Source organism: Canis lupus, chromosome 21 (genome assembly GCF_048164855.1).
Source record: "Canis lupus baileyi chromosome 21, mCanLup2.hap1, whole genome shotgun sequence".
Lineage (NCBI taxonomy): Eukaryota > Metazoa > Chordata > Mammalia > Carnivora > Canidae > Canis > Canis lupus.
In genome coordinates, this window is record NC_132858.1 from 17,071,827 (window position 1) to 17,143,915 (window position 72,089).

Genomic DNA, 72,089 nt, shown 5'->3' on the forward strand with positions numbered 1-72,089 from the left:
TTATGAGGGATGAAAATCTTCTGGAAGGAAACACAGAACTATTAATACTGCCCCACACCAAAGAGGGAAGCTGGAGATCTGGGCTGTGATCACTTCTTGCCAGGTATTCATTTGCATGCCTTCTTGGAATATTTACCATGAACATACATTATTTTTTAATATAAAAGCATAAAATCAAATAATAAGTTGTGTAATCATCACCAAATGTGGATGGTAAATTACTTGCATTTTACGCAATTTGTAAAAATAAGAAAATAAAATTCCACATGCCTCTTTAACTTGATTTTTAATAAAAATTGTATATATTTAAGGCATACAGTATGATGTTAGCATACATATGCATAGTGAAATAACTATAATCAAGCTAAGTAACATATCCATCTCCTAACATAGTTATCATTTTTGTGTGTTTAATGAGAGCACCTAAGAACTACTCTCTTCACATATTTTCAGTATAAAATACAGGATTAATTACTCTAGTCCCTATCCAATACATTAGATTTCTGGAACTTATTCGTTCTACATAACTGAAATATTGTGCCCATTGACTAATCTTTCTGTTTCCCCCAAATTCCCTGCCCTGAGTAATCATCATTTTCTTACTATAAACTTTACTTTTTTAAATTTCATATCTAAGTCAGATCCCACATATAAGTAAAACCATGTATTATGTGTCTTTTCTGCCTCTGGTTTATTTCACTTAGTGTAATATCCTCCAGATCCATCCAATCCATCGCCAAGACAGTATCTCCTTCATTTTTAAAAAGCGAACATATATAATCACAATGTCTTTATCCATTCATTCATCAATGGACACTTAGATTATTTTCAAATCTTGGCTATTGTGAATAATGTTGCAGTGTGGTGCAATTGTTATTTTCTCATAATAATTTTCTTGTCTTTTTTTTTAAAAAAAAGATTTTATTTATTTATTTTTTTGAGAGAGAGAGTGCAAGCGTGTGCATGAGGTGGGGGGGGCAGAGGGAGAGAGAGAGAATCCCCAGCAAACTCCATGCTCAGCACAGAGCCCAATGAGGGGCTTGATTCCATGACCCTGAGATCATGACCTGAGCTGAACTCAAGAGTCTTTTTGATATGAGGATAATTAAGATATCTATTATATGTCTAACATTAGATATCAAAAGAAATCTGAAAAGTTAAAACATGCTCTCTGCCATGGACAATTTTCCAATTTTATGTATATATAAACATTTATATATACATATATTTTGCTTAACCAACTGAGCCATCCAGTTGCCCCTACTTTACTGTCTTTTTTGATGTATCTCCTCCTGAAGCTGAAACTCCTTCACTGCCATAACTTCCAGCCTACAGATGATCTAGTCAGGGATTCAAACCTGTTGTCTACCTTGGGTGCAGCTGCCTCTACATTTTGTAACTCCTATATATAAATTCCCCAACTGACCCATAGGTAGAGACATCTCTGCTCCCCTCATTCAGCAGGAAGAAGCTACTGAAGATGAGACTTCTGCCCAAATGCCAAAGATTTGTCATGGTTGACCTGTCAGCGGGGATGTAAAGGCTGCTTTTAGGCAACAGGCTAGAGCAATGTAAATTTGAGCAAGGCACAAGGACTCACGGTGGCAACCGCACTGAATGCAAAACAGGCTTATTAAGGGACCCACCTTGAAATAGCCACAGGACCTAACTAACCAATGGGCTACTTACAACCAGGCACAGTTACCAAAAAAGGGGAAATTCTATTCGTTCCCATACCCCCCTCACCACCACCTCCTCACAGTCTCTCCTGCCCACTGCTCTCCTACAGTGTATTCAATAAACTTCAATCAAAAAAAAAAAGAAGGAGAAAGAAAGAAGAAAGAAAGAAAGAAAGAAAGAAAGAAGAAAGAAAGAAAAAAGAAAGAAGGAAGGAAGGAAGGAAGGAAGGAAGGAAGGAAGGAAGGAAGAAGAAAGAAAGAAAGAAAGAAAGAAAGAAAGAAAGAAAGAAAGAAAGAAAGAAAGAAAGAAAGAAAGAAAGAAGAAAGAAAGAAAAGAAAGAAAGAAAGAAAGAAAGAAAGAAAGAAAGAAAGAAAGAAAGAAAGAAAGAAAGAAAGAAAGAAAGAAAACATGAGAATGCAAATATCTCTTCAAGGTACTAATTTCATTTTCTATGAATAAATATCCAAAAGTGGATTGCTGGATCATACGGTAGTTCTCTTTTTAGAGGAAATTCTGTACTGTTTTTCCATAATGCCTGTAATCATTTACATTCCCACCAAAAGGGCACAAGGGCCCTTTTTTCTCCACATCCTTCACAACACTTGTTATCTTTTGTCTTTTTTTTTTTTCTTATATGTGAGCCCAATGCAGGGCTTGAACTCATGACCCTGAGATCAAGATCTGAGCTGAGATCAAGAGTCGGGCACTTAACCAGCTGAGTCACCCCAGAGCCCCTCTGTTGTCTTTTTTTTTTAATTTATTTTTTATTGGTGTTCATTTACTAACATACAGAATAACACCCAGAACCCGTCACCCATTCACTCCCACCCCCCGCCCTCCTCCCCTTCTACCACCCCTAGTTCGTTTCCCAGAGTTAGCAGTCTTTACGTTCTGTCTCCCTTTCTGATATTTCCCACACATTTCTTCCCCCTTCCCTTATATTCCCTTTCACTATTATTTATATTCCCCAAATGAATGAGAACATATAATGTTTGTCCTTCTCCGACTGACTTACTTCACTCAGCATAATACCCTCCAGTTCCATCCACGTTGAAGCAAATGGTGGGTATTTGTCATTTCTAATAGCTGAGTAATATTCCATTGTATACATAAACCACATCTTCTTTATCCATTCATCTTTCGATGGACACCGAGGCTCCTTCCACAGTTTGGCTATCGTGGCCATTGCTGCTATTCCTCAAACAGTTAAAAATAGACCTGCCCTACGACCCAGCAATTGCACTGTTGGGGATTTACCCCAAAGATACAGATGCAATGAGACGCCGGGACACCTGCACCCCGATGTCTTTTGATAATAGTCATCACAACAGGCATGAGGTGTTATCTCACTGTGCTTTCGATTTGCATTTCCCTGATGATTAGTGGTGTTGAGTATCTTTATATATACTCATTTATGTCTATTTATATGTCATCTCTGGAAAAATAACTATGAATATTCTTTGCCCATTTTGTAACCAAGTTTTTGTTGTTTGGATTGGTTTGGCTTGCCATTGAGTTGTTTGAGTTCCTTATATAATTTGGATGTTAATCACCTATCAGATCTATGGTTTGCAAATATTTTTTTCTCAATAAATAAGTTGCCTTTTTTGGTATGTATATTATTTGCTTTGCTATGCAGGAGCTTTTTACTTTGCTGTAGTCTCACTTGCTTGTTTTTGTTTTTGTTTTCGATGCTTTGACATCAAATACAAAAAAAAAAGTATTTCTAAAATCAATGTAAAGGGTCTTTCCCTCTATTTTTTCTTCTAAGAGTTTTTATAGTTCTGGGTCTTACATTTATGTCTCTAATCCATGGTGAGTTGATTAATGATTATGCTATTAGACCAGGGTCCCTGACTGCTCTTTTGCATAAAAGAGCCTTTTGTTGCAACTTTCTCACTTTTATCTTAAACCTTAACACTGTAATATCTATTTAAATATCTCATTCCAGAACCTTGCCTCCCCCCACCAGGCTAGTATAATGTTTGTTCTGACATATATTTGCTGTATTGTGCGTGTGTGCAACGTTTACACATATAAGAAAACATAAAATATATATTTGCACGGCTATATCTCATCAAGAGATTATATCAATCAAATATTTCTCAGAGAAAAGATCTAATTTTTAAAAAATGAGTAAAAAGAGAATAGAGGTAAAGGTTTAAGCTAGTGTCATTATTTCCCTGAGTGCTCAAAACTACTTCCTTGCCTTCACTGGCTTCATCAGGAAGTACCAGAAAGCACTGATTCTCTTTTTTATTTTTTTTTTAAATTTTTATTTATTTATGATAGTCAGAGAGAGAGAGAGAGAGAGAGAGAGAGAGGCAGAGACACAGGCAGAGGGAGAAGCAGGCTCCATGCACCGGGAGCCTGATGTGGGATTCGATCCCGGGTCTCCAGGATCGCGCCCTGGGCCAAAGGCAGGCGCCAAACCGCTGCGCCACCCAGGGATCCCCTGATTCTCTTTTTTAAAAATTCTCCTTTGCTGCTCTATCACAAGTTTCTAAAATTCCATAAGAATATAATTGTCTTTTTTTTTTTTTAGAAGCTCCTTTGGAAATAGCCACAAGTTAATTATAAAATGTCTAATACTCCCTGCCAGTGTGAGAGTTGTTGGAGCTTTCTCTTCTTCCTTCACTTCCTTTTCCTTCTCTCCTGCCTTCCTTCTTTCTTTCCTTACTTTTTCAGGAGCAGGTGTCATGGTACCTGACAAGGAGTAATTGCTCTACATTCAAGAGGACCAGGTTCTTGACAGAATTGTGCCTCTAACTTCAGGACCTTGAGCAGATCACTTTCTTCCCTTGACAAAGAAAGGGCTCAGCCCAGAGTTTGTCTAAGGTAGTTTTCACTTCTAACATTTCTTTGACTAAAAAAGACTATATGCGAGTTTGAAGCCTGAGCCATCAGTATATTCTTCAGAGAACCCCTTACAGCAAAATGCTAACTTAAACTCATCTTGCTGGTGTAAGATTGAGACTTCAAAGCCCAACATTGCTACTGTTCCCCTGTCTAACAAGATGCCTTGGGCATCATTAGGATTGATTGCGTGCATAGAGATCTGCAATTACTGAACTCAAAACTAAGTATTTATTTCACTTCTAAACAAGTTTCAGAGGAACTAATTAATCAAAGTAATTTTAAATGAGAAAACTTCCTGTGTGATAATTGCTGTTCAACTCTGAAAGTTGGCTCCCAGGGCCTGACACAGTAGAGGCAGCAAAGAAGGACTGACCCAAGGGATGGGTGATGCCTTTGTAAATTGATGCAGAGCAGAAGGGCCACTTTCTCGCATGATCATTTCATTGATTGCAATCCTGTCTCCTTGCAGCTTTACCCCCGACCCTACAAAACAAAATAAAAACTTATTCCAAATTCAGCAAAATCTGGCAAACCCAGAAGGTTAGTTATAAAAATTAGAAGCTGTAGGAAAAACTGTACTTCAAATCTTGGCTGCGTTGAAGAACACGTGTCTTGTCCACGGACACTTCTAGATTGCAACACCGTCTCTTGATCTCAAACAAATTAAATTTAGAACTCTCATTTTGATTCCTTCCAATGCAATAGCAGTTAAAGAACAGTGCCTACAGTGGAAAATTAAATAAGGCACATAATGTGTCTGGGATGTAGCAAGAGCTCAACCAATAATAAGTGTTCTCACTGTATGGCCATCACTCTCCTCACCCTGGCCATTGTGTTAGCTCCTATCAGGCCCTAATCTCCAGTCTCTCCTCATTGCTGACCATTCTCCACAAGGCCACCTCTCCAACCTAGTTGTCCTACCTGGTAGCCCTACCACTATAAATGTCAGCTTCTTGCCATGGAAAGAATAATGCCCCAACTCCTCAAACTGATTATGGGATCTTACTCCATCTCTTCTTCTATCCATCTGCCCCTACCCCTTTACTTCACAGTTCCTATGACCTCAGCTAAATCAGATCCCTTCTCTGTCACATCACTGAGTCCTTCCTTGTGCCATTCTCACCACCTGGTATCCTCACCAGGGCTAGACATCCAACCTCTACCTTGGCTGCCAATCTCAAAGATCACTTCCTTTGTGAAATCATTCACTGCTTTAATCCAACATGAAGCTTCCTTCTTCCTTTTCTTCTTATATTTTTTCCTTTATTCTTTCCTTTGAGCCTCCATTAAACCATATACTTGCTTCTTATAACAATATAATTAATCTTAGTCATTTATACATTAGCCATGCTTTATTTGGTTGGAAGCCTCTTGAGGATAGACACTATATCTCTCTGGTTATTTTGATTAACACTAATAATAAATGTCAAAAATTTCTATACTATTTAACTTCCATATATAATCTTTATTTCATTGTTCATAAATACTTAAAATTCTATTTTATACATGAGGAAAATGAAGCTGTCCTAGAAGCAAATTAGCTCTCAGAGATCACATCGAAAGTTAGTAAGAGAGTCTAAAACTTTGACTTCATATCCAATGATCTTCGGAGTCCAATATTTTCTTGATAGTATATAGACAAGATTGATGGTCTTTTATCAATGTTGTCAATGATTCTTATGCCTTCAGGCTTCCCACATAGCTACTCACATATTTACCAGAGTATTAGTTGGATCTCAATTTTATAAAACAAGCTTAGTGAAACTGTAAGTGTTGCTTCCCCAGCCCCATCTCCCATTCCCCCTTTCTGCTCCTTCCCCGTCCTCCTGACACAGTCTCCCACCAGAGGGTCCAGAGGCTCAGAACCTCCTAAGAACATCTCATCAGGTAGAAAATCCATGGCACAGGGGCCTCAGGTATAAAATCAGGCAAATCAAGATATGGAACAGGAGTGGTGATGCATCTTTTACACCAGCAAATAGTAAACTAAATACTTTAAGTCTATACATTGGCAAGACAATGCTTAAAACAATATTATTGACTGAAAATGAAGAATACATGAGTTAAACAGGATTCTTCTCAAATCCTAGCCTCAATTAAAAATAAATAAGAGGGGATGCCTGGGTGGCTCAGTGGTTGAGTGTCTGCCTTCGGCGCAGGTCCTGATCTCAGGTCCCAGGATAGAGCCCCACATCGGGCTCCCTGAGAGGAACCTGCTTCTCCCTCTGCCTATGTCTCTGCTTCTTTCTGTGTGTCTCTCATGAATAAATAAATTATATTAAAATTAAATAAATAAATAAACAAACAAACAAACAAATAAATAAGAGGATAGTCACTATCCTTGAGAAAGACAGTAGAGAATTAAGTGGACATTCCAAAGAAAATTCCAGGGCTTTTTAAAGTAGATTTTTAAAACGAATTTTTTTAACTCAATATAGAAATATACAGAGAAATTTTTTTTAATTTATTTTTATTGGTGTTCAATTTACTAACATACAGAATAACCCCCAGTGCCCGTCACCCATTCACTCCACCCTCCTCCCCTTCTACCACCCCTAGTTCGTTTCCCAGAGTTAGCAGTCTTTACGTTCTGTCTCCCTTTCTGATATTTCCCACACATTTCTTCCCCCTTCCCTTATATTCCCTTTCACTATTATTTATATTCCCCAAATGAATGAGAACATATAATGTTTGTCCTTCTCCGACTGGCTTACTTCACTCAGCATAATACCCTCCAGTTCCATCCACGTTGAAGCAAATGGTGGGTATTCATCATTTCTAATGGCTGAGTAATATTCCATTGTATACATAAACCACATCTTCTTTATCCATTCATCTTTCGTTGGACACCGAGGCTCCTTCCACAGTTTGGCTATCGTGGCCATTGCTGCTATAAACATCGGGGTGCAGGTGTCCCGGCGTTTCATTGCATTTGTATCTTTGGGGTAAATCCCCAGCAGTGCAATTGCTGGATCGTAGGGCAGGTCTATTTTTAACTGTTTGAGGAACCTCCACACAGTTTTCCAGAGTGGCTGCACCAGTTCACATTCCCACCAACAGTGTATGAGGGTTCCCTTTTCTCCACATCCTCTCCAACATTTGTTGTTTCCTGCCTTGTTAATTTTCCCCATTCTCACTGGTGTGAGGTGGTATCTCATTGTGGTTTTGATTTGTATTTCCCTGATGGCAAGTGATGCAGAGCATTTTCTCATGTGCATGTTGGCCATGTCTATGTCTTCCTCTGTGAGATTTCTCTTCATGTCTTTTGCCCATTTCATGATTGGATTGTTTGTTTCTTTGGTGTTGAGTTTGATAAGTTCTTTATAGATCTTGGAAACTAGCCCTTTATCTGATATGTCATTTGCAAATATCTTCTCCCATTCTGTAGGTTGTCTTTGAGTTTTGTTGACTGTATCCTTTGCTGTGCAAAAGCTTCTTATCTTGATGAAGTCCCAATAGTTCATTTTTGCTTTTGTTTCTTTTGCCTTCGTGGATGTATCTTGCAAGAAGTTACTGTGGCCGAGCTCAAAAAGGGTGTTGCCTGTGTTCTTCTCTAGGATTTTGATGGAATCTTGTCTCACATTTAGATCTTTCATCCATTTTGAGTTTATCTTTGTGTATGGTGCAAGAGAGTGGTCTAGTTTCATTCTTCTGCATGTGGATGTCCAATTTTCCCAGCACCATTTATTGAAGAGACTGTCTTTCTTCCAATGGATAGTCTTTCCTCCTTTATCGAATATTAGTTGCCCATAAAGTTCAGGGTCCACTTCTGGATTCTCTATTCTGTTCCACTGATCTATGTGTCTGTTTTTGTGCCAGTACCACACTGTCTTGATGACCACAGCTTTGTAGTACAACCTGAAATCTGGCATTGTGATGCCCCCAGATATGGTTTTCTTTTTTAAAATTCCCCTGGCTATTCGGGGTCTTTTCTGATTCCACACAAATCTTAAAATAATTTGTTCTAACTCTCTGAAGAAAGTCCATGGTATTTTGATAGGGATTGCATTAAACGTGTATATTGCCCTGGGTAACATTGACATTTTCACAATATTAATTCTGCCAATCCATGAGCATGGAATATTTTTCCATCTCTTTGTGTCTTCCTCAATTTCTTTCAGAAGTGTTCTATAGTTTTGAGGGTATAGATCCTTTACATCTTTGGTTAGGTTTATTCCTAGGTATCTTATGCTTTTGGGTGCAATTGTAAATGGGATTGACTCCTTAATTTCTCTTTCTTCAGTCTCATTGTTAGTGTATAGAAATGCCACTGACTTCTGGGCATTGATTTTGTATCCTGCCACGCTACCGAATTGCTGTATGAGTTCTAGCAATCTTGGGGTGGAGACTTTTGGGTTTTCTATGTAGAGTATCATGTCATCGGCGAAGAGGGAGAGTTTGACTTCTTCTTTGCCAATTTGAATGCCTTTAATGTCTTTTTGTTGTCTGATTGCTGAGGCTAGGACTTCCAGTACTACAGAGAAATTTTTTTAAGAAGTCATGTTTGGCCAGTCTCACCACATGAATATAACTGCTACTAAGGTAGATGATTTCTTTCTTTTATTTCCTTTTTGTCTTTTGTCCATATGTAGTGCTTTTAACACATATATATATCATCTTATTTTTACTTCACTTAGCATAATATCTTTTTTTAATTTTTTTTATTTTATTTTACTTATTAATGATAGGCACACAGTGAGAGAGAGAGAGAGAGGCAGAGACACAGGCAGAGGGAGAAGCAGGCTCCATGCACCGGGAGCCCGATGTGGGATTCGATCCCGTGTCTCCAGGATCGCGCCCTGGGCCAAAGGCAGGCGCTAAACTGCTGCGCCACCCAGGGATCCCAGCATAATGTCTTTAAGTTTCATCCATGTTGTAACATAAAGAAAAATCGTTTTCCTTTTCAAGGCTGGGTAATATTCCACTGTATGGATAGACCACATTTCATAATCCAATCATCCTTCAATGGATATTTAGGTTGTTTCCAGCTTTGGGCTACAGTAAATAGTGCTGCTATGAATGTCCATCAGCTCTGTAGACACACTGAGACAAAGAAAATATTTTCTGCTGAAATAAGGATGAATATGATAATATTAAATATTGGACAGCTTTTTCATTCAACAATTCATTCAGCTTATTCATTCAACAGCATTATTACTTACTCTGTAGTAGGCATTCTTCTAGGGGAACATTGGTGAACAAAAAGGGCTTTTCAATCAACATGCAAAGTATAGCTGTGCCAAGAAACATGAGGACAAAGATAGGGCAGCTTGCCCCCGCCTGGCCTGGTAAGCTCCAGCTGTGGGCAGTTGTGAGCAACCAGCTGTGGAGTTTATCTGAGAACTGAATCTTGTAGTCCTGGACACACTGGGGATTCGTGAGGTGCTGAGCCTGTCCACTGACTCTTGACCACATTGTTCTCCAGATACAGCTCCTCTGCTCCCCCCTCCTTGAGTTAATAGCCTATTCTTTTACCCTTTGAAATAAACATGTTTTTCTCTGCTTCCCAAAATTAATAATTCCTATAGCTAATCTGCTAGCCCTCTTAATAAAAGCTGGAGGAGACAAAGCCTCAGGGTCTGAGTTCGAGTGCTCTTGGTCCTCCTGTTTTAGTCTGGATGTTTCTGTGAGGGTGTCTCTGGATGAGATCAACATTTAAGTCAGTGAAGTTTGAGGAGATTGCCCTCCATAATGTGGGTGGGTCTCATCCAATCACAGAAGCAAGCCGCCTACAGACTCAGGGGGGCCATGTTGTGGCCCCAAGTTATCCCTCAGAATCACACAACTCTGTCGTTACCTACAGTCTTTACTTAAGTCTTAGTAGGAGTTGTAGTCTGGTATCAACTATACTGTGGATGACTTAGAAAAAAGTGGGTATATTTGCAAGTTATTGAGGACATGGTGGAGTCTTGGAAGAGTGGCTGCCACTGAGAAGAAGAGGAGGCTTGCACAATGGGAATCAGGGCCTCTGGGTGGAACAGTAGTGTTTTTCTTAGTTTCTTAGGGAAAAGAAATGAGAAATATGTGAAGAATTGGGGGTGGTGGTCAGTCTTTGCTTTGAAAAATTACTCAGAGCAGGAGTAGCAAATGTAAGCATAATAGCAGGAAAACATTACCCTGTGGGGGTAATGGTGCATTTTCTAAGCTTAACATCAGTGCAAAAAATTATAGATTTGGCTACATATCTTAAAACTTCCATAGGTCAAAGAATTAAAAGTTCATTTTTAAAGGGGGAAATATTTGTAGGAAATACATACTTGGTGCTTTTCTTATTAAGTGTTTTTGTAAATGAAAAAATATTCTGAACAGAATATCAGGAGAAGAGGAAAGCTCTGTCACTTCTCAAAGCTCAATTAATTCTATTTCAAGTGAAAGGAAATATCTGGATCTCTATCACATCCTTTCTTTCCCTACAAGACAGTTTTTTTAAACTGCAACATGGAATAACATGTCACCAAGAATTCTTTTAAAAGGGCTCCATTGCCAAATAAGTTTGGGAAACATGGCCTTAATCAAATATAAACAGACTTATTTAATGTCAGATTTCTATGAATATTTTTTAAATCACCACAAAGAAGGGATGTGATACATATAAGGTGCAGTCTTCCTCAATTTATTTTGTAGACCTAAAAATTCAATGATTATTATATTCCAGAGGATGTGTAAAGTGCTTAATGATACCTCACCCTTTTTTTAAGATGTATTTATTTATTTTAGAGTGAGACAAAGAGTGCACATGTGAATAGGAGGAGGCTCAGAGGAGAGAATCCTCAAACAGACTCCGCGCTGAGCCTGGAACCCCACATGGAGCTCCATCCCAGGACCCTGAGATTGTGACCTGAGCCAAAATCAAAAGCCACAGCTTAACCAACTGAGCCACCTAAATGACCCAACACATTCCCTATTTTTTTTAATGTTTCAGTGTCTCATCCCCAAAAAGGTTTCACTGTGGTATGTTGTTCTAAAACACTTTACCATAATACAGAAAAAAATCTCAAAAATAACACTCTAGGGTAATTATCCTCAGTTTACCTACAAGAGCAGACTTACAGTTAAAATCACACAGATAATTCATTAGGAATCTGGTATTCCTATTCTCATCTCCTAATCCAAGATACAAGTGAGAAAGGAGTTTCCGTGTCTCATTATTTTCCCTACCACCTGAGAGTATTATCAAGGGCAGGATACAAATATTACTGAAGTTCTAATGTGAAGGTTGTGGGTAAATTAACTTCAACTGTTATTTCTAAGGTTTCATTATTTAAACAAAGCAAAAAGTAAAGTCTTTATTTCTATAATTCATTACTGTGCAAATATAAAACATAACTGCGATTTGTACATTTTCTCAGGGAATGGGAAATCGCTAAACTAAAAATTGTAATTGTAAACTAAAAAATTGTAATTTTTTTTAGTAAGGATGATGAAGTATCTGACAATAAAAGAGAAAATTTTTTACATGCAGTAATATTTAGGGATTGTCACAGGTGAAAAAATACTTTAGCCAATGTCCCAAGAGTAATATAGTCTGTATTTTTTGACCATTTATTATAGCAAGGCACAAAACTAAGCACCTAACACTTATTATCTGATTTAAATTATACCAGGATGCTAAATGTTATCTCAGAGTTTTAGCAGAGATTCCCGAATCAAGTACAAGCTGGCATAGCTGAATCTGTTGACTTTTAAAGCAGAGTATGTGGACATCTCCTTGTGGGAGCATCCACCCTGAATCCCAGATCCTCCAGCATTAGCAGATTGGATCACTTTCCTCTACTTTCCCTGAGCCTAGAAGAGAAGCACCTGGGGGAATGAAGTAATAATTTTGGGAGGATTTCTTTGGAAAGAATTGTCACTGTGACTCTCTTTTACCTTCACCCAAGCTAAGGGACAGAGCCTATTCTTCCAGAACTTGGAAGGCACAACAGTGCCTGTGTTTTCTGGAGCCAGGCATGGGCCACATGAAAGATGGAAGATTCTGGGTCATCTTAAAAAAGAACTCCCTCAAGTCAGCCTCCTGGTAGGATAATATCATCACAGTCCAGGAGTCAAGACAAGAAGCCAGGGAGCTACTGAAGGAGCCATATATGTCCAGCCAGAAGGGAAATTGGCTTCTCAGAGGACTAACAGATTGAACTCAGAGGTCAGGGTTAGTGGGGCTGAGGGGCATTCTGGCTCTGAAGAATGCAGGAAAGAATCCCCCAAGAGAAAGAGGCATGCCTCTGTCACTAGATTCCAATTATTCCAGCCAGCTCTTTCTGTCCTCTTCTTTGCATCCTGGCTTTGATCATGGACATAAGAGGGAAGGCCAGTAGTAGTGACTTGGGTTTGCCCCCTTTGACCACTGTCAAAAGCACCTGAGGCAGGAGAGGAGGATGTTGTAATTGGGAGAAGGGTATGTAGTCTGACATTACAGTCAGAGGAGGAAAGAAAACCATTTGTTTCCTGCTTTCAAGGAAAAACTATTAGATCTGCCTGTAATGTTAGTAAGTGGGAGGGAGGTCTGAGATAACACAGTAACTTTTTGAAGGGGCAATGATGAAAAATAATAAAGTTGTCTCCTACTTACACTCTGTGAACTTCAGCCCCTTCAAGAAACTGGTTACAAATCCTCAGTACCTGGGCGTTATTATCCCTAGATTATAGGTAAAATTAAAAAGACATCCCCAAAATCAGAAAACTCAAGTGATGGATCTGGGATTAGAATTGAAGTGGCTGTCCCAATGGCTTTTGTTTTCCCTCCCAGTACTGCACCCTAAGATTCTGCCAAAGCATCAATACTGGGAGATCTGACACACTTCCAATAACACTCTCGTTCCAGACTTTTGCTGTTTTCATTGAATGGTTTTTATTGAGAAGCAGTAAAAACTGTTTATAGTTTATGCAGTGATTCCACATCCATTCTTTAATTTAATCTTCATGATAATCTATGATAAGGAAGATATTATCATTACTTCTGTGTATCTCATTATGGACTTGACTGACACATCAGAAGGGTAATGAGCAGAAGAACATCTTGGATCTGCTATCTTACAAACTGCACAGATGCAGGAATGATGTTTGTTTTCTTCACTGTTGTATGCAGCACAAGGCTTGGTGCCTGGCACATAAAAGAAGTTCAATAATTATTTGTTGAATAAATGAATGCATGGTGTTTTCCAATTCTAATTTTTTTGTTATTATATCATGTTGCTTCTCTACCAATGAATGGTCTTGGAGAAATCTTACTCCATCTGGGAAACTCACTGTAAAACAAAGTTCCTGAATTTTAAATGAGTCTATCATAAATACATTTTATAGCAAATCATATTTTGGGCTTTTGCAAAGCATAAAATAGTAAAAAATATTTTCTCCTGAGCCAGTAATCTGATGAGGATAAATTATCTCTAAAGCCCCATAGCTATAAAGCATGCTATGATTGTGGAAGTGGGAATTCACTTATGAATTGTCTATTTTCAGAGACTGCATTGTACAATAATCAATAGAAAATAACCCATAATACTTTGTATGTAGAAAGTACTCAAGAGTTTAGGACATTTATTTATTTATCTAAACCATAGCCATGATTCTCAGTAAAAAGCTTCTTCATTAACTTTGCCAAATTCATTTTTGGCAAATAAGTGGATGTAGGAATTCCTTAGAATTCTGAGGACATTTCTACCATGATTTAGCTATGATGTTACAATGTCACCTAGGAATGCTGATCCATTTTTTCCATGAAACTCTCTGTTATTTATGTCTTCATTATAGGCAGAAGGAGAAGCAGGCTCCATGCACCGGGAGCCCGACGTGGGATTCGATCCCGGGTCTCCAGGATCGCGCCCTGGGCCAAAGGCAGGCGCCAAACCGCTGCGCCACCCAGGGATCCCCTATGTCTTCATTATAGAAGAGATAAAGCTATATTAGAAAGATAAGATAGAAGTGGGTCACTTTGTTGGGTCTCTGAGAGGACATGGAGACCCTGGTGTGGGTTCCCACTCTCCACATGCAGTGATGGTGCTCAGACCTGGAAGGCTGTCCAGCGCTCATCTTGCCCTGGAATCATAATCATAAAATTAAGCTGCATGTATGAATTCCCTTGTGGCAATACTACAAACCTACTAGCCTTACTAGAAACAAGTAGGTCTAGACTGAGAGCCTGTCTTCAACTATGGTATTTCTCTTTAAGTTTTTGGTTGAGTAAAAAACATTATTACCAGAGTTTTAAAGGCACCACCATATACACAACCAAGTCCCAACCTGCAGAAGTTTAGGTAATAATCCTCTCAACATTTTCCAGAAAATTGAATTCTTAGAAAATACAGGCTTAACACCTTCAATCAGAAGCTCTTTCTGTGTTAAATGCACTAGAGATGAGCACAAGTCTCTGTTACTATAAATGATCCCTATGGACCATCCACTTGTCAGAGTGGAACACAGATCCATCTCCAGTCCCTGAGATATACATAGTTCTTTGTGTCAAGGTCATCCCCCCCCAAAAAAACTAGTGTATACAGCCAAGGATTTCATTCCACTCATGAGGTTAAGCATAAAATCCCATGTCTTTTTTTTTATATATAGATTCCTATTGATGGGAGTTAGATGTAAGTGCAAAACACAGAACACTGCATTTTTTTAGATTTATCTATTTATTTTAGAGAGAGAGAATGCAGTGGGGAGAGGCAGGAATAGAGGGAGAGAAAGTCTTTAGTAGACTCTCTGCTTAGCACAGAGCCAGAGGTAGGGCTCAGTCTCATCACCCTGAGTTTCAGGACCTGAGCCGAAACCTAGAGTTAGACACTTAACCAACTGTGCCCCAGGTTCTCCCAGAACACTGCATTTTAGAACTCCAATGTCAAGGGGTCATCAGGGAAAGAAAATATATTAGCATAATTAATCATTGAAACCTAACTGAAATTAAATTTTTAAAAACACTCTTTAAAAAATAATTAAACTGTGAAGTATCTAAGAGAAGCAAAACTAAGTAGTCTGTAGATGTGAACTATAATATTGGTATATTACATAGAATAGATCATATACAGGACTGAGTGGATCCCAATTGATTGACTAAATAAGTGGAGAGGTGAATGGATAAAGGGATACCAATCAGCCCCCAACACTTGCAACTGGCCTGGAATCTTAGGAATCTACACAGATAATCTGTCTTTTTAGATTTCTCCTCCAATTTCCTTTCTACATAAGAATTTATGCCCTACAAAACTTCCTCCTAGTAATAGTCCTATGGATGGCATCTTTGACCTCCTTGTTCCTCAAGCTGTAGATAAGCGGGTTCAACATGGGGATCACTGCTGTGTAAAATACCGACACCACTTTGTTGAGATCCAGTGAGAAACTGGCACTAGGCCGTACATAAATAAAGAAAAGAGTACCGTATAGGATGGAGACAGCGGTCAGGTGAGAAGAGCATGTAGAAAAGGCTTTGCGCCTCCCATCGGCAGAGTGGATCTTCATGATGGCAATGAGGATATAAATGTAGGAGACCACGATAGTCAAACCACTGAAGACTCCCACAGCTCCAGCCACAACAAAAACTACCAACTTAGTAAGCCTGCTGTCAGCACATACAAGGGAAAGCAGGGGGGACATATCACAGAAGAAATGATTAAGAACATTGGGGCCACAAAAAGGAAGACGAAATGCATTCGTTGTATGGGTCATGGTGTTCACAAACCCGATGATGTAGGGACCAACCACCAGCTGGACACAGAGTCTCTGGGACATGGCAACTGAATACAATAATGGGTTGCAGATGGCCACATAGCAGTCATAGGCCATGGACGCCAGGAGAAAACACTCTGCTGCCACAAAGAACCCAAAAAACCACTGTTGCAAAGCACAGCCCAAGAAAGAGATGGCCTTCCTCTTCACAAAGAAGTCGGTGAGCATCTTTGGGCTCACAACAGAGGAGAAGCAGATATCCACAAAGGACAAGTGGCTGAGAAAAAAGTACATGGGCGTGTGAAGGCGGGAATCAACCCGAATCAGAATAATCATACCCAAGTTTCCAGTTAGATTGATGAAGTAAAAACTCAGGAAGAGCAGGAAGAGGAAAACCTGCAATTGTGGGCTGCAATTCAAACCTGTGAAAATGAATTCGGTGACCCTCGTATAGTTTTCAAAGGCCATTGACTGGTTCTGGTTTTCACTAGAAGAACAGAGGAGTCACAACATATTTGATCAACATATCTTCAAAAATGGGACACAGAAAAAAGCATACCAGTAACTGGGAGAGCATCAGGGGGTGAGATGACTTAGTTGCATGCAGTAGACAAGGAAACAAAAGTAATATATGGACCAGTGCAAAAGATCAGATCTGAAGCTATTACATTTTAAGATTCTGCAGAAATCCACCAATATAGAAAGGAGAGGACAAAAATCTAGAAGTGAGAAGCAGCTTCCTCAGGGTCCCATGGCTAACTGATTGCAGAGATGGTTCCAGAACAGATGTCTAATAACTCACTGCAGCGAACTTTGCGTGAGTTCACCACACATGCAGCAGGGTGGAAGTGAAGGAATCTGCAGAAGAAATGAGAAGCCACTTATTTTTAGGACAGGTACCATGCACTTTGTGATTATAACCCAAGGCTAAATGCACCTGGAGCCCATCTTCTCTGACCCTGGAAAAGTCTTCGTTGTGAAACAGGAGTAATCATAGTTAGAGCTACCTTGTAAACTGTTGTGAGGGTACAGAGAGATAATGCATGCAAAGAATTTAGCAGAATCTCATTAGGTACCTTGATGAGTATACAATAATTGTTAATATTTTCACCTTACATGCTCCATTTAATAAGCCTTCAAGCTAAATATCATTATTTCATTTTACATAGGAGGAAAATTGAAGCTCAATCCACGTTCATGATGCTGATGACTGGCAGAGGTGGGCTTTGCACATGTATAAGTCCAAACGGACTGTGTTTTTTCCTTTGTCACACTGCAAAAATTGTGTGCTCACAATTCCAGTCCTCACAAAGAGATACGCAATTCAGTCCACTAGGAGTACAGAATGATGCAAGTTTGGCTGCTTATTCCTGGTGTTAAGGTTACAGCCAATGGCCACTAGTGAGAAGACCTTAGGATAATAGACTCTTGCCCTTGAGTATCACCTTTACGGAAATGTACAGGAAAGAAATCTGGAAAAGAGCCTAAATTATCCCACCTGTATACCCTCCATCTATCCCTTATCACCCTCTCTCACGGTGCCTTTGTGTAGGTCAGCTGATCTCTTTGACCCTGAGCTGCTTCATGTGTTCAGTGTAACTAAAATTCTGTCTCCTGCTCTCTCAGAACTCTCTTCCACTTAGAATGAGAGGAAAATATGTAAGTACTCTGAAAACTCTGAATACTTTACTTTTAAAAAAAATATATTTATTTGTTTGTTTGTTTGTTTGTTTATGAGAGAGAGAGAGAGCAGGGGAGGAGCAGAGAGAGAGAATCTCAAATAGACTTCATTCTGAGCTTGGAGTCTGATGCTGGGTTTGATCCCATGACCCTGAAGCTGAGCTGAAGTCAAGAGTGGGACACACTTAACCAAATGAGCCATCCAGGCACCCCTATACTTTAAAGAAGTTTTATTAGCCCAGGACTAGTGGAGTGCAACAATCATTCTTAGGCTAGATACTTTTCTTCCAATTTTCCAATATGAAATGTATTATTCAAAATTAGCAGGGTCTCCTCTTAGGCCAATAATACAGCTTACATTATATCCTCTGCTTCAGAGGGTTAAAGAAGAAGATGGGATGGTCAGGAAGACAGTCCGCCCATCACACTCAGCTCTTTCTTAGGGCTCTTCAAGAGTCTAGGAACACCTCCAGAGTCCTCATACACTACATATCAGTCTTCCATTTGACAGTTGCCCAAAGCTCTTGGACAAGGCCTTATCAACCTTGGTTTCTAAACCTACCCAAGCCTTCCACGCACATTTTAATTTCTCAGCTTCTCTGCTGTATTTGATTCTTAGAAGAGAATATAGTGCTCCACAAAGATTGAACTACACAGAGCAGGGGAACACAACCAGCTCTCATGTTCAGAGCACTAGTAGAATATCAACCCAACCTATAATAATCTTCTCATAGCAAGGAAGACACCCAGGTGGTACAGATAGGGATGTGAGTTGAATTCATTGTTCTTTTTCCTTTTTGCTGCTACTAAAGCATCTCTGTCCCATTTTATACCAAGGCAAGTATATTTTGATCCAGTTGCAAAATCTAAGCTTATCTCTACATAAATTATCTCTTCTTAGATCTTGCTCAATGATCCAACAAAGATAAGGATCATGCCAGTCCTGGCCTTGAGCCAGACATATAATTTATTTTAATTCTACTTAAAATAATCTGTGTTCTCTTGAGCGTGTTGAAAAGCAGGTAGAAAAAACAGAAAATGATTTAGAAGTTCTCAACTTACATTCTAATAGGCTCTCTCTTCTTTGAAGATGGCATGAAGAACTACCGTAAGAACGAGCCAAGTTTGTCAGCTTTCCTCTCTCCCTTTAACGTGGCCACCTTCTCATGCACAATAGGTCCGAATTTTTAATAGTCATTTGGTTTTACTGTTTCTTTTCTTCCAAGAAGAAAATGTGGAATACTTGATGCAAAACATATCCAGAGGCTTCATCGATTAGATAAAAGTTCCCTAAATTAGTTACATCATCTTTTCTTTGTGGTTGCTATGGAAGATCCTCTGTCCCCAAAGTCTACCATATCTTGGGAATGAACCACTAAGGGAAAGTGCAAAGTTTTGCTTCATATCCTACATAAGTCCAAGGAAATCTGTTTTCTGATCATTTTATATTTGTTTTTTTTTTTGAACCACGGGAATTTTTGTATATATATATATATTTTTTTTTATTGGAGTTCGGTTTGCAAACATATAGCATAACATCCAGTGCCCATCGCATCAAGTGCCCCCCTCAGTGCCTGTCACCCAGTCACCCCATCCCCCTGCCCACTTCCCTTTCCACCACCCCTTGTTCATTTCCCAGAGTTAGGAGTCTCTCAAGTTCTGTCTCCCTCACTGATATTTCCCACTCATTTTCTCTCCTTTCCCCTTTATTCCCTTTCACTAATTTTTATATTCTTCAAATGAATGAGACCATATAATGTTTGTCCTTCTCCAAATATATTTGTTTTTAACTGGAAATAGTCCCTCCTTTCTCTCTGTTTCCAGGCTAAGCCAGGAACCACTATGGCATCCCTAGTAAACTGAAGTAGCATGGAGAGGGTGGGCCACTGGAGGACCTTAGTTCTCCCTGCCTCTCTTTCTATTGCATTCATATCTTGGGAGCGAGAGCAAAGAATCTGAAAAATGAACTTTTCTCAAAGATAGCATGTAGCCAAATAAATTAATCTTCCTAGGACTTCATCCAAAATATACAAAGAATTTAACCAAGGGCTGGAAGCGAATTTCTGAGAACACGGATCATTAAACTTTATAGCAATTATATTTGAACTTTTAGCCTATGGCAAGAGAAATACATTTCTAATTGCCAAGAAAAGAATACAAATAAATAAAACAAAATACTTTAGGGTCCTGTTTCATCTGCAAAACAAACACCATAAGCCTGACAAAACAGAGTCAATATGGGTTCCACCCTGAGTGATGAAAAGTGTAAGCCCTTCAGCAAACAACACAACTTCCCTACTCTAGGAGGTTTTATTGGTTTCATTTTTAATTTCTTAGAACGCTGCTATATTCTTTAAAGCAAATTTCTCCATGAAACCTTACTTTTTGATGATAACTCTCTGTTGACTCCACATATGAAAGACAATTCTGTTTCTTCCCTGAAGACTATTCAGATTTTGCTCATTTATTTATTTATTTTTAGTTTCAAGTTTTTATTTAAATTCTAGTTAGTTCATACACAATGTAATGTTGATTTTTGATATAGAATTTAATGATTCAACACTTAGATACAACACTCATTGCTCATTACAAGTGTCCTCCTTAATGTCCATCACCCATCTAGCCCATCCCCCCACCAACCTCCCCTCCATCAACCCTCAGTGTCTTCTCTGTCATTATGAGCACTGGGTGTTATTCTATATGTTGGCAAATTGAACACCAATAAAAAATAAATTTAAAAAAAGAGTCTGTTTTGTGGTTTGCCTCCCCCCTTTCTTTTTCCCCTATGTTTCATCTGTTTTGTTTCTTAAATTCCACATGTGAGTGAAATAATATGGTATGTGTGTCTCTGATGGACTTGTTTCACTTATCATAATACTCTTTAGCTCCATCCAAGTTCTTGCAAATCATGATGGCTGAGTAATATTCCATCTTCTTTATCCTTCATAAGTAGATGGACATTTGGGCTCTTTTCATAATTTGGCTATGGTTGATAATGAGTTGTCTGCATAATAATCCATTTTTATTGTATGACACTGTGAGTTTATAGGTTCAATATTGCTAATGGTTTTTATATGTGTGTTGTCTTAGGTAAAGTGTCTACAACAAGCAGTTGTCATTAGTCAGGATTTGGGGAATGACTCTGGCCCTGTTTATTGTCTTCCTGATGGTTGGTTCTTTTCTTTGAAGAACTGGCTAATGCTTATTCTGTAAACATAGTTATATTTTCTTTTGGGGGGGCAAATTATACTTTAATTTAAATGGAAATTAATATTTTCATTCTTCCTATGTTGCTTATCACAGTTATTTTAAATCCCTTATGTAAATCTGTCTTGAATCTTCAGAATATATATTTCTAAGATTTCTTTTAAAATTTACTTCCTGAATGGGGTGTCTGGGTGTCTCAGTTAAGCATCTGGCTCTTGATTTTGGCTCAGGTCATGATCCCAGGATTGTGAGATAAGCCAGCATCAGGGTCCATGCTGCATATGGAGCCTGCTTAAGATTCTCTCTCTCTCCCTCTCCTTCTGCTCCCTGCTTCTCTCCTTCCCTAAAAAAAAATAAAAATCAAAAATGGAGAAAAAATCATAATAAACACAAAAAAGGTTCAAAATTTACTTCCTGAAATAAGTCAAAGAAAGACAAATACTGTATGATTTCACTTATATGTGGAATCTAAAGAAATGAAACAAAACAAAAACTCATAGATACAGAGAAGTGCTGGGTGGTTTGGTAGTTGCCAGAGGCAGAGGTTGGAAAGGTGAGCAAAATGAATTATAAGATCAATAAGGCCTGAGGATGTAGGGTACAGCATGGTGACCATTGTCAATAATTCTGTATGTATATTTGAAAGTTGCTTAGAGAATAGTTCTTAAAAGTTCTCATTCCAAAAAAAAAAAAATTGTAATTCTGTGGTGATAGATGCTAACAAAACTTGTGGTAACCATTCTGCAATACACATATATAGCAAATTATTATGTTGTGCACCTAAAACTAGTACAATGTTATATGTCAATTAAATTACTTTCTGAGGTCATAAAAACCTAAATTCCAAATCGTTTATTTTTAGGTATATTGATATAATCACTGTTGATTAAAGTTGAAATTTCAAATTCACAAGGCAAACCCATTTGCCAAAGAAAAAGCAAATAATTAAGTTTATTTTTAATGTATACTCTTAAAAGTTATTGTTTTCTTCACCTAAATAATTAATATTAGGCAAGGAAAAATGAGCAAAGGAAAGAAAGGTAAAAATAAACTATATTAAGCTTCACCACAGAGCATTCACCCTATGCTGCAAAAGATTTGCAAATTTTTAGCTGACAATAAGGAAAAATTAATAAAATACATTTTATGCATTTTTGTTATAATAATATCAGATAAATATTGAAAAATGTTTCTAATTCATGCAATTTTAAGTTGAAACATAACCTCCTCCATAAAGAGCCTTCCTTCTGACATCTGCAGTCTAAAGCAATCTCTCCCTCTAAATTTCAAAACCTATAATGACCCCACAAATGGAATTTATTGGTGCTACTTTTTATTATGGTGGTTTTCTGTCACATTTCTGTCACATGACCCTAAGGAAGAGAGACCACAACCCAGTCAATGCAACAGACATTGCAGTGTCCAGCGTAGCACTGCTAGGGCTGTACCAGCAGTTAAATTCAAAATACATCCCTAGTCTTTGGAAAATAGCTACCTCTCTCAGCCCTTCACCTGCCAAGCACCCTGAACACCCCACCCTCTACTCCATATCCAGACTTCCCTGAAATCTACCCACTGGGAAGATAATGGGAGGACAGCTCAGGGCTGCAGGACCTTTTTAAACCAGCGTTCTCTTTGATGGATCAGTGCCCTTGTCCCACCAGTTATATTTTGAATACCATCCCTGACTGAGGCCCACTCTTTGCAAGATTCTGTAACATGGGGTGAGGTATGCAGAGGGGACCAAAGATTGGTTTTTGAAATAATTCAGCTTACTTTCTTGTGCCCTTATAAATGGCAATACATTAATGACCAAATAAATAAATAAATAAATAAACAAACAACTTGATTTTTTTAAAAAATATCATTGGCTAAGGAATGTCAGGGAACAGAAATCTTGAGTTGAACTGTTACTCCAGTTGACAATACATATAGATATTTTGCACTGAAAAATTATCAGCATAAGGATTTTTTCAAATTTACATTTGAATTTTTTAAAGAATCTGCATTTATATAAAGCATTTCACTACTAAATATATCAAGAAAGATTCCAAAAATGCTAAGTAGGGTATAAAATGCCAGACATCCTGAAAAATAGACTTTCTGTATAAGTGTTAGACGAGATGATGCTTACCAGAACAGAGGACTGAATACAAGTGCTACCATTAAGCTATAGATTTTCTAACAATAAGGTAAAAAAAAAAAAAAAAAAGGACTGTTTAATAAAAGGAGAGCTTGAGAACCAAGCAATCATAATTTGACATCTCTGTCTGCCATTCCCTCCCATGTAGCTTCAGACAAGTCACTCCACTTCCATGACCCTCACTTTTCATTATCTCCTGAATGAGAAGGATTTCTACCACACAGAGTTGCTTTAAAATAAAATTATCTGTACAAAGCCTACAACATTACATTTTACCTAAGAATTTTACATCACGTGTTCTTTTTCTTCTTTCTTCTTTTCTTGTTTTATTTTGAGATAGAGAGAAAGCAGGAGGAAGGGAGAGGCAGAGACTATCTCAACCAGCTCACAAAGCCCTGTGAGGGGCTCCATCTCACAACCCTGAGATCATGATCTGAGCTGAAATCAAGAGTCCAATGCTCAACTGACTGAGCTACTCAGACACCCATATAGCACCTGTTCTTTAAGAGGGTTTCAATAGCTCAGTTGACAACAGCATTTTACAATCACCACTATTATTAATATGTAAGTGTTATCCCATGAAGAGGAAGGGGATTATACTTGGGATATTTTTAAATTCCTGAATAATTAGATTAAAATACAAATATGAAAAGCCACAAAAATTCAAACATAAATGCCAAATATTCTAATCTATACTCAATATTTAAAGATGGGAGTTGTAATAAAAATGAAAAAAAGCCCACACAATTTTATTTATTTTCAAAGTTGCAAAGGACAGACCAGGAAAAGTATTTGTAACTAATGTTATGAAGGCTTTTTATTTATTGTTATGATGATGTAAGGAGTTATAAGAATGTTTGACCACAGAGTAAAATCCCTGAGCTATGTATTCTAAACTGTGTTACTCTTCATAGGAAGTCGTTCTCCCTTTATACCTTACTCCCAAAATTTGAAAGATAAGAATGGGAGAGTAGATCAGAGATGTTAAATTTCTATGTGCGATAAACATTTATATGATGAGATATCCAATATAAAGTATAGTAGCCCCCTTTTATCTGTAGGGGTTGCATGCCAAGACCCCCAGTGGATGCCTGAAACCGTATATGAGTACTGAACCCTCTACAAACCCCATTTTTTCCTACATGTATATACCTAGGATAGAGTTTATTCATAAATTAGGCACAGTAAGAGATTAATGACAATAATAATATAATAAAACAATTATAACAATATATTGTAAAGTTATGTGAATGTGGTCTCTCCCAAAATATCTGACTGTACTGTGCTCATCCTTCTTCTTGAGATAATGTGAGATGATAAAATGTCTACATGATGAGATAAAGGGAGGTGAATGACATAGGCACTGTGACATAGCTTTGGGTCATCATTGATCTTCTGACAATACCTCAGGAGGAGGATCATCTGCTTCCAGACCTTGATTGACTGCAAGTAACTAAAACCTCAGAAAGCAAAACCAAAGATAATGGGGGGACTAGTATACATAGGCCCAAACACACATAATGTGTATTTGATTTCACAGCCCTTCAAAATTAATTTTTAGACTTTTGAAAACTTTTTCCAACCCTCCTACTTTTTTTTTTTGTCTTTGAACTATTTCATTTTTTTTATTTTTATAATTATTATTATTCTTTACATTTGTTTTTATTTAAAATTATAACACCCAGTGCTCATCCCATCAAGTGCCTTCCTCAGTGCTGGTCACCCAATCACCCCATCTCCCCTCCCCTTCCACAACCCTTTGTTTCCCAGAGTTAAGAGTCTCTCATAGTTTGTCTCCCTCTCAAATTTTTCCCACTCAGTTCCCCTCCTTTCCCTTATAATCTCTTTCACACAATATAAGAAATATATATTCCACATATAAGTGAAACCATATAATAGATTGTCCTTCTCCAATTGATTTATTTCACTCAGCATAATACCCTCCAGTTCCATCCACGCTGAAGCACTTACCTTAATTACGTTTTCAATTATTAAAGAAAACGTGAGACAAAATTATTGATTGGTAAGCTGTTGCTGCCATCTAGCGGCTAAGTTTAGAGACACCTTAAGGAGGAATTCTTACAAAGCTATTTCACTAAGGAAACCTGCCTACCTTTTATTTAAACAGCCTATATTCACTGAGACCATGTCAATAGATGACTTTTAAAAATGAGGATGATCATAAAAGATACATCATGACTAATATGAAATTGTGCCTGTCATGGTACTGAAAGCACATACTGTAAAACAAACCTTGACCCTCTTCTTCTAAAATAATACTGAATATTTTAAACTAGGTTTTTATGAATTGAGGATCTAAGGCCATCTTGAGGGAATCTTTATTAACATGGAACTGGAGAGAGACTAATCTCAGCCTTAAAGGTTAATAATGCTTCATTACATTCATTTCAAAATGACCTCAGAAGCATTTAACAAACTTCTATTGAATCACTTCTGAGTCAGATATTGTGCTAGACTCTGATGATAAAGTAGTATTCCCCAGACCATGCGATAAGGAAGCATTATTTCTCTTTTCTAGGCTACTAAAATTTTATAAAATTTGATTAGGGGCAGATGGCATCATATGCCTTCCTAACATTTATAAAGATGATTATATAAAATTTTTATTAGACTAGCAATAATAATAATACTATAAATATCAATCACAATCTTCTGAGAAGTTATCTGTAGTAACTTTCTTAATGTTATAATAATAAAGTGCCCTATATAGGTATTATCTCCATTTCATAGATGAGTATAGTAAGAAATGTTTTTGTTTAAATTTTCTGTATTATTGGATATAGCTTCTTATTTTGAATTTGGTTCTATGTGGTCTCACTTGTGAAATGTGAATATAACTGGGCCATTCCCATATAAATTCTCTCTCTCCTCTCCTTCTTTCTTCCTCTTCCTCTCTTTCTACCTATCATTCATACACATGAATTTAAACATATTTTTAAATGTTTTTTTTTTATTGTCTCTCACATTGGTAGGGGAGAAGAAATGTGTGAAAATGGCATCTCTTTCTCTCTCCAGACATCTTCCTTAAACCTTTCTTTCTCTTTCCTCAAAGTTCCATATCAAATGTGTCCATCTGGAATAGACCAGATGTCTCTCTTCCCTTCTTTGGCAGAAGAACCACTCTCTCAGGATAAATACCATGTCCATCCCACACCTGGTGGGACTGTAAATCATGAGACTCTGCCTCTCCAAAGCCTCAGATGTAGGCACTTGCTCCAGGAGGGGAAGTCGGTCACAGAATCCCAATGCCCTGGACACAGCCACCAGATGGGGGGCGGGGGCAGAAACTGGCCCAAGCATGTAGTGCAAGCACACCTTGGAGATATTGTGGGTTCAGTTCCAGAGCACTGCAATAAAATGAATATTACATTAAGTAAGTCAAATGAATTTTTTGGCTTTCCAGTATATATAAAAGTTATAGTTACATCATACTGTAGTTTATTATGTGCAATAGCATTATATCTAAAAGAAAAATGTACATACCTTAATTAAAAATACACTATTGCTAAAAAATGCTAACCATCATCTGAGCTTTAGGCAAGTTATGATCCTCTGCTGGTGGAAGGTCCTGCCTCCATGTTGATGGCTGCTGACCAGTCAGGGTGGTGCTGAACCTTGGGATGGCTGTGGCAATTTTTTAAAGTAAGACAACAATGAAGTTTGCCACACCCATTGACTCTCCACTTGACCTTATTAATTGGTCTAATTTCAGTATGATGTCTCAGAAAATAAGAGGGGGAGAGGGAGAGAGACAGGGTCACCAGCCAGTTGATGGAGCAGTAAGAACCCACATTCACCGTAAGGTTTGCCATTTTATATGGGTGTGGTTCATGGTGCCCCAATTACAATAGTAACACCAAGCTCACTGACCAGAGATCACTATAATAAATATAATAATTTATATTATTTTATTATTTTATAATAACAAAATATTGCAGGAATGACCAAAACATGAGACACACACACACACACACACACACACAAAGTGAGCAAATGCTGTTGGAAAAATATTGCCGATAGTATTGCTCATCACAGGATGGTAAACCTTCAATTTGTAAAAGATACAAGTATCCATGAAGCACAATAAAGTGAAATGAAATAGAGAAGGTATACTTGTATTTGTTTCTCTCGAAGGGTGTCAAGTGAGGAGAAAGAAAATGAATAGAACTACACACCATCTTAAGTATTTTCTCCTAATTTTATTCTCCTTTAATTCACTGAAGCTTTAAAAGTCAAGCCAATAGTCAACCAAGGTGTGATGTGGGTGTTCTGCTCCCATCCTCTGCTTTCAAAAGAGGGATTTATATCAGTTTGAATTAGGATTGGTGATATAAGAGGGGAGACTCAAAATAACAGTAACTTTAAAAATTATTTCAAGAAATGTATTTTCTCTATTATAAAACAAATCTGGAGGTGGCAAATTTAGGGCTGATAATGGCTGATATACAGCATCTAGAACCTAAATGCTTCTTCGTGGTACAAAATGAGTGTTCAAGGTCCAGCCATTAAATCTGCATTCCAGGTAATAGGAAGGATACAGATGAGAGAAAAGGCACTTCCTGAAATTCTAAGGAAACCTCCTAGAGCACCTTACAAAGTTTCCACTTACCTGTCAGGACTTAGTCACACGTCAACCCTAGCCTACAAAGAAAATTGAAAAATGCAGTCTTTTATTGTGGTTTCAATGTGCCCAGCTAAAGGTGGGACCTCTATCAAAGAAGGGGAGAACAAAAGATAGGATGCTTTTTCAGTAGTTTCTGTGGTAGAGACAAATGGAACCTATTTGGTTTCTTTTCTTCTTAGCTATTCTTTTTCCGAGGTAATCTCATTAGGGTGGGGGTATCAGCATAACAGCTAAGAATGTAAAAATCCCATCCCCACCACTTATTAGCTGAATGATGCTGCCTCCATCCTGACATCTACTCTATCCCATTATGCTATTTGTAGTAACAGTAGTAGCAATTAAAAATGGTCTTGAGAGGAATGTTTACTAGAAAATAGTCTATTTAAAATATTTGATTTATGATTTAGTTTAAGACAGGCTAAAATAATATTTAATATGAAATTTTGTAAAATTACACACCTAGAAACACACAGAGAAAATTTCTGGAAGAATATAAGCCAAAGATTTAATATACTTTATCTGTACAAACAAAATCATATTGCAACAATGTGTTATTCAAGATTTCATTATCTTTAAAATAGACTGTGTACATTTATGTGTATCTGAATTCTATATATACTAGACAAATATACATAAATGGGAAAATGCCTGAAATAAGTGTATTAAAATAGGCACAGTTTTTATATGTGGCTAGTGAAATTACATGATTTTATTCTTTTTTGTGTTCCACCTTCCAAATACTCTACAATAATTAAGTCCCCAAAAAAATGTGTTCTTACCGCTTTCTGTAAGCAACAACAAAAATTATTAAATTTAGTTACCTATTGTATATTATTATTAGTTCAAAGATTTTTATTCAATTTATACATTAAATTATATAATATCCTAAGTAAATTGAAGCATCTTCTCAATTAAAAAAATAATTTTTGCTTCATCATTGAAAAATAGTGGTATAAACCATGGAGAAAGTGGTTTCTTGAGGGCAGAAAGCCTTTCATTATACTCAATGGGAACTCTTGTTAGGTTATAGGTGAGTGTGCTTTCCATCAGCATCATGAGATTTGCCTTCAGCCCCATTATATTTGGCATTTGAATTGCTCGACTGAGGTTCAAGGAGATTGCAGTTACTGACCTACCACCCTGAGTTCAGATGATGGCTCACATCCATCTGGATGAGTTCTAATGGGGCGCCTGGGTGGCTTGGTCAGTTAAGCATCTGCCTTCAGCTCAGGTCAGGATCTCAAGGTCCTGAGCCCTGTGTCATCATCAGGCTCCCTACTCAGAGGAGAGTCTGCTTCTCCCTCCCCCTCTGCCCCTTCCTCCCTTGTTCTCTCTCTTTCTTTCTCTATCAAATAAATAAATAAAATCTTTTTAAAAAATAAAATAAATAAATGAGTTCAATTGGTCCATTCCTTAGATGAGCTACCCATAAAATATCAAGAGCCTTGGCAAAAGTAGAATGTCTCATATTCTGTATGTTGGCAAATTGAACACCAATAAAAAATAAATTTATTATTAAAAATAAATTTAAAAAATATTTAAAAAGTAGAGTGTCTCACAGATGATTCCGGTGGATTCCAGGGAATTTTTAAGCACTTGAAGAAGACCTGATATCACCCATTCCATTCTGAATGTCAGATTCTTCACCAAGAGATATTTTATATGAACAGGTGCTTATAATCAATTCCATATCCTGGGGCACCTGGGTGGCACAGTCAGTTACGCATCTGCCTTTGGCTCAGGTCATGATCCCAAGGTTCTGGGATCGAGCCCCATGTCAGGCTCCCAGCTCACCAGAGAGCCTGCTTCTCCCTCTCCCCATTTGTGCTGATGTGCTCTCTCTTGCTCTCTCTCTCTCTCTCTCTCTCTCTCAAATAAATAAGTGTATTATTATCTAAGTATGTCTTAACTTTGGTTATTAATTGATTGATATATTTGGCAGCTCCCACATTCGGAGCATATATATTGATGATTGTTAAGTCCTCTTGTTGGATAGATCCTTTAAGTATGATATAGTGTCCCTCTTCATCTCTCACTACAGTCTTAGGGATAAATTTTAGTTTATCTGATATAAGGATGGCTACCCCTGCTTTGTTTTGAGGACCATTTGAATGGTAAATGGTTCTCCAACCTTTTATTTTCAGGCTGTAGGTGTCCTTCTGTCTAAAATGAGTCTCTTGTAGACAGCAAATAGATGAACCTTTTTTAAAAATCTGCAATCCCTTTTCTTGACCAGAAATATTTTCTTAAATGGTTTATAAAACTTTCATTATTTGAGTGACACATAAAATGTGGTATAGCTTGTCTGGTGGTGTCTCCCAACATCATGAAGTGAACAAAATCTAAGATTCTACGACCCACATTATTTCTCCATCACAACTCCCCAAGGCTGCAAGAGGCAAGTATTCTGGGAGGGAGATGCAGGGTTGTGATTTGAATCAATTCATGCTGAGTGAAACTCAGAGTGGCCACTGAATGACTTGAATGACTCTCTTGCTCTTACCCTTAAATAGCTCTCCTCCCAGATTGCTTCAGATATGTGCGTGTCCCATCACTCATACCAGAGGGAACATGGGGCTCACAAAACTCCCTGTGGACCCCAGACTGAACCAAAGCTACTACCTGGATCCCAATAACTCAGGTGTAAAAGGTTTGGGGTGTTTTGTTGTAGTTTTTTTTAATGTTGCATAATTTTCCTAGTCCAAAATCACAGATAAAACAGATCAGGTTCGTATTTGTACCCTGTAACATTAAGCTTAGAGATTCTATGAAAAAAAAAAAAAAAAACGCAATGGGAAAGGGGGAAAAAAACCAAGAGAATGCTCACGAACCTTCCTTTGGTGCAGGATCTGTGCTGTAAAGAAAGGCACAGCCTAAAACATTGATAATTTTCCTTTCAGCAAAAAAAAAAAAAAAAAAAAAAGTAAGTCACTTATTTCAACACTGACAACAAAGACACACATCTGAGAGTGTTGATCCCAGCCTTCACCTAATTAACTGCTTCAAAAATAAATAAATAATGTAAATTAAATGGAAGAAATTTCCGAGCTAAAATCTGAATCCTTTTCAAAGCAACCCATTGGCACTAATTCTGTCTGTCTAGTTTCCTAGCCCATGACTCATACCTGCTGTCTGAAATAGTTGCCTCACTGAATCTGTGATTATCCTTAGCCTACATATCACTTCATTGTCTTGGTATTCAGTTCTCTGCACAACTTGCTCACTCTCTCTGATTGCAAACCACCCTATGACCAGTCATTGCAAAGTGATCTGCTTAGAATAACTGCAATATTTAAAGCATGATCCCAAGAATGGATGGCTAGGACACCATCATCCCATCAACACTGCCAAAGAAAATATTTGTTTATCCAGTAAATCCATCATGAAATTTATTAGTCACAGACTTGAGATACATTTATACTCTAGCTCTCCCTGTATTGTTACCAAGGCAGGTTTCACTCTCCTTTTTCCCCCTCTATCTTTCCATAATCTAGAGATAAATTTTATATTTTTAGATCACACTCAGCGATCAGAGCTCAAAAGCCTGCAGATTGTTGCACCAAAAGTGTTGCACCAAAACAACACTTTTCAGAAATCACTTTTCTCTTACCTGAAGTAATTATAATACCTCTTGAATTGTTTAAATGTTTTATGAGGGACAGAAAGGTGTTAAAAAATGTGTAAACTACATCTTATTGTATTTTTCTTTTTTTCTAATTTGGAACAACAATAAAAGGCTAACATGAAAACAGGATATACATTTTCTGCATTTTAGTTTACCTCTGACTTCTCAACACCTCTGATTCTTTAGAATTTTCTTCTTCTCTCATTCACCTGTTTGCATTTTATTTCTAAATTATATAAGTGATACCTACTTATTTTTGTCGAAAGAAACAGAAAAAACTAAATATCAAATATTAAAGTAATAGTTGGAACAACTTCAGAGCTAAATATGTAGAGAGGCATCTCTCTTGCCACTTGTAACTTGGTGGAAAAGTAAGAATATAAGTTTTGTGTTGTCAATATTGTTCACTTTTTACTTGTCTATATTTACTTTTTTCTGCAGTGATTATGACGTGGTATTCTTAGAAGACAAGAATAAAGAAAATAGGCATAAAAGATATTTAAAGGAAATGATACGAGGAGTTTCTTTAGTTAAAAGAATCATCCATAGCTAAGTGACCTGCTCTGTTTCCTATTTTCAATTCTGTGTTTAGGGATGGTGACCATACATGTCATTCCAATAAATTGCACCTGGTCTGGACATATTGGTCCAGCCAGTGCCGTAGTATTAATAGCTAGATGATCCAACACTTATTAGATTTTTATCCTATTCCCAATAATAAAATTGTTTGAAGAAGCATAATTACTCTGACTCAGGACTGGGAATTTTTATCATCTTCACACACGTGATTGAAATGGAGCTTTAAAAAAAAATTGGCAAGGATACCATATTCCAAATTCTGCCCATTGCTTAGCATCTTCAGATGAGGACCAGGTATACCTTTCACATCTAGAAGGTATATATATATATATATATATAATTACTATTATATACTATTATATTATATATTATACATTATTATATATTACTATATAATATAATATAATAATATATAATATAATATAATATGTGTATATATATTTTTTATTCCTGACAGGAATTTAACTTCTGATGCAAAACTTCCTCCTGATGATCATTCTGTGCATGGCAGCTTTCACTTCTTTATTTCTCAAGCTGTAGATGAGAGGATTCAACATGGGGATCACTGCTGTGTAGAACACTGAGACCACTTTATTGACATCCAGGGAAAAAATTGCACCTGGCCTCACGTAGATAAAGAAGAGTGTCCCGTATAAGATGGACACCGCGGTGAGGTGGGAGGAACAGGTGGAAAAGGCTTTGCGCCTCCCATCGGCAGAACGGATCCTCAGGATGGCAGTAAGGATGTAAAAATAGGAGATTATAATGGTCAGGCTACTGACAACCAGTACGGCTCCAGCCACAATGAAAACTAACAATTTATTGATCCGGGTGTCAGCACATACCAAAGAAAGAAGGGGGGACATGTCACAGAAGAAATGATTGATAATGTTGGAGCCACAAAAGGGAAGTCGGAAAGCAGCCGTGGTGTGAGTCATGGTGCTCAGAAACCCAACAGTGTAGGGTCCAACCACCAGCTGTATGCAGAGTCTCTGTGACATGGCAACAGAATATAATAATGGGTTACAGATGGCAACATAGCGATCATAGGCCATGGATGCCAGCAGAAGACACTCAATGGCCACAAAGAATCCAAAGAACCATTGCTGCAAAGCACAGCCCAGGAAGGAGATGGCCTTCTTTTCAGCGAAGAAGTCGGTGAGCATCTTGGGACCCACAACTGAAGAAAAGCAGATGTCCACGAAAGACAGGTGACTGAGAAAAAAGTACATGGGTGTGTGAAGGCGGGAATCCATCTGGATGAGAATAATCATACCCAAGTTTCCTGTCACGGTAACAAAGTAAAAAAGTAGAAAGAGCAAGAAAAGGAAGACTTGCATCCGAGGATGATACTTCAAGCCTATGAAAATAAATTCTGTGATTCTTGTATGGTTTCCATCAGCCATCGATTGTGTTGGTCTTCTAGAGTGAGAAAAACAGAAAATAGATATGCATACGACTTTAAGTTCTTTAAAAGCATAACATAATACACAAGAAAAGAAGCTGTAGGCCCAATTTTGGAAAAATCGATATAAGAGACTAAATTAATGCTAGCAAATCAAACATAGTAAAGCTCTTAAAAGCAATATGGCTTAAACGTTTTAAAGAGAAAATTAGAACTAAGAATTGGGTCACCATTAGAAAACCTGTAAAATTACTCACCACATTTACATATTAAAAGAAAATGCATTATAATTATTTCAATAAAATTCTTTAATTTGATACATATGGCTCTCAAAACCACAACAACAAAGAAAAAAAATCCCAAACTGCAAATGAAAAGGAATTACTTAACTCAGTAAAAAGAATCTTTCTGAAGCTTCCAGAGAATATATGTGTACAGTGTAAGTAATAGAAACACTCACACTATAACCAGAAACTATATATTCTCACAATTTGTACTATTTAACATTATACTGGAGAACACATTCAAAGTACTAAGCCATAAAAAAAGAATGAAGATGTTAGAATTCTAGAAAACAGAGTTAAGAAAATACTGACACTGTTTGCAGGCAAAATAGTCATCCACATAGAAAAATGTACAACAGTCAACCAATAAGATAACTTTCTTAGAAAAAATGAAACAGTTCAACAAAATAGTGAAGATCAGTGTAGGAAAGTCAATAATAACTACCTATGAGTTATAATGGAAAAACTTACATTCATTCACTAATTGATAAAATAGCTATAAGTAAGCCTAACAAGGAATATTCTAGATTCATATAAAGAAAAATATAAATTATAGAACTTTACTGTGCAAGAGAAGAAATGTCTAAATCAGTGAAAAATACATTTCGTGTATTTTTATGTGTTTATTAAGATTCATTTCTGGGGATCCCTGGGTGGTGCAGCGGTTTGGCGCCTGCCTTTGGCCCAGGGCGCGATCCTGGAGACCCAGGATCGAATCCCACGTCGGGCTCCCGGTGCATGGAGCCTGCCTCTCCCTCTGCCTGTGTCTCTGCCTCTCTCTCTCTCTCTCTCTCTCTTTCTCTCTCTCTCTCTCTGTGTGTGTGTGTGTGTGACTATCACAAATAAATAAAATTTTTTAAAAAAAAAGATTCATTTCTTCCTGAGAAAGCAAAAATTAGCTAAAGCTAATTTAACAGGGAGAGTGAGAATCAAGAACAATTCTGATGAGCTTAAAGCAAAGCCAGGCTATGTATAAAGGGGCCAACAACATCAGAACAGGTCTAGACTGAACAGGTAGCATGGGGTCCTGTTTCCTTGAAAACCACAAAGGTAAGATAGATGTAGAAGGTTGTATCCAGACATCCTTCATGTGGAGTTCTGTACCTGTGTAGGGAATTGAGATTGTTTTGCTCTATCAGACTAATTTAGATATTCCAGACCAGAGTAGGAGGTTTTATCTTGCTGATATAATGTCAAACAAAAATTTTAGATAGCTTGTAATTTTAGAAATTAAGTTTCTCATCGAATAACAAATAATAAATAAAAAATAATAAAGCATTTGTCATGAGCCTACCCCCAGAATATTGTTAGGATGCTTTATAGGGAGAAATATTTTTTCCTGTTCACTTCACAATTGATTTGTGTCTATTTTTCCAACCTGAAGAATGGCCATGCAGATTCTCACTCCCAAAATCCAATAATAACTCTAGATTTTCTTTGTTCAACAAAACAGCCATGGTTTTCCCAAGGTGTGTGGTCTCCTTCATTGCAACAGGTCAAAAGCTGATTGCGTCAGGCTACAAACTTAAGGCTGATTTTAGGCTACCCACCACATTATATGGCAAACTTAATACAATTCCAACCAATTGGAAAAATTAAAATGAAAATAAAATTTTTAATGAAACAATCTGATTTTTAAGGTCGTGGAAGAGAAAAAATGTTCAAAAGTAGCAAAACAGTGAAATAAGTGAATCGGAGAAGGACAAACATTATATGGTCTCATTCATTCGGGGAATATAAGAATTAGTGAAAGGGAATAAAGGGAAAGGAGAGAAAATGAATGAGAATATCAGTGAGGGTGACAAAACATGAGAGACTCCTAACTCTGGGAAATGAACAAGGGGTAGTGGAAAGGGAGGTGGGTGGGGGGTTGGGGTGACTGGGTGATGGGCACTGAGGGAGGCACTTGGCGGGATGAGCACTGGGTGCTATGCTGTATGTTGGCTAATTGAACTCCAATAAAAAACTTAAAATTTTAAAAAGTAGCAAAACAATTTCAAAAAAGAAAAACAAAGAAAAGGGGATGTACTATTCCAGATATGAATACTTAAAGCCATTGTACTTAAACCAATAAGATGTTGTTACTAGAACAGATGGGAGATGAATAGGAGACAGAAAAACCATAGGTAGACCTAGGCATAGATGTCAGCTCAGTATGAATAAAGGTTTCCTTTCAATGAGGAAAGATTACCCCTAAAAGAGTGTTACAATATTTGGATGACCATTCAAAAAAGTAGATAATATTGAAATTCTACTTACATTACTAAAAAGAAAAATTCTAACTATAAATATATAACATAAAACCATTAAAGACTAGCATTATGATGTGTTATAGGGTTGGTCTTCTATAATAGAACATAAAAATTACCTGAAGAAAATGGTGAAAAATTTTACTGCCTCATAATTTTAAGTAGATGGATGCCAAATACGCTCCAGGTAAAAACAAGACACACAGATTGAAAAAAATACAGAGGAATATGTCACAAAGAATTAAGATCAGATCACACAAAAAACTGTCACAGATTATCCACTTAAATAGCGGTACTAGTTGTGATGCTAGACCAACCGACATGTCACAGAGCGCAAAGTCCAACAAATAGGAAAAAATTTTAATATCCCAAATAATCACAGAAACCCAACTGAGACAACAATTATATACTATTTTCACCCATCAAATTGACAAGATAGTCAGAAATGAGAAAATATAAAATGCTGACAAAGCCAGGAGACAATATAGTGGTCACAGAAGATCGGTGGCTGCAGCAGGAGCATGGCCTCTGGATGGCAGTTTTTCACTGTATCTTTAAAAAAAAAGTTGAAGTGCATATCTGGGGACACCTTGGTGGCTCAATGGCTGAGCATCTGCCTTTGGCTCAGGGAGTGATCCCGAGGTCCTGGGATCGAGTCCTGCATCAGGCTCCCCAGTGGAGAGCCTGCTTCTCCCTCTGCCTATGTCTCTGCCTCTCTCTGTGTGTCTCTCATAAGTAAATAAATAAAATCTCTTTTAAACAGTGCATATCCGATGATCCAGAAATCCCATTACTTAGTATATACCCTGAGGAAACAGAATGGAAAAACAATGATGTCCGCTTCACTGTTGCTTCAAGCAATGAAAAACTGAAGTCCACATAAATATTCTCCAAAAGACATAATAGCAAACAAACTTTGGTATAGTCATTCTGTGGAATATTGTATGGACATTTAAAAATTAAGTAGTAGATTACCAGAGGGGAGGTGGGGAGGGGGCATGGGTGAAATAGGTAAAGGGGATGAAGAAAACATGTATTGTGACAAGCACTGAGTAATGTACAGAATTGTTGAATCATTATATTGTACACCTGAAACTAGTATAACACTATATGCTAATTATACTGGAAATAAATGTACAAAAAATTAAAATTAAGTAGTAGAAACATGGCTATTTTTCCAAAATATGTGAAGGAGAAGTAAGTCACAGAATGATGGGTACACTATGGTAGTAGGAGCATTGTTAATGTTTTCTTTAATTTTAATTATTTAAGTGTGTTTCCATGTGTGTATGTATAAATAAAATAAATGTCTGGAAAGATAAGTAATAAGGAGGACTCATTAACTCTGAAAACAGGGGGACAGTGAACCGGTATGTAGGTAGGGAATCAAAGGAGACTCTAGGTTTATCTGAGATTTTAAAATTCAATGCAAGGAGAAAATGCACATGCATTACCTTTGTAATTAAAAATAATCTAGGAGTGCCTGCATGGCTCAATTGATTAAGCTTCAGACTCTTGGTTTCAGCTCAGGTCATGGTCCTGCAATAAATCAAGCCCTGCTTTAGATGCCCCACTCAGCGGGGAGCCTGCTAGTCCCTCTGCACCACCATCCCCCCGACCATTGCCCATGTGGGCTCTCTCTCTCTCTGTCTAAAATAAACGAATAGAATCTTTGAAAAAAAAAATGTAAAACAAAACCGAGTAAAAGCAATCTAAAGCAATTCCTTAATTGCTTTTATTTATTATTTAATTTTATCTATTTTTATATGAAATTTATTTCAGCGTTTAAAAAGAAAAAGAGAGAAGAAAAAATAGCTATGATCAAGTGGGAGAAGAGCAACAACAGGCAAGAAAGAAATGAAGCCTCGGAGCTAGAAAGTGAGAAACAACTGCAAGCTGTGCATTTGAAAACTTCTGAAGTTCTAATAGGTAGAGAGAACTCTAGCCCTTCCCTCACCCTTTATAAATAAGAAAACTGAGTTCTTCAAGATGTCTGAGCCAGGACCACAGCCAAGATGTCTGATTATGTATTGCTGGTGGCAAATACATAATCACTTCCTACCCTGCAGTTCTAAGTGATGCTTAGCTGCATGATACAACACCTTTAGGGTTACAATGAATATGGGACAAGGAACAAGCATTTGCAGAGTATTCCAGACTTAGGCTGTGCCCCCCAGGTGCTTTGCAAATGTCAGCCCGATTTCCACCCAAGCCTGGATCAGAAACATTTTGTCATCCCCACTTTACAGAGCAGGCAATTAGGGCTGTTGTCAAGTGTGGACGGAGGTGCCTAAAGTGCACCACCAGAGTTAATATCTCATAAGAGTTATCTGAGATGAAGACACGGCCCCCTCTGAATACAGAGTCTCCATCCTTTTAAAGATGTCACTCTCCCAGGAAGGAACCTTAGATCCCTCAGAGTGTCAACCCATTCTGCGTGCTGTTTGAGCGATGCAGAATCAGGCAATATGCATATGTGAATTTATCAGTGAAGGAGCTTTGGCTACAAAGAGAGCAATGAGGCCCCAGAGAGATTGTGTGTAGAGTCCAAGTTTGCTCAAGTACAAGGGCTCTCGAACAGCTGCAGTTGTGCTCTCACAGTTCCCTCATTTTACCCCATGCTATGAGTGTCATGCTCATAAATGCAAGGCAACATTCCATATGGATGGCACCACACCTGGATAGGGTGGCCAGAGCACTCTCCTGCTGGCAGCAGTCATTGGACTTGAAGAGGGATTTCACTTGTCTTATAACGTCTTTGTACATCTTACAGAATTTCACATTACTTCATAATAGATTTGCTGCATTTGTTACATTCTCACCAATTATGATCTGACAGTGAAGATTTCTCTGTGTACCAAAAAAGACCACATTTTAGATGTCAGTCATTTTCATTTTCCCATAAACCCATTTATTTTGAACTTCTTGAAGAGTTAACGCAAGGGACCAAAATGGATTTTTTTAAATGTTTTAAACTTACATTCCAATGAGTTCTTCTCCTCTTCCAAGAATTAAAATTAAAATGGAGTACAAATTGTACTCTTTTTCAGCATATATTCCCTCTTCCCACCGTCATCTATGCCTCCACATAGTGAAGAGGTCAGACTTTCTTGAAATTACTTGGTTTTATTCTTAGATTTCTTCCCAAGGAACTGGTAAGATTCCACTCCAAAACACATTGTCTTTTCACTTGGATCAAAGTTTCCAGAAGTAGTTACATCATTTTTTTTTTGTTCTGGGAGAACTTATGTCCCAAAGCATGCCATACCTTGGGATTTGGTAAGGGGGAATTAAATTAAAATGTTACAACTATCTTTAAACTCTAAAAAAAAAAAAAAAAAAATCCACTGGGATGTCAAATTACTTGTTTCCTATGACTGACTGAGTAAACTCTTTATTTCTTACCTCCTTCTTACACAAGAAAATATTTAGAGTAAACTTTAGTGCCATGTTGTAACAACTGCTGAGTTTTCCCCACGAGAAGTACCACAAAATTTCCGCAACTGTTCATCTAGGGATCATTACAGTAGAGAATCAACCCCCAGGATAGCTTAATTGGCATTGTTGATAATTAATCTTTGTTTCTAATACTCAAAGAAAAATCACTGGAAATCAGAACATATGAAGAATCTCCATCATATTCACACAGGTTTTTTTATGGGATCATGAGAGAGGTTTCACTTGCAAATGCAAGCCTGATACTACATGTTTTTCAGCTTTTGTTGATGAATAACATATGGAAAAGTGCAAAACTCTTAATGTACTGCTCATTGAATTATTGCATTGTGAGTATATCTATGTAAACCACCACCCAAGTCAGGAAATAGAACATCTCCACCATCCATAATATATTTGTGAAATCTATCTTTTGGTGAATAAATCTCTAGTTCATGTATTTTGTTGATGCTAGCATTCCATTATATTAATATTCCACAAATAATTTATCAATTACTTTGTTGTTGGGCATTTGCCAGGTTTTAACTTTTGTGATTTTTTTTCTTCAACGAGCATCTAATGAATACCATGTGTTTTGGTGTTCATGAGCATGCATTTCTCTTGGGAATATTCCTGGGGGTGAAATTTCTTTGTTATGGGGTACATATATGTTCGTATTGACTAAGAATTTAGGAGGTCTTCCCAAATTCATTGCTTATACTTCCATAAGTACTGTATGAGAGTCAGTGTTTGTCATTTTAGTCATTTTGGTGAGTGTATAGTGAGTTGGTATCTCATTGTGCCTTTAGCTTCCATTTGAGGGAGATTGAGCCATTTTGCAATATTTGTAAGTCATTTCCATAACCACTTTTATGGATTGGCTATTGAAGTGTCTTGCCCACATTTCATCACTGGATTGCCTGTCTTTCTTTAAAAGTTACAATAGTTATTCATATACTTCAGATATGTCACTTATATGCCTTGTAAATATCCTTTCCCTTCCTGTGGCTTCCATGTTTATACTCCTAAGGGTAAACCTAAGTCTTTAGTGTAGTTCAGAGAATCAATATTTTTTTTTGATGTTTAGCATTTTTGTAGTGTACTTTCAAAAACTGCCTACCATAAAGGTTTTCTTCAGTATTATCTTCTAAATGTCTAAATTCCTTGCCTTTCACATTTCAATCTCGAAACAACTGGAATTAATTTTAATGTGTAGTGTGAGATGGGAGTAAAATTCTACTTTTTTTCCCATTCAGACATCCAATGGCTCCAACACCATTTTTTTCCAATCCTTTCTTTCCCCACTTCCCTGCTGTGTCACCCCTGTCATAAATGAAGTGTCCTTGTATTGGGTCTGTATGTTCTTTAATAATAAAGGTATTAGTGTGTATGTATTACCTGGACACTCTACTCTGTCCCACTGGATAGACTATTAGTCTATTCTTGATTTTGTCTTTTTATTTTTTTAAGAGAGAGACAATGCAAAGGGGTAAAGGGGGAAGCCAAGGGAGAAAGAGAAAGAAAATCTTAAGCAGGATCCATTCTCAGCATGGAGCCCAATGTGGGGCTAGATCTCATGACCCTGAGATCATGATCTGAGCCAAAATCAAGAGTTGGACACTTAACTGACTGCGCCACCCAGACACCCCAATCTTGTCTTAATTACTATAGTTTTGTAATTTTCCTTTGCATTTACATATAAACTTCAGAATCACAGCAACATCTTGGGAAGATTTAAGTCTGGATTCACTATAACATTGCTTCTTCAGTCCTGCAAGACCTACGTTGACAGCTTCCTTTCGCACTATGGGAGCATTATAAGATTCAAATAGACTTACTCATTTGCCATTCCCACACAGACCCATATGTCCCTCCTTCCTTATAACCCTCCTGACTTTCCCTTCTCACTTACTGAAATATTGGAAGCCAAAATTCCATCTGTTCTGCAAGGTATGGCTGCCTTATAACTTCATCTAAGAAGCCTTCCCTGATCCTTATAGACAGAAATAATCACTTTCTTTGAACATTAACAGTACCTTTTGCCTCTATTCTGTCTCTTAGAAATGCCACCACATATCATTCTTTGTTAAGGCATTATGTCCTTCTCTAATAAACACTCTAGTATGTCAAGGGTCATATCCAACTGGATTGAACTGGCATTTTCACAAGTCCTACTAACCATGTGTCTCTATTTTCTGAGTTATTGACAAAATGAGGATGCTGATTACACAGGAAGAACCTTATAGTGAAACCAATTTACTCAAAGAGTAATTTGAAATACTGGTTTCAAAATGAAAATACACTAAAATGAATAGAAAGTGTTCATCAGAATCAATGCAAATACTGCTTTTCCAAAGTGCACTGCATGATAAAAGAGAAATGATTACCTTTTGCAGCTTTACATCAAATTCTTTTTAGTTACATCATTTTACAAAATCTATCAGAATTATCATCTTAAATAATAACTGTCTACATCAAATTGTCCTCATTTTTGTCTGGAATAAGCAAATGTGAACCTAGAAAAAAAGTAGTATAAAAAAGAGAATAAGTCCTGTCCCACTAATGACCTTACCCTAATTGCATGAAAAGACTGGAGCTTGGAGGGCTCAGAGCGGAGTCAGAGGCACCTCCTTTATTTGGAAGATGCCTGATTTGATGCATGTGGCTCAGGCTCTCTGAAGCCTCAGACTCCCAAGCTGTAAAGTAGATCAAATAACTCATATCACAAGGGGAACCGAAATATTCAATAAAATGTTTGCAAACAGTTAGTACAGTGTGATATAGCAGATCCTCCACAAATGTATGAAATAGCATTACTATTATAGAATACAAGTCAATCGGAGAAGGACAAACATTATATGGTCTCGTTCATTTGGGGAATATAAGAATTAGTGGAAAAAAAGAATTAGTGAAAAGGAATAAAGGAAAAGGAGAGAAAATGAGTGAGAATATCAGTGAGGGTGGCAAAACATGAGAGACACCTAACTCTGGAAAACGAACAAGGGGTAGTGGAAAGGGAGGTGGGCGGGGGTTGGGGTAACTGGGTGATGGACACTGAGGGGGGCACTTGGTGGGATGAGCACTGGGTGTTATGCTAGATGTTGGCAAATTGAACTCCAATAAAAAAATTTTTTTAAATATAGTCTATACTAATCAGTGCTTTAAAATTATGTTAGTATAGAAACTAACAGAAAAAAAAATTCAGAACAGCAGATCCAGGAAAAAAAATACAGACACACACATATGCAAATTAACAAAGACAACCTCGAATGTCAGTTCTTCCCCTTTACATTTAAGATAGATGTTTATTCTGTGAGCATCAGTGTAGGTGGCAAAACTCCTAAAACGGTCCTGTAAAGATCCCTAATCTTTGTCCTAATCCCAGAAATCTCTGAATACGATGAAGTGCCACTCATATCATTATGTTATATTATATGATACAGTTAGCCTTCTAAGAGACATGACTCTGGATGAGCTCGTGGGCCCCAAGCTTTGTCCAACTGAGAGCAGAAGAGTCAGAGAGGTTGATTAAAAATGTGAGGAGAGCTAGACAAGTCACTGCTCATCTGAATCTGGAGGGGCCATGACAGAAGGCAAATGAGGAGCTCTAAGGAGCTGAGAAGCTCTAGCTGACCACCCCTGGGGAACAGGCACCAGCCATGCAACCACAACCAACTGAATTTTCTCAAACACACAAGTGAGCTCAGAAACGAGTCTTCCCAAGAGCCTTTAGAAGGGAGCTGAGCCCTGGCAACAGTTTTGTGTCAGCCTGTGAGACCCTAAGAAGAGAATCCGGTCATAATGGATCCAGATCCAAGACCCAGGGAAACTGCAAGGCAGTAAATTTGTGTGGTTATAACTTACTGGCTTGGAGGCAATTGGTTATGCAGCCCTAGAAAGTGACTATGGGAACATGTTCGAAAAATAATACTATTAATACTATTGAGATACAGCCGGAACAGAGAACTATTTTAGGTAAAGAGGTCCAGAGGGTCTCTTGGATGACATCACAGTTGAACAGAGACTCAGATGAGGTAAACACTGACCAGCAACACTGCCCCAGGATGAAGAAACAGAAAGTGGAAAGGCCGCATGAGACACCAAGAATGACTGAAGAAATCCCACAGAAGAGGCCTCTGGATGGCACACACCACTGAAGGAGAATGTGGCCTAAGCAGTGTGCTGCCACTCCCCCCAAAACACATTCAGATTGTACTGTCTAAGGCTACCAAGTCAGCTCAGCTCTTTCCATGGTTCTGTTTTGATGGCACATAGAGGCCTAGAGTGAGTAGGAAATCGACCATAATTAATCCAGCATGAGGTGCCCGGAAGATCTTACAAATTCATGCAGCAAAGAGTCACCCAATGAAAGATAACAAAGATCTTAATCAATTCTTGAAAGTGATTGCTTCTATCAGCACTTACATATTATATAATAAATCCCTTCTCCTAATAAAACAATTCATTTGTCCTCCTACTATAAACCTTGCCCATTCTCCAAACATATCATATAAAGGAATGAATAAAAGTATCCTGAGGATTAGAATCAATTAGCTTGCAAACTCTAGTGCCTGCTCCCCAACCTAGAATACCCAGAAGAATCTGTTACTATTTGGGGGAGGCACATTCTCCTTTTATGCTCCAAATAATGACCTCTAGATTCCATGGAAAGATATTCTATGAAAAGAATTTTTTCATCTTTGCCAATCCCTCCTTTTTTAAAAAAGGCCTTTTTTAAAAACTACCCTTCCTAGAACATACTCTTTACACTGCCCATTCATTCTTTGATTATCTTAACATTTGTCACGGAAATCACCATATATAAGTAAATATTTTTCAATCTTTTTGTCTGTCTTTCCTTTATACTAGCCTGTAACTCTCAGAAGGGTTTTCCTCTCAGTATGATTAATACCCAGTAAAAGTGTCAGGCACATAAGAGGCATACATAAAAATTTGTTTAATTATTGAGCCTAGCATTCTTTCACTCCTATTTCCTCTTAATTAAATAACATCTTGACCCACATCAGTACCCAACATAGACAGAAAAACTGGCAGAAAGCATGGTGAAAAACAAGCAAGACAAGCAAACATATGCTAGGGCCTTAGAGATGGCTTATATCCTTTAAAGAAAGCCTTCAAAAGAAGACAGAGTGTGGCCCTCATTGAGTTTTAGAGTTGCACAAAAACATAGTTGATCCCCTCATTCCTTAGATTTGTTGCTACATTCTATAAAATAAAACACAGAAGTATGGTTGAAAAATATTGTACCTGGGGAAAATAAAAGTGTGACCCAAGTTATGAGGCCTTGGGCAATACACTAATTCTTTATGTATGCCAGATTAAACATCTTGTAAAAATAGAATTCGCATCCTGCCTATGACACAAAATTCAATAAATCACAATATCAATACACACTTTATTTAAAAATTGAAATGCATTTTGCCTTTTACATGCATGACTCATATAACTACAGTGGCAAAATCCCAACAGTTATTACTATGAGCAGAGAGTCTTGGGGATATAAAAGACATCTGTAAAATGTCTACTTCCAACAGGAAGGTAGTATTAGAGAGTACTATTGTTACATACTTCCTGAAAAACCCACTTTTTTCCATTGTCTTGATATATAATTGACCTATCACATTCTGTTAGTCCAAGGTATACAACATAATGGTTTGATATAAGTATATTTCGCAAAAACAATTAGACAATACATTTAGTTAAAACAAATCACCTTATATAGTTATGTATTTTTTCCAGTGAAGAGAACTTTTAAAAGCTGCTCTCTTAAAACTTATAAATATACAGACAGTATTGTTAACTAGAGTAACCATGTTTACATTACATTCCCAAGATGTATTTAACTTTTTTTTAAGATTTTATTTATTTATTCATGACACACAGAGAGAGAGAGAGGCAGAGACACAGGCAGAGGGAGAAGCAGGCTCCATGCAGGGAGCCTGACGCGGGACCCAATCCCAGGTCTCCAGGATGATACCCTAGGCCGAAGGCAGTGCCAAACTGCTGGGCCATTGGGGCTGCCCGATGTATTTAACTTTTTAATTTTTTTAATTTATTTATTCATAGAGGTGGAGAGAGAGAGATACAGAGACATAGGCAGAGGGAGAAACAGGCTCCCTGTGGAGAGCCTGATGTGGGACCCAGGATCATGCCCTGAGCTGAAGACAGACGCCCAATCACTAAGCCACCCAGGCCTCCCATATTTATCTTATAAGTAGAAGTTTTTACCCTTTGATAATAATACACTTGTTAACAGTTTATGTTTAAAGAGTCGAGTCCCAGCTTGCAGGTAATTGAAGGATCTCAATGCGTGGCAAATTAAACTGTCAAGTCACTAATTAAGATTCTAGCATTTAGACAGGATTTAAGATTTAACAGATACCTCTCCTATCCTATTCACAGGCGATGGAAATATTTTCAAAGCATTGGGGCTCAATAATCCCCTTATCTCATTTTAAAGATTTAAAACTCCTTCCTGATCAATGACAAGAAACTTGTAATCTGAAGACTTCATGTGATATTTCAATGACACAGAGTAATAAAGGGTACATCTCAACCTAAAAGTAGGACTCCCATTGCTTAGCCCATGTTCTTTCATCTTGCATATATATCAGCTCTCAATCTGTAGTATAAATGAGATCTAGTTTATCTACTCATGAGAAACTGCTTCTTCTCAAACGTCCTTCTGAATGAATCCTTGACCTCTCTGTTTCTCAGGCTGTAGATAAGGGGGTTCAACATAGGAGTCACAGATGTATAGAACACTGAAACCACTTTATTGATGTCCAGGGAGAAACTAGAACTGGGGCGTACGTAGATAAAGAAGAGTGTCCCATACAGGATGGAGACAGCTGTCAGGTGTGAAGAGCAGGTGGAAAAGGCTTTGTGCCTCCCCGCAGCAGAGCGGATCCTCAGGATAGTGATGACAATGTAAGTGTAGGAAACTAGGATGATCACACCACTGAGCACACCTAGAGCTCCAGCCAAGATGAAAAGTAGAAACTGATTGACCTGGGTGTCTGCACATGCCAAGGACAGAACAGGAAGAAGGTCACAGAAGAAGTGATTGATGATTTGGGGGCCACAATAAGGTAGGTTAAAGGCTAAAGTCGTGTGGGTCATGGTGCTCATCAGACCCATGGCATAAGGTCCTACCACTAGCTGCACACAGACACGCTGGGACATAATGAGTGTATACAGCAAGGGCTTACAGATGGCCATATACCGGTCATATGCCATGGAGGCCAGGAGAAAACACTCAGTCACTACAAACTGACCAAAAAAACAGATCTGAGCAGCACAACCAAAAAAAGAGATTACTTTTTTCTCCACAAAGATGTCAGTCAACATCTTAGGACCAATGGCAGAAGAAGAGCAGACATCCACAAAGGACAAGTGGCTAAGAAAAAAGTACATAGGTGTGTGGAGTCGGGGATCCAACCAAATGAGGGTGATCATCCCCACATTTCCCAGAAGAGTAACAAGATAAACCAAGAGAAATATCACAAAGAGAACAACCTGGTGCTGCAATTGATTTGTTAAGCCCACAAAAAAAAATTCAGTCACCAAAGTCTGATTTCCATAATCCATCCTCTGATTCAATCTGTAATGAGAAAGAGAAAGATTCTTCTTTGCTATCAATTTGTAATTAAATTTAAGATGAATTTAACTTTTATTTTTTTCAGTTAAAAAGGATAACCTGACATCAACTCTCTTGAATTCTATATTGGATGATCATGCAATCTATTTGCAAACTATTTGCGTAATACAGGTAAGTCACTAAACTTCATGGAGCTCTTTAGTTTCTTCAACAGAAGCAGATTTTTTTAATAGAATCATAGAATTTTAACCTAGAAGTGAAAATTGAGGATTATCTAAGGCAAGTCCTCTAACTGTACCAGATTACATTTCTAAAAATCTCTACCTTGTAAGAAGTATACTTTAAGGAACATTTTATAGAAAAGAAAAATACTGTGTGAATTTGATGAATTCAGGAAAATACCTTCTCTCAGTCTAGATGAAAGGCATTAGGAATGTAACTTCTCCACCAATTCCTTTAGATTTTAGATAGTTGGTCATGTTGTCTAAAAGATATTCCTGTGATGTCTAAGAAGGAAGGCAAGCTCAGACAAGGGAAGATGGCTTTGACCAAGGATCAAAATCTTCCACTGAATTTCCTCAGTGACCTCTTCTCCCAAACACCTACAATCCTCTTGTCATTGGTTTATGTACCCATTGGCCTCATCAAACTCCATCAGATATTTTAGTGCATCGAAGAAGAAACTAGTTCTTAAATATTGAGTAAGTGTTGTAACCAATAAGCATTAATAGGAGCTGCAAAAGAAAAGTAGTAATTTAAGAATGAAAAGGACACATCTGGGAATTTATCCCAGAGAAATGAAAACTTACGTCCACATAAAAGCCCGTATAATTTTGTTCACAGAAGCTTTCATCATAATGACCACACATGTGAAACAACCAAAATGTCTTATAATATGTAAATGGTTCAGCAATCTTAGTATATCATACTATGGAATACTAGTCAGTAAGAAAGAAGGGGGGAAATATGGTATACACAAGAGCTTAAATGGTTGGATCTCCAGGTCATTACACTGAGTACTGAGTTAAAAAAAAAAAAAAAAACAGCCAATCTCAAAAATTCAGAATTCTATAATTATGAAATTTTTTAACCATCTTAACATAGTGAAATTATAGAGATGGAGAATAGGTTATTGGTTACCTGGATTAGGAAAGGGAGGAAGAGTGGAGGTGTGACTATAAAAGTGTAGCCCAGAGGCATTCTATGTAGCGATGGAAGAGTTCTGCAGCCTGATTGCTGTGTGGGTTAAACAAATGACATAGAACAAAACACATCACACTGATACCAATTTCCCAGATTTGATGTTGTGCTGTAGTTGGTAAGATGTACCACTGAGGGAACTTGAGGGAAGGGTATGTGAACCTCTCTGTACTATCTTTGCAACTTCCCATGAATCTGTATTTTGGAATATTTTTTAAAAGGAATAAATGAATGAAAAAATGGGAAGTGAGAGGAAGGGGAAGTAAAAATTGGACCCCAAAAATGGGAAATTGAGGAAGGGAGGCACATGTTTTGGACACTTTGAGATAATCACAAGGATTCCAACAGCACAATCACATAAAAATATCAGTGGGCTGTGCAGCAGCAGAAGTATCAACAGAAATCTATCAACAGTTTCTCCTAACAAGAAAACTTGAAAAGGGTTTTTCTTAATAGGAAAATAATGAAATGAAAATCCGCTGATTTTCTGTGGTCTCAGAGGAAATGGAGCTTGGAAAGAAAAGGCCTGGAGAGGTGGAATCCAAGATGAGTCAGGAAAACTGCACCCAATGGACTCCTGGGTGCTCAGGGGTTGAGTGTCTGCCTTTGGCTCAGGTCATGATCCCTGGGTCCTGGGATCAAGTCCCACATCAGGCTCCCCACAAGGAAACTGCTTCTCCCTCTGTCTCTGCTTTTTTCTCTCTGTGTCTCTTATGAATAAACAAAAAAACTTAAAAAAAGAAAAACTGTATTTTAGTATTGAGATGTTCAAGAATGTAATATTTTCTTTTTCTTTTTTTTAAGATTTTATTTATGTATTCATGAGAGACAGAGAGAGAGACAGAGAGAGAGAGAGGCAGAGACATAGGCAGAGGGAAAAGCAGGCTCCATGCAGGGAGCCTGATATGGGATTCAATCCCTGGAGTCCAGGACCACGCCCTGGGCCAAAGGCAGGCTCTAAACCTATAGGCCACCCAGGGATCCCCAATATTTTCTAAATATACAAACTCATCGCAGGTCATTGATATTTATATTTGCAATTTACTCAAGAAAGATGTGTATGAAAACAATAGTTCATAACTGTCAAAATGCATATTACCTTATTTTTCCCAATCCAAAAATTCTAACACATAAAAATCATGATCCTAGATATGCATGTGACTTTCAGCATAAGCAACATGGAATTCAGGTCAGTAGATTCTTATAAGACCCAGCATAGGGGTGCCTGGGTGATCCAGGCAGTTAAGCATCTGCCTTTGGCTCAGGTCAAGATCCTGGGGTCCTGGGATCAAGGCCCAAGTTGGTCTTACTGCTCAAAGGGGAGCCTTCTCTATCTGCCCCTACCCTCACTATATTCTCTCTCATTCTCTCTCAAATAAATAAATAAAATCTTAAAAAACAAAAACAAAAAAAAGACTAAATGTAGGGAAAGGAAAGAAGAGACAGAAAAGCCAAGGCCTCTTAATTCTAACATCCATTATGGCTCATTTATGAGCCATAAATCCAATAGCACATTTCTCTATCTCTATGCCAAACATCAAATTCAACCAACAGGTACATTCAAGTTAGTATATTTAAACCCAGTTAGTTTACTTAAACTAAACATTTGACTTGTACCAAATTATTTTTCACAGGAAGCTTAAAGGTGATGCTTTTCCAGGTGTCTAAACTCATTCTTTTTATATTTAGAACCCATGAAGGCAATTTAGGAAATCACCTAATGCACCTATCTGAAGAAACATGCCCTAGACCGATTGCCTATCTATGTCACAGTAAATTATGAAAGCAGCATTCTCTGATATAAAAACCAATTACCCTACAAAGGTAGACTGATCATTCTTCTCAACTCTTCCAGGTGTCTAGGAAGATACACAATGCAGTGATACCATCTTGAAATCTGGGCCTTCCACTTGCACTTCAAAAAGGCATTTATTGTCTCAATCTGCCCAACACACAGCAGATGTTTTTCTAAAGAGTTGTTGTGTATGTAAGAGCCAATTCCCTCAAGGAACAAAAAGCTCAGGAGATAGGGACTATAGAGAAAATATTAAAGTTATTTCAAGAGATAAATATTGTGACTTGAATCCATTGTAATTAAAAAAAAAACTATCTCTCCCTTTGGGACCACCCACACACACACTTCAAAATCCAGGTATATTTTGGGGTTTGTTGCTGTTGTTGTTTTAAAGATTTTATTTAGTCATTTATTTATTTTAGAGAGAGAAACAGAAAGAGCATGGGGGGAGGGGACAGAGGAGGAAGGAGAGAGAATCCCAAAAGACTCTGTGCCAAGTGTGAAGCCCCACACAGAGCTGGATCTCAGACCCCAAAACCATGGTCTGAGCTGAAATCAAGAGTCAGATGCTCAATCAAATAAGCCGCCCACATACCACAAAATCCAGCTTTGAGCTTGCAACTGCTACATGATGACCACCTTTGGCAGTGTGAAAGTTGGGGGATCTAAAATAGAGCCTTGCTTCAGAGAGATTATAATCAGAAGGTGTTTGGAAACACAGCAGCATGCGAGACCCATATGATAGGACCATGAGTTACCAGGACAGCAGGATCATTGTAGCCTGAAGGTTTGAAAATAGTCTCTTGGACGTGATTAGTCTCAAAGGGAAGTAAGATATAGGCAAATAAAAATAAGATGGATTGAGGTGCCTATGCAGCAAAGGAGAGCCATAAATTTAGACAGCATTTTTGAAAGACAAAAGTAGTCCACATTGGCTATACAAAAAAATCAAATATAAGGGTAGAAAAATGATTGGGGGCTCAAAATTCATAAAAATCTTTAACGTTAAGCAAAGGAGTTTGAATTTCTTTCTGTAAGCAATGAGGAGTCTTTCAAAGTATTTCAGAAAACAGATGAGATCAATTTATTCACAAAAAATTGAAACAGGGCATTAATCTTGTCACAGGAGATGTTTACTACATGCTGGGCACTCTTCAAAGTGCTCTGAGAGTATTAACCCATTCAGACATCATAAGAGCTCAGTGGAGGAGATGAAAAGAAAGGTCTGGATTCTCCTACCTCTCATCAGGACACTCAGTCCACTTTCTATTCTGGGAATGAGCAAAGCAGGATTCTACCTCAGAATCTTCCTCTCTCTTCCTTCCTTCTGCTTCTAGTGCATTTCTCTCCAGATATCTGCACAATTTTCTTCTTCACTTCATTCAGATTTCTGTTCATCATAGAGGCCATCTTCAATTATCCTTTGTAAAAGAGTAGAGCTAATCCCACCCCAACCATCACCTGCCTTCCCTCTTACACAGTTTTTTTCTTCAAAACAATTACCATTACATAACACTGAATTTTTATCATGTGATACCATCCTACAACAAGTATGGATTTTGTTTAGTTTTTCTACACTTTACCCCCAGCTTCTGGGATAGTGCTCTAAAGAGTAAATGTTCAATAAATATTTTTAAACAAATGAGTGAATAAGTCATAATTTTAAGAATCTGACTGTAGGAAGAAAAATTAGGAGATTAATCTAACTTCTTCAAAGGGTTGGGTAATGTGAACATTCTGTAAGAATGGAAAAGAATTAGGTTGTTTCTTTGAGAGATCATCCCAGGAAAATCAAATTTGAATGGACAGAGGTTTGTTCTGGATGGGAGAGGGAAGAAGTGAACAAAGATTGAATTCTAAGTGCCAGACTTTGGACAATGCTTGTATAACTAACTACATGACCTCCACTGCCTGGCTGGCCCTTGACTTCTTCCAATATACACCTCCTGGAATTCATTTCCGCCAAGGTCATGACTGATCCAAACTTGATCTCATCACACAGATCATTAGGCTTTAAAGATACAAATCCATTTCTACCACAATTTCTACTGTCTTTAGAAAAGACACAAGGGCACTAGTATCACTAATATGATTAGTGGTATCTCTCTTCTCTAGACCAGATTGCAGTAGGAAACAATGTTACAGAAATATAGAGCTAGCTGATGGCCACAGTGACGGGGATCGTGGGTGGCTCAGCAGTTTAGCACATGCCTTTGACCCAGGGCGTGACCCTGGAGTCCCAGGTTTGAGTCCCACATTGGGCTCCCTACATGGAGCCTGCTTCTCCTTCTGCCTATGTCTCTCATGAATAAAATTAAAAAAAAAAAAAGACCAAGTAGTGCAACTGCTGGGTAGTAGGTTGTATACACAGGTTTATATATTGTAATATGACTGCCATCTGTATGTCTTCTTTGGAAAAATATCTATTCAAGTCTTCTGCTCATTTCTTAACTGGATTATTTGTTTTGCATGTTGAGTTTGAGAGGTTCTTTATAGGTTTTTTCCTTTGCTCTGCAGAAGTTTTTATTGGATGAAATCCCAATACTTCATTTTTGCTTCTGTTTTCCTTGCCTCCAGCAACGTGTCTGGTAAGAGATTGCTATGGCCAATATCACAGAGGCTGCTGCCTGTTCTCTGAGACTTTGATGGTTTGCTTGAAGCAAACCTAAGAGACTGTTAACTATAGGGAACAAAAGAACAAACTGCTGGTTACTGGAGGGGAGGTGGGTGGGAGATGGGCTAAGTGGGTGATGGGGATTAAGGAGAGCACTTGCTGTGATGAGCACTGGGTATTGTATGTAAGTAATGAATCACTAAATTCTACTCCCAAAATCAATACTACACTATGTGTTAATTAACCAGAATTCAAATAAAAACTTGAAACAAAAATAAATACAAAATAATCTATTTAAATGTTATAGGTTGGAATGTAATAAGTGTGATGAATAATAGAAAAAGGTTAGACCAGAACAAAGGGAATATAAGTTTCCTAGTGGGGTAGTGATGATTAAAAATTCAATGTTATATAACTTAGAGTAATTCTTATTGAGAAAATTATCTCCAAGCCAAGGCAGAGAGGTGAAGCATTCCCCAGGCATATGTTGGAAGATGAGAGCTCTCAGCCAGAAAGAACATTATTGCAAAAACCAGGAAGAGATTTTAGGCTTCTAGTTCTGCAGGTAAGGATCTTAGAAGTCATTCTTCCTAATAAGTAAAAAGCTAAAGATACAGAAGAATCAATAACTCTTCTTGGATCTGTAAGACAAGGGAGGACACAGGGCAAACCACTACCCCCAAGATTGGAAAGACAGGTGAAAGCAGAGAGTCACAGTTTACTCACAAGAGGAAACTTCCATTGGAACCAGTGCCTGGATAGGAAAACCTGAACAACAGAGTGAGATTCATCTCTAGGGTCTCAAAGTAGGTCCCGATAGTAAATGTAAGAGAAAAATCCCCTTGTGCTTCCATCAGGGGAGAAGAGGAAGCATCCTGAAACCCATCAGAGGCTCTGTACTCCTGCCTCAGGAGAAACTAATTAACCACACAATCCCCTGCTCAGGTACTCTCAGAACCTGATGAATCTGGGGAAGGGAAATGGCCAACATCAGCTTCCTCTAGCCTTCCATGTGGAGGAAGGAAATAATCCACTCCAGTCCAGTCTGATCATCCTGTCCCAACTTACAAGGGAGAAAAAAAAAAAAAAAAAACACTGAGAAAAAAGCCTGAGACCTAATCAGAGGACTACAGATCACTCCTCGCCCTCCATATCTTGCCACCACCTTGCTAAAGGCCTCTTTATAGCCACCCCTGTTACCTGGAGCATCACATCTGGTTACCAAGAAAAAATTACATGGCAGTTACGGAAAGGCAAATACATGATCTGAAGAGACAATAAGCATCAGAACCAGACATGATAGAGATGTAAGAATTATCAGGCCAGGAATTTAAATCAACTATGATTAAAATGCTGGAGATCAAAAACACTGTAACCAAAATGAAGAATGCCTTTGATGGACTCATTAGTAGACTGGACACGGCCAAGGAAAGAATCAATGAGCCTGAGGACACAGCAATAGAAACTTCAAAAACTTGTAAAAGGAAAGTGAACAAAGACCAAAAAAAAAAAAGGAACAGAGACAAATATCTAAGGAAGGTCTTTGGGGCAACAATTGCAAAAAGTGTAACATATACATGATGGGAATATCAAAAGATAAAAGAGGAAGGAATAGAAGAAATATTTGGAGAGTGTCTGGGTGGCTCAGTCAGTTGAGCATCTGACTCTGGTTTTCGGCTCATGATCTCAAGGTCATGAGATTAAGCACTGCATCAGGCTCTGTGCTCAGTAGGAGTGTGCTTCAGATTCTCCCTCTCCCTCTTCCCCTTCCCCTCAACATTCTCCCTCTGTCTCAAATAAATCAATCTTAAAAAAAAAAAGATTTGAAACTGATTATTTTCCCCCAATTAAACTTAGACACAAGGGATGCCTGAGTGTCTCAGTGGTGTCTGAGTGTCTGCTTTCATCTCAGGGAGTGATCCTGGGGTCCTGGGATGGAGTCCCACATTGGGCTCCCTGAAGGGAGCCTGCTTCTCCCGCTGCCTCTGTCTCTGCCTCTCTGTGTCTCTCATGAATAAATACATAAAATCTTTTTTTAAAAAATTAGACACAAAACCATAGCTCCAGGGAGCTCAAAGAACACCAAGCAAATAAATGCCAGGAAAACTATACCCAGGCACAGAAAATCAAAACTAAGAAAAAAAAAAATCTTGGAAGAAACCAGAGACAAAAATGCCTCATCTATAGAGAAACAAAGCTAAGAATTACATCCAGCTTCTCAGAAACGCCGTATGAAAATCCATGGCCTTCTGCCAGGAGCTGATACTACAGTTTGGGAGATTTTGGTGAGCGGAGGCCTTAACTGACAGACAACTTCCCTCTGATATTGGGGCTAATTCACTTTTTCTTTACAAAACGAGGAGAACCACTTAAAGATTTTCAGGGTGAACAAACAAACAAAAAAAACGTACCTACACATGAATTTCTGTCACTGCCCTGTAGGAAAAAATCTGTTGGGAACATTTCTTACTAATAAAAACAAAATAAAAATCTAGTTTAAGATGCACGGTGTTACACCTGTAAAATCTAAAGGAAAAGAACATGGTGCCATAAGAACAAAATACAGAGGGTAGGCTCTAATTGGCCCTGTCTCTGAGAATCACTTCCTTAGGGTGAGTCTCTAAGGGGCAGTAACACTTAAACAGTATGTGAAAAACGAGTAGCTAATCCACATGAATATGGTAGGAAGAGAATTCTAGACAGAATACATTAGGAGATCAGAACAGCAATAACTAGAGCTAGAGGAAGACAGTTGGTTTGAATATATTTGCATATTCTTGGAAAAGGACCATAGAGCAATTCAAGAAATTTATAATCATCACTTGCTGCCTGCTGTTCTCCTCCCAACCCCCATTCAATAGGATGTGCATCATACATGTTTAAGAAGCCATTAAAATGACAGAAAATACTTCAGCTCTCATACTAGGAAATGACTATCTCACAGGTGACAGATTTGAGACATGTTATATAATGGAGATGCAGAATAGAGTCATTTTAAGACAAAGTCTGACGAGGAAGAAACTGTTGATCATTCTAGATAAAAACTCATGTCCCTTTGGCACACCTAAGCCCAAGTCTCAACAACTCTGAGTAGTACGGTACTGGGAAATTTCAGAAAACTGACAATTAACAAAATTAATCATTCATAATCTTCGACCTAACTATCTTATATTTGGAAATCTGGGTTACAGGTATATAAATACCAGACACCAATATTGGGATATCATTTGTAGGGGGAATAAAAGGAAATATGCTGAATTTGCATCACTAGGAGAAGCATACATTCTTTCTATGAAATGTTGTGCTACAACAAGTATAAAATGTAGTTTAACATGGATCTATTTAAGATAACATTTGGTTTACTTTTCAAAGTTCACCATTTGCACTGGGTCACTTTGATTTTAGCATTTTTTAAATCATCTTGATGCTTTTAATAAGGAGAAAACTTACCACCTTGTATAAAAATTATAGACCGGAGGGGAGGTTGGAGGGAGAAAATACTGATCCTTATAGGGAAAAATTAAGAGATTGAAGCACAGAGTTGCTAAGAATATCTCCATTTTATTTGGTTTTTTTTTTTTACATTTTTTAAATTAAATTCAATTTGCCAACATCTAATATAATACCCAGTGCTCATCCCATCAATGGGATGGGATTCCTCAGTACCCATCCCCCAATTACCCCATCCCCACTCCCACCTCCCCATTTTACTTAGTTTTTGGCAAAGATTTCATTCACCAGTATTTAAAAGTATTTCACAAAATCAGACTGTTAGAATGGAGAAGCAGCCATACCAGAAGGCATTGAGTCCATTCATCCAAATTTATTTACTTACAGATGTATTCATTCATTCAGTTTTGACACAGATTACGGCTTTTCAAAAGTAAATTTTAGTTACAAAATTAAACATTTGTTGTAAAACAAGTCCAACAACTCACATGAGCATGAAGCACCCTAACCCCTGCCCCCGATGCTACTTCCAACGTCGCCCTACTGAAGTAACCGAGGTTAACAGTTTGACCAGTAACTTTGCACACTTCTCTCCATGATCGTGTACATACATATGTACCAATATATTTTACACAGTAAGTAAGTTTTACCTGCACCTTTTTTATTTTATTTTATTTTATTTTATTTTATTTTATTTTATTTTATTTTATTTTACAAAGTGTTGGGGGAGGTCATGAAGAAGACCTGAGCTCTGGTTGACCTGTGAGTTGGACCCTGGCAACCTGAACTTCCTCCCCTGTCTCCTATCCTTGGAATGTGCATTCTATAGACCTTTTCTGCTCCCAAAAGCTGCCCCAAAGACATAGCCTTGAGAGAGGGATGTGTTCTTGGGACTCTCTGGGTGGTGTATATGACTGAACCCCGTTATGGCTTCTATATAAATTTTGAAGATTTGTCAGGAAGTAGCAGAGATACACTCTTACTCCAGCACCCAGAACAACCTCTTAAATTATGTTATGCCTGTTACGCCAGTTAAACCTGCCATCTACTAATCTGAAGTGGTCTGCTTCTTTCTTTGGTCTCTCCTGCCCTTTGTTATGGGGGCCAGTCACTCATTTCATGGCAGCCTCCCAAGGAGGTTGCAAACCAACACAAACTGTGATCAGTTCTACAGATTAAATTTTGACTTGATTTTTTCCCCATCTATCAGTGATTGTGTGAGGGAGTTTCCTCCAAACCAAAGCATAAATATCTAATTTCCACTTTTTATAATTAGCTGTGGAACATTTCAAAGAGTGTATGTTTCTCCCAAAGATACAAACTAGTTTTCTTTTATCCCCCTATAAATGATGCTGTAACATTTGTGTCTGATATTTTTTTTTCTGTAGCACAGATTTCCAAATGTAAGATAGCTAGGTAAAAGATTATATGAATTTTAATAGAAATCATCAAATTACTTTAGAAAATGTAGCTATTCTACACTTAGCTGAAGTAGGTAAGTGTAAAATTGCCATCTATGTCCAGTGGTAACCTTACCAGCATTGCACATAATCATTTTAGTGTTTGATAATCAGATAAATGAAAAGAACATTCTCATTTTAATTTTATTTACTTAAACAATTGCAAAGTTGAACAGTATTTTATATATTTATATTTTTGGCCTTTTGCATTTCCAGTTGTGCCAATTGCTCCTTCAATTGGCCCATTTCTCTACTGTGTATATATATATACACACATATATGTTCAGCACTTTTCTACTGGGACATTAACTCATTGTGAGTCACCTGTTTTGCAACTGTGTTCTCACTTTCCATTGTTCAACTTTTAACAAGGTCTATGACACCTTTATTAATGAACTCTCTCTTTCCATTTAATATAGTTCCCTTATAACATTTGCTATAATAAATGTCATCCCACATTTGAGAATATATAAATGTTCTGGATTTTCTTCTGGCATACATTACATTTATACTGTTAATATCTGTAAATTATGTTGTATTCCCCATCGTTTTGCAATGCAGAAGACTGAAGAAAAAAATATTTGAAGTATAAGTAACCTGGTAACTACCCAGGATTAAAGAGAACTTCTCATTCTCAGCCCAGTGTTATTTTTACTACACATTATGAACCAACATCTATGGTACAACACAGCACAGTTCTATTTTACCAAAAGCATTAGAGAATTTTTCCTTTCAAACTTCTTCCTGAATACATTTTTTTACCTCCTTGTTCTTCAGACTGTAGATAAGGGGGTTCAACATGGGGATTACCACAGTATAAAATAGAGAAATCACTTTATTGATATCCAGGGATGAAATTGAGCCAGGCCAAACATAGATAAAGAAAAGAGTCCCATACAGCATGGAGACAATGGCCAGGTGAGAAGAGCAAGTGGAGAAAGCTTTCTGCCTCCCATCAGCAGTCTGGATCTTCAAGGCAGCCCAGGATGCAAACGTAGGAGATCATGATGATCAGGCCACTGAATATTTGTATAGATCCAGCCAAAAAGAAAAATACAAACTGAATCATGGAAGTGTCTGCACATGCAAGAGAAAGCAGTGGTGAAAAATCACAGAAATGATTAATGACATTTGACCACAGAAGGGTAAGCAAAACCAACATCATATAGGTCATGCTGTATATAAGAGCCATGGCATAAGGCCCTACCACAAGCTGCACACAGACCCTCTGGGACATAATAAGTCTATATAGCAAAGGCTTACAGATGGCCATATACTGGTCATATGCCATGGAAGCCAGGAGAAAACATTCAGTTGCCACAGAAAGGTCAAAGAACCATATCTGTGCAGCACAACCCCGTGAAAGAGATGCCTTTTTTCTCTGCAAAGATATCACACAGCATCTTGGGGGCAATGGAAGAAGAGGAACAGAGATCAACAAAGGACAAGTGGCTGAGAAAAAGTACATAGGCGTGTGGAATCTGGGATCAGTCCATATGAGAATGATCATCCCTATGTTACCCCCCAGGGTGACAAGATAGATGAAGAGGAGCAAGACAAAGAGGACAATCTGTTGATGGAGATGATCTGTGAGGCTCAAGAAAAGAAATTCAGTCACTCCTGTCTGATTCTTCTCTTCCACTAATCAGTTGTAACCTATGTAAGAAATTCAAAAATACATTTCATTTTTAAAATATCAATTGGAAAAAAAGTAAAATATCAATTAGCATATACAAAACAGCCTCTTAAATTTATGACAAGTGTTTTTTAATCTGTTAAGGAGGCAGTAATGGAAATAGTGTTGGACTGGTCAACAGTATTCCCAAGGACTAGTTCCTGTCCATTGTAATCCCCATGCAGACTTGAGCAATTCATACTTGATCTTTTTGGATTCAATATTCTCTGCCATCTCAAGAACAGTCTAACTATAAAATCTGAAACTCCCTCGGGTTCTAAAATTGTATTGGAAATTAAATTCAGTCTCTGTATTTCATCTTTATCACATGATAGAATAGTAATGCCTACCTAGGAACACAGAACCAGTTATCGATATTGTGAGAAATGATGAAAAATTCAGATCCTGATAATCAACATTTAGGGTGGGGTAAACAGAACAGAAATAAAGCCCTCTCAGTTCCTGTTTTGACGGAGTGGATAGTACCATTCAGATGTCATGAAGACAATATTCATATCTGTGTATATTAATCTCTTCCCTTATAAAAGGCTTACAAAGGGAAATGTAAACAAATGTCAGTAGGGTTATTTAGAATGGGGATGATTTTATAGTAACACATAATAATCGTATTTATGTTTATAAAGGACTGCCCTGCAAATGAGAGATTGGATATATTTACTCTTCGACCAGCATGAAGACAGAAGTGGCACAAGAACAGAGGATTCAAGTTGGGCATTAAATGAAATGAAGGCTATTCCACTAACCATATAATTCAAATGAATATAACAATTTGGGAGGCATTGAGATGCTCTTTCTTTGAGATTAATTAATCTATCAAATATTGCATAACAAGTTTCCATGGAAATCTCATAGAAAAATAAGTATCCACTGGAAGCTCAACTGACTTCATCTTGAGTGGTAATTTCTACCAGTAATTTCTATGAATATATGAATATATTTTGTTCATCAAAATAAAATTATTTCCCCTAATTCCTTGTAATGTTTATAAATCTATTTAAGGCATAAATTCTGACAGCCTATTTATATTTTATTAACAAAAATGTGTAAAATGCTTGACATTTTTATTTAGACAAAATTTTCAGGCAAATATTTTTCTAACTCATCAACTGAGGAAGAATACATCAAGCTGTTTAAAATTAGAGTAAGAAGCACAAGGTGTGGGAGTATCCATAAGAAAGATTCTAGGTTCATATGCTTACTATCAACTCAAATAATTCCTTGTATAAACAAAAACATTTCACACTTTGAAGATAGAATGATTAAGATATGGTCCTTGAAAAGCCATGGTGACAAAATAATAGTTAACACACTGTTGACGCCTCTTGAGTTTATTATTATTCGAGAAAATATCTGTGGCTTGCATTTTCCACAGAGCAATTGCTTGTTAATGTCAGCCACTAATATCAATTATTTTTAGTAATTTACACCTATTGGGAGAAAGAAGACCTAGGCATAAAAAGAAACCTACATTTCAAAGTCGTATTTGGCTAGTCCAAAACTACCTGTGCCACAGGATTTCAGAAAAAGCTTCTATCTTCACTGTGAACTGAAGTGGTTGGGAAAAACACTGCTTTAGTTTCATATTTGAAAGAGTTCAAAATCTACTTTGGAACTGACTGTCAGCAGTTGTGAATATTTGTGGACATATGAGGTGAGTGTGTTTGCTGAGAGGAATGCACTACCACCAAATGCACACAAACACGAATAAGAGACCCTGACTCTCCTATAAATAAGGGGGATGATCTCTGTGACTTTTCCATTTCTAGCATTCTATGACCCTGGAATTCTTTCAGGACATTGGAGTATCAAAATAACAAGATCAGGTTTAAAGGATCAAAAAATCAGTTATTTCATGTCCTGAAGAGCTGGACTAAACCAAAGACTGCTCTCTTTGGAATACGTGGGCTGGTGAGTTTTTGTTCCCAGAAGTCAGGTTCATTTTAACATCTTTCCACTGCATTTCAAAGTTTCTTTTTTTAATCACTATGTGGTATACTCACTTCTTTAAGAGAATCCCTTGTTTTCCTATTAACTGCTTCAAGATAAGTTTTCTGGACTTCGTGGAAAATTTAAATCCTTCTTGGTAGTAGCTTTCTGCAGCAGATATGACATCCTAAGTACTTACTAAAAAAGATAAATCTCCATGCAGATGAGCCTGAAAGAAGCACTCCTTGTCCTCCAGCCTGACTCACATCCAGCACAAAATAAAAGGTTCATGTTCCTGATAGTTTTCAATACTTTAAGCCAGGCCTCTGAAGAACTTAAACCCTCAAAATTTACAGCTGAGGGACAAAATTAAAGTGACATCATTGGCATTCATGCCAAGTATATTTCCAAAATATCATTTTTCTCTCCAACAGAGGATTCCTGAAAAAAAATTTTTTTTTCCTCTTTGAGATCCTCCTTGTCAAAACAAACCATATTTTCCATCTGCAGTGATGTTAACAGTAAACACATGCTAAGATGGAGTAGTGTGCTACCTGGATCCACAGTTTGTCCCTGTTGGCAAAGGGGGCTTATTGTTTGGTTTGTTCTTAACTCTCTATTCCTCCAAATTCTCTTCTGTAGATGGGGAAAATAAAAAGAAAACCCACAGTTCAACATATCACTGGCTTGGTCCAAGGCATAACAAACCACAGAATTTTAGAAGAATGGAGGATAGTTGTGAGCTGAAGTGGTTAGGAAAAATTTCATGGGCAGATTAGTGTGGAAAGATAGACAAGTTTGAGCAATGACCTGAAATTAAGAGGAAGAGCATCACAGGTAGAAGGAGATGAACAGAGACAAGGATGTAGGAATATCCAACTTGGTTGGAATAAAGGTTTATAGAGGAGACAAAAAAATATCACATCTGAGGGGATAGTGTGATGAGCAGAATAGTGCTCTCCGAAGATGTCCACCTCCTAATCCCAGGGACCTGCAAATATGGTACCTTCTGTGGCAGATAAGGGACTTTGCTGATGTTGTTAACCTAAAGAACTTGGGACACCTGGATGGCTCAGTCAGTTAAGCATCTGCCTTCGGCTCAGGTCATGATTCCAGGGTCCTGGGATCAAGCCCCACACTGGGCTTCCTACTCAGCAGGGAGTCTGCTTCTCCCTCTCCCTCTGCCCCTCCCCCTGCTTGTGAGCTCTCTCTCTCTCTATCTCTCTCTCTCTGGCTTTAAAGATAAAGGATGGGGGCCATCACCGAGGAATGTGGACAGTTTTGAAAAGCTGGAAAAAAGCAAGGGAACGGGTCTCCTCTGGAGGCTCCAGGAAGCAATGTAATCCTGCCAGCATCTTAATTATAGCCCAGTGAGACCCATGTAGGACTTTTTAGCCTGCAGAGCTTTAAAATAATAAACTTTTTAATTTGCCCCATTCTCACTGGTGTGAGGTGGTATCTCATTGTGGTTTTGATTTGTATTTCCCTGATGGCAAGTGATGCAGAGCATTTTCTCATGTGCGTGTTGGCCATGTCTATGTCTTCCTCTGTGAGATTTCTCTTCATGTCTTTTGCCCATTTCATGATTGGATTGTTTGTTTCTTTGGTGTTGAGTTTAAGAAGTTCTTTATAGATCTTGGAAACTAGCCCTTTATCTGATACGTCATTTGCAAATATCTTCTCCCATTCTGTAGGTTGTCTTTGAGTTTTGTTGACTGTATCCTTTGCTGTGCAAAAGCTTCTTATCTTGATGAAGTCCCAATAGTTCATTTTTGCTTTTGTTTCTTTTGCCTTCGTGGATGTATCTTGCAAGAAGTTACTGTGGCCGAGCTCAAAAAGGGTGTTGCCTGTGTTCTTCTCTAGGATTTTGATGGAATCTTGTCTCACATTTAGATCTTTCATCCATTTTGAGTTTATCTTTGTGTATGGTGCAAGAGAGTGGTCTAGTTTCATTCTTCTGCATGTGGATGTCCAATTTTCCCAGCACCATTTATTGAAGAGACTGTCTTTCTTCCAATGGATAGTCTTTCCTCCTTTATCGAATATTAGTTGACCATAAAGTTCAGGGTCCACTTCTGGGTTCTCTATTCTGTTCCACTGATCTATGTGTCTGTTTTTGTGCCAGTACCACACTGTCTTGATGACCACAGCTTTGTAGTACAACCTGAAATCTGGCATTGTGATGCCCCCAGATATAGTTTTCTTATTTAAAATTCCCCTGGCTATTCGGGGTCTTTTCTGATTCCACACAAATCTTAAAATAATTTGTTCTAACTCTCTGAAGAAAGTCCATGGTATTTTGATAGGGATTGCATTAAACGTGTAAATTGCCCTGGGTAACATTGACATTTTCACAATATTAATTCTGCCAATCCATGAGCATGGAATATTTTTCCATCTCTTTGTGTCTTCCTCAATTTCTTTCAGAAGTGTTCTATAGTTTTGAGGGTATAGATCCTTTACATCTTTGGTTAGGTTTATTCCTAGGTATCTTATGCTTTTGGGTGCAATTGTAAATGGGATTGACTCCTTAATTTCTCTTTCTTCAGTCTCATTGTTAGTGTATAGAAATGCCACTGATTTCTGGGCATTGATTTTGTATCCTGCCACGCTACCGAATTGCTGTATGAGTTCTAGCAATCTTGGGGTGGAGACTTTTGGGTTTTCTATGTAGAGTATCATGTCATCAGCAAATCAACAAGGCAGGAAACCACAAATGTTGGAGAGGATGCAGAGAAAAGGGAACCCTCTTACACTGTTGGTGGGAATGTGAACTGGTGCAGCCACTCTGGAAAACTGTGTGGAGGTTCCTCAAACAGTTAAAAATAGACCTGCCCTATGACCCAGCAATTGCACTGTTGGGGATTTACCCCAAAGATACAAATGCAATGAAATGCCGGGACACCTGCACCCCGATGTTTATAGCAGCAATGGCCACGATAGCCAAACTGTGGAAGGAGCCTCAGTGTCCATCGAAAGATGAATGGATAAAGAAGATGTGGTTTATGTATACAATGGAATATTACTCAGCTATTAGAAATGACAAATACCCACCATTTGCTTCAACGTGGATGGAACTGGAGGGTATTATGCTGAGTGAAATAAGTCAGTCGGAGAAGGACAAACATTATATGTTCTCATTCATTTGGGGAATATAAATAATAGTGAAATGGAATATAAGGGAAGGGGAAGAAATGTGTGGGAAATATCAGAAAGGGAGACAGAACGTAAAGACTGCTAACTCTGGGAATCGAACTAGGGGTGGTAGAAGGGGAGGAGGGCGGGGGGTGGGAGTGAATGGGTGACGGGCACTGGGGGTTATTCTGTATGTTAGTAAATTGAACACCAATAAAAAATAAATTTAAAAAAATAAAATAAAATAATAAACTTGTGTTGTTTTAGCCACTAAGCTTGGGGTAGCTTGTTAGGACAGCATTGGGAAACCGGCACAATTTGGTTGGATGATCTCAGTCACCACTTCCCCTGGAAAACTTCCCACAATCCCCTAAAAGGGATGTGATCTCCCACTCCAGCAACCACCATAGCATTTTCTTGACTATCATCTGATTTTGCAAGTTCAAGGACATAGCTTTACAACTGTCTGCATCCTATGAAGTACCTATCTTGGAAAGTTGCAAAGAAGACATATTCTATAGGTATTTTGTGAGTGGCATGGAAAATAAAAAAAATATTGGGGAATCCCTGAGTGGCAGTGGTTTAGCGCCTGCCTTTGGCCCAGGGCGTGATCCTGGAGTCCCAAGATCAAGTCCTGCATCGGGCTCCCTGCATGGAGCCTGCTTCTCCCTCTGCCTGTGTCTCTGCCTCTTTGTGTGTGTGTGTGTGCATGTGTGTGTGTCTCATGAATAAATAAATAAAATCTTTTTTAAAAGTTTTAAAAATAAAATAAAACAAAAGTATTACACAATCAATAATGGTTTAAATGTAGCAATTTAAATCATATCGTACACTTCAACTAACAAAGGCAAAACAAAGTCATTTTACCCTTTTCTTCTTTCCTTTACCTGAAATCAACTAAAATTAGTAAGGAAACTGACAATAATAACAAAAATAAATAAATAAAATGACACTTCATTAAACTTCAAGAGAAGGAAATAATATGATATGAAAAAATATGACAAAGCAAATTCTATTATAGGAAAATGCTTCTCTTGGACATCTATGAGAAATTTTCCCTCTGGGGAATGTAAGAATTTTTTTTAAAAAGGTAAAATTGCCTAATGAGGTAACCAGTTAGCTGGCTGACTAGAAGTGGTCCTCAAGTATAAGTAACCATCCCTTGACCCTTCAGCTGGACCTAGGCAATTGGAGACTCGGAGTCCCTAGCCCCTGTCCTTGGAAAGTACACACTGCCCGCCCTTCCCACAGTGGGAGCCCTTTTCAAGGATGCACCCTCAAGGGGGTAACGTGTTGCTGAGACTATCTTGATGGTGCATGTATGTGACTGAACCCATTAAAGGCCTCTATATAAACATTTAAGAGCTGCCTGGGTGGCTCATTGGTTTAGTGCCACCTTCAGCCCAGAGCATGATCCTGGAGACCCAGGATCGAGTCCCATGTCGGGCTCCCTGCATGGAGCCTGCTTCTCCCTCTGCCTGTGTCTCTGCCTCTCTCTCTCTGTTTCTCATAAACAAATAAATAAAGTCTTAAAAAAGAGATTCTGGCAAAGCAGGTGTGGAGATCTACTCATCTTGCTGCTGCCTAAAACAAGCTTCATATGGTAGTTCCCTAGCTTATAAAACTTTCCAGCTGCCATCTGAAGTAGCCTGACTCTTTCTTAAGTCTCTCCCTGCCCTCAGTGTATAAGGACCAGTTCTGGATTTTACCAAAAAAACCCTCTGGCATTCAAGTACTCAAACCAATAATTGGTGAGTCAGCTAGGGGACCAAAGAATGGAGTCTTGGGAGAGGGGCATCAGGAGGGAAATCCTGAGTAGGCCCATGACCACTATGTGAGGAAGGGTGGCCAATATATCAGATGCTTGTGAACTGCCACTTGAGTACAGAGATGCCCCCAAATGGTAGCTGCTTTACTGCATTTGTTTGAGGAATTGCAGCAAAGCAGAGGAAAAGTGGCTGCACAGTGGGCTGGTCTCTACTCTGGGCAGCTTGCCTGGTCACCGATGCCCAACTAGAGACTGAAGCTTGTCTTAGAGAGTAAGAAGAGAGCTCAGGTTAGAGAAGAAAGTGCAAGTATCCACATCTCTGCTAGTTTTAGGACTGGCGGATGAGGCGTACTTACACAACACTAAAACTTAATTTTCCTTCATCTGCTAAAAGCATGAAGTTTTCTTGAACTATTGGTCTATTCTTGATAAGATTGTGAAAAAGTTTTTCTTTCTCTTCTAAGTAAGTAGAAGTAAACAAAAATTAGTAAACAAAAATCTAAACAAACAAAAATCTGCCTATAAAACAAAAATTCTCTGTTTTATCGAAATAATTTCCATTGCTTCATGTTGTTTTTATCAAGTCTTTGATTACTTAAGAATTCCATCTTTACTAGACTTACAGAAAAAAAAAAACTAAAAGGCTATCAGAAAAATACAGTCCTCAAAGTTTTATTATATGAGAGTAAAATACATTAATATAAATATATTTCAATAATGGTATACATCTTAGGTTAAAAGAAGCTCAAGATCAAGTACACAAACTATTACAAAAATAACTGTTTGGAGCCTTTGTTTCTAAATAGTAATTATCTCTCAAAAGGAGACAATTAGTGGCAACTGTGTGTGTATGTTTTATTATTACCTCAAAGGCCCTGGAGATTAGTCAATGTCCTCCCTGTTTATTATATGTGGTTACTTCCAGGGTAATCACCGGCTAAATCTTTATTAATTATGAGTCATCCCTCAATAAGAGAGTCCATACTTTTCTCTTTTATTGCTGGTTAACAAAATAATAGAGGAAAATTGACTAAAATCTTAGATCAGTATTGGCAGGCCAATTTCACTCAAAATAATTGAGAATATTTCTTTTTCTGAAGATTTTTTTTTTTTGAGAAGCAGTGGGAGTGGCAGGAAGGGAGGAGAAAGAATCTTAAGCAGACTCCCTTCTAAACAAGGAGCCCAATGTGGGGCTTTTTCCCACTACCCTGAGACCATGACCTGAGTCGAAATCAAGCGTGCAATGATAAACTGACTGAGACACCTGGGTACCCCATAAATTATTGAGAATATTTCTAGTACATGTTCCATCAGCCAAGCTTAGAGCTCTGACAAAACCCTAAAAGTAGAGTAAAGGTAAGAACCAATGTAGAAAGATCATGTGAATATTTGCATTTTAAACAATTGCCTTCAATCCATTGGACTTGCTTTCCTGAATAAGACTAAGAAAGATAAGGGGGTGCAAAGACATTTCAGAATCTATTAATGATACTACTTCAAGTGTTCCTTACCACTCTGGGCCCATATTTTATACTGCTTAGAGTTTAAGTGCCTCTGTGTAGCTGCTAACTACTAACTCAAGAGATATTGCAACCACCCCAAAAATCAAAACACTAAATCTTAGCTATTCTCCAAAATTCTTAACTTCCAAATGTTCCCACACTCCACCCCTGATCCCTAAATGCACTTAAGCAGCCAGTAGCTGTTATTCTGAGATTCCATCTTCCTGTTCCTACATCCTGTCCCATGATTAAGATAACCCATTTCCCCCTACTTTCCAAGAATGTGAACGGTGAATAATTCTTAGAACAAAACTAAACTTTGAATGACCCTCCTCAATCAACCTTGTAAAATCTTTCAGCTACTTGCTCCCTGCAGAACACCCCTCTTAAGCTTTTTCCATATTTCAGCATTCTTAATGCATGCTTGAGTTAATGACTTTGGATTATTGTTTCCTTTTTTTTTAAAGATTTATTTCTTTCTTTTAGAGAAAGAGAGAGCAGTGGGGAGGGGCAAAAGTAGAGGGAGAAAGAGAATCTCAAACAGACTTCTTGCTGAGCACAGAGCCTAGCAGATGTGAGGCTCAATTCCAGGGCCCTGAGATCATGGCCTGAACTGAAATCAAGAGTCGGATGCTTAGCCAAATGAGCCGCCCAGGCATCCTAGTTTTTTATTTTAGTGTAGTACCTACCATACAGAGCTGTAAATGTAAAATATATAGGCAGATCATCAAGTGGACTGCATAGCAGATCTTCCATAAATGGTTTTTAATACTTTTTTTTAAAAGATTTTTATTTATTTATTCATGAGAGACACAGAGAGAGAGAGAGAGAGAGAGAGAGGCAGAGACATAGGCAGACGGCGAAGCAGGCTCCATGCAGGGAGCCCGATGTGGGACTCGATCCCGGGTATCCAGGATCCTGCCCTGGGCCTAAGGCAAGCACTCAACCGCTGAGCCACCCAGGTGTCCCAAATGGTTTTTAATACTGATGCAGCCAATAAATAAAATATTGAAACAAAAGCAAAAATGAACTATTGGGACTTCATCAAGATAAGAAGCTTTTGCACAGCAAAGGATACAGTCAACAAAACTAAAAGACAACCCACAGAATGGGAGAAGATATTTGCAAATGACATATCAGATAAAGGGCTAGTTTCCAAGATCTATAAAGAACTTATTAAACTCAACACCAAAGAAACAAACAATCCAATCATGAAATGGGCAAAAGACATGAAGAGAAATCTCACAGAGGAAGACATAGACATGGTCAACATGCACATGAGAAAATGCTCTGCATCACTTGCCATCAGAGAAATACAAATCAAAACCACAATGAGATCCCACCTCACACCAGTGAGAATGGGGCAAATTAACAAGATAGGAAACAACAAATGTTGGAGAGGATGCGGAGAAAAGAGGACCCTCTTACACTGTTGGTGGGAATGTGAACTGGTGCAGCCACTCTGGAAAACTGTGTGGACGTTCCTCAAAGAGTTAAAAATAGACCTGCCCTAGACCCAGCAATTGCACTGTTGGGGATTTACCCCAAAGATACAGATGCAATGAAACGCCGGGACACCTGCACCCCGATGTTTATAGCAGCAATGGCCACAATAGCCAAACTGTGGAAGGAGCCTCGGTGTTCATTGAAAGATGAATGGATAAAGATGTGGTCTATGTATACGATGGAATATTACTCAGCTATTAGAAATGACAAATACCCACCATTTGCTTCAACGTGGATGGAATTGGAGGGTATTATGCTGAGTGAAGTAAGTCAGTCGGAGAAGGACAAACATTATATGTTCTCATTCATGTGGGGAATATAAATAATAGTGAAAGGGAATATAAGGGAAGGGAGAAGAAATGTGTGGGAAATATCAGAAAGGGAGACAGAACGTAAAGACTGCTAACTCTGGGAATTGAACTAGGGGTGGTAGAAGGGGAGGAGGGCGGGGGGTGGGAGTGATTGGGTGACGGGCACTGGGGGTTATTCTGTATGTTGGTAAATTCAACACCAATAAAAAAAAAGGAAATGTAAAAAAAAAGAAATGCAAACAGCAAATTATTTTGAAGATTATAAATTATTGTTTTCGTTCGTGATATCACATAGCGTTGCAGATTTCAGGCCATTGTTTCCTTACTGATACACAGCTCCAAACTGCTTGCAGATATTTTTGAGAGAATTTTATAGATTACTTGTGAGAGATTTCTGTCAAACCAGGTCTTTTCCTGCCATATCAGCCTCTGACGTTAGGACAGAAATAATAAAAGCATTTTTCCCCCCTCAGGATAAATGGGAAGGTCTAAAAATTTGCAGTCTTACCCCTTGACCCTGTGAAATATGAAATGAAATGAGGTCGCTTATTTATGTCCAGGAGTTTTTAATGGAGCCAGGATGCCATTAAGGTATGCCTTCTGTGCTCCCTCATCAGAGAAACCATCAACTTTTGAACTGGGTCAAACCACAATATTTCAAGGACTCAGCCCAAATACCTGCAACTTGCTACAGTAGCATACTTTGCTTAGTGATAGCCTTAGCAACCAATTATATTCAGTTAAGATTAGTTTTCTGCCACCAACACCAATCAAAATTCTGTATAAACAAACATATGCAAGCATTCCCTTTTGTCTTTAAAATCCCTTGACTTTTGTTCCCCGAGGGGACACAATTTGGGTGGCTACCCAAAGCTGTGCTTCCCAAATTTTTAATTCTGAGACCCCAAATAAATGCTTTTGTTTTATTTTAGCTTTGCCTCTTTCCTTTGTCAACACCAAGTTTTGTAGCGTTAAAGATTTCTGCATCTTTGAAAAATGCTTATATTTAGAGAGCAGATTTATTTTTCAAGTGCTCACGGAAACTGTGTGAAACTTCTAACCACTAAAAAGCCAACGTTGCCTTCAGTTGTTCAGAGGAACTGCGGCAAAGCACTTGGGCAGAGTCCTGTTCTCTGCCCAGGAAATCAGGCTTGGCATATAAGAAATCAGTGGTCATGAATATTTTCATCTCTAAAGGAAGTCGCCTCTGAATTTTATTCCTAACCCACAAGGTTTGAGATCCAGATTTCCTTTTTTTTTTTAGTTTATTGTTTCAATTTTTAAATTATCTTTTTTTCATTTATTATTAAAGTATGATTGACATATAATGTTATATTAGTTTCAGGCATACAACACATTATTTCAACAATCTATATACAACTCAATGCTCACCATAATAAATGTAGTCACAATCTGTCATCATACATTATTTTTTTTAAGATCTATTTATTTGAGAGAGAGAAAGAGAGAGCACACAAGCAGGGGAAAGGGAGAAAGAATCTCCAGCAGCCCCCCCACTGAGCATGGAGCCCAATATTGGGCTTGATCTCACTCACAATTATATTACAAAAACATATCCATTCGTTCGAATGCTATACTTTCTTAAGTGAATTGACCTTTAGTCTCTTAGCCAAAGTTTTTATAGAACTGTATACTAGGTTCAAGATTTAGAGAGGCAGAGTCTGTTCTTAATGAAGTCATCTCTTGACTTCCAAAAAGTAGTTATAATTCCTAGGGCAAGCAGTTTCTAAAGGATATGTTTTTGTAATATAATTGTCCAAATTTTTACTGGGAATTATTTTCTATATGTCTCTGTATTATAAATTCATTGAACCCACATATAAGTAGATTGAGTTAATTCAGACACCTACACCGTATTAAACAATAAAGTTTTTTGTTTATAATAAAGGTACTAAATTTTGTTTAGATTTTGGGATCTAACAACTTTTGTTAGGTTACCCCTAAGCATATTTAATTACTTAATCAACTTTTGTTAGGTTACCCCTAAGCATATTTAATTAAGCATATTTAATAGGAATGTGCTATTCCTCCATTGAAAGATTGAGGGGTTTTTTTTCCCTGTCTTTGAACGAGGCCTACCTTGGTAACTTGCTTGATCAATGAATTGAGCAGATTCTAGGATGGACTTCTTGGTGGACTTTCAGATTGCTGACTGGAGAGATGGCATTGCAATTACTAAGATTCACATCAGTGAATTGAGATGGGGTACAGGTGAAAAATATACATTGGCTTATGTAATTATCTAGGTTGTGAGAGATAGAGAGAGCAATGGTAATTATTGCAGTATGAAGTTGATTGTTGTTTAAACGCCACTAACATCCTAAAGGATGAAAATAAATAACAGACTCAGGCCAGATAATTTCCAATTCATGAAATGATGTCAAAGTCAGATAGGCAGCATGTAAAAAGATCCTCATCTCCTACAGTCAGAGACCAGACTGTGTATAAACTCCACGCAACAACTTGACAGAGGGAAATAGAATAAGAAAGAAGCTGAATTCATATCCTCTGCAAGTTTCCTGTACAGAAGTCAGGACTCTGATAAGGAAGGAGTTGGACACTGAGAATTGTGATTAAGATATCTGTGTGGATGTGTTTGAGATATTCCAGCTCCCAAAAAGCTTGTGACCCTACAGAA

The 72,089-nt window shown here is 37.9% G+C and overlaps 3 protein-coding genes and 1 pseudogene across 3 annotated transcripts; all 4 read right to left on the reverse strand.

The window, feature by feature from the left end:
- Positions 1-15,720: 15,720 nt before the first annotated feature.
- On the reverse strand, positions 15,721-16,662 carry LOC140613433 (olfactory receptor 5G9-like). The gene has a single exon (XM_072791960.1). The coding sequence runs from the start codon at positions 16,660-16,662 to the stop codon at positions 15,721-15,723; it is 942 nt and encodes a 313-aa protein (XP_072648061.1).
- A 15,872-nt stretch (positions 16,663-32,534) lies between these two features.
- Positions 32,535-33,479, reverse strand: LOC140613641 (olfactory receptor 5G9). The gene has a single exon (XM_072792074.1). It carries the CDS (start codon positions 33,477-33,479, stop codon positions 32,535-32,537), a length of 945 nt encoding a protein of 314 aa, XP_072648175.1.
- A 12,633-nt stretch (positions 33,480-46,112) lies between these two features.
- Positions 46,113-47,057, reverse strand: LOC140613434 (olfactory receptor 5G25-like). The gene has a single exon (XM_072791961.1). It carries the CDS (start codon positions 47,055-47,057, stop codon positions 46,113-46,115), a length of 945 nt encoding a protein of 314 aa, XP_072648062.1.
- An 11,261-nt stretch (positions 47,058-58,318) lies between these two features.
- LOC140613642 (olfactory receptor 5G3-like) lies at positions 58,319-59,096 on the reverse strand (annotated as a pseudogene).
- Positions 59,097-72,089: the final 12,993 nt, after the last annotated feature.

Bases quoted from the DNA above. Each gene is read 5' to 3' on its own strand.
- LOC140613641 (XM_072792074.1), bottom strand. From the start codon at position 33,479: ATGGCTGATGGAAACCATACAAGAATCACAGAATTTATTTTCATAGGC.
- LOC140613433 (XM_072791960.1), bottom strand. From the start codon at position 16,662: ATGGCCTTTGAAAACTATACGAGGGTCACCGAATTCATTTTCACAGGT.
- LOC140613434 (XM_072791961.1), bottom strand. From the start codon at position 47,057: ATGGATTATGGAAATCAGACTTTGGTGACTGAATTTTTTTTTGTGGGC.